The following is a 71,301-nucleotide window of genomic DNA, read 5'->3' on the forward strand; positions in this document are numbered from 1 at the left end:
TTCCTCTCGCCCTACAGTTCTGGGAAAAAGAAAAGGAGAATCAGGGAAATCCACTCTGAAAGACCATCAAAGCCCAGGCAGATCCCACTGGTCTTGGGGATATACAAAGAGACAAACCGTGACCGGGAGAGGGGTAATGCACAGGGAGGGGCTGGACATCTCCCAGCCAGAGGGAAATGGAAAGTTCTTCATAGCAGCTGAGGTTGAAGCCCACTGGGCTTTGCTACCCTTTGGTTAAAATTAAAATAGAACTGATGGTTCCATCTAGGATGTGTTTGAACCCTGTTGCCTAAAAACAGAGTGGGGCAAGCAGGAGGGCACTGCTTGCCCCCCCATCCCGCCCCAAGCCACTGTTCCCTGAAGGTTCATGACCAGGGACTGCTTTGGCTAGTCAGAGCTGCTGGGGGGGTGAGCCGCGGCACCTCTGGGCCAACTGAAAGGCGGGGAATCCATCTGCCTGACGTCACCCCGACAACAAAAAAGATGACAAGGCCACTGAGGTCTGATAAATTAGAAGTGGTCACACATACACTTTCTCTTTCCATATATATATAATCTATAATATGTATATTATGTACAGAATGACTTTAAGATAAACAACAAAAAATAACTGGAAAGAAAAAACGTCCCCTTTGGGGAATGAGGTGGTTTCCAAGGGTTTCTTCTGGTCCCCTGGAGCAGGAATATGGGGAAGGATGAGCTCCTTGGAAGACGTAGAAGAATAGCTCAGTAAGAAGCTGTGTCTGGTCTCCTAACGGGATAAGGAGCAGGGGTAACTGGTCCACCCTTTCACCATCCCTCCCCCACCCTGAAGAAAGCAAGGCTAGGCCCAGGGTGTCCATTGCTCCATGGTCCTCCAGGGGGAGCCCATGAGTCAAAATAAAAGTTCCCTCCCAAATGGTAGTGGACACATTTTAAGTCCACTGTGGGGGCTGGCAAGGGACTGAGACGCCGATGCAGCTCAGCACAGCTCCCGCCATCCCGGACCCGATTATCAGGGAGATACCATCTCACTCGCTCACATAACTCCCCATATCAGTCAGTCATCTATCAGTCAGTCAATATAATAGTGCAGAGACTATCTTAGAAATGGTGGTGGGCTAAAACATGCGAGAAATGTTCCCCATCTGGCTTCCACAGACCCACCCCAAGACCCTGACATCCCTGCCCGGCCTCCACTTAGACGGTCTCTTATCAGTGGCTAGAGCCAGCCCTGGGGTGAGAAAGCAAGATGCCATTATCTTTGCCGTGGCGTGAGGGGAAGAGATCCCAACGTGGGAGAACCGGATGATGCTCTTCTACTCCCAGGGTAACATTGGAGAGTAAGGAGAGGTGCCCGCCTGACACCACTGACCCCCTACCTTCTCACAGAGAAAGTGTGGCTCCTAGACCCTCCGGGAGGAAGAGCAATTCTAGTGATTCCCACCCACAATACTGTCTGGGGGAGGCTCAGCCTCAATAAACTAAGAACCGGCCCTCAACCACAGCCACAAGAAGGGACTGTCAACGTTGACTTAGTTCACCACCTCCCTGCTCCTATTTTACAGGCAGAGGGAAGGGAAGGGACTCGTCTTAGGTCACATAGCTAAATCGGCATCCCTGGAAGCAAAGTCACAGCCAAGCCTTTGGGGCAGTTGGAGAGATTGCCTGTGGCCTCTCTCCCCAGGCCAGAGAAAAACCCAAGGTTGGGGCAGGGAGAGGGAAATATCTACATATTTCATACATAAATAAGGCGAGCTCTTTTTTTTTTGCATAGTAGTTTGAACACAGTGTCAATCCTTCCCTTCCCCCCTCCCCCCATGCCTTGTCTTTTCATTACTTGGGCTGAGAAAAAATAAAGGGGTGGGGGCATTTTCCCCGCTCTTCCTCCTTCCCCAAAACATTGGCAGCCCAGATACTTTCTTCCAAGGAAAATATCTGGGAGATTCCCTCCATCCCTTCCTCTGCAGGGAATTTGGGAGCCAACAGCCCCGACCCCTCCCGGGGGGTGGTTAGGGGCCAGTGGGGCAGGACAGGGCAGGGCAGAGCAGGCAAGGAGTACTGCCAATCAGTGCAGCAGGTGGGAGGGTCCAAAATGCCATCCATGCCACCCAGGGGCCTCTGCCCCCATCTGGTAATTGTATATAAAAAAACCAGCTTGGAAGAGTTCTTTAAGCGGCTCAGCTTAAGGGGAAAGGCACAATTAACACCGTATCTCCGGACAGAGTTCGCATTTGTAGTGTAGAATAGAAATTGACAGCACCAATCCTCAGGTGGGGGGCGGTGGGCGAGTGGATGGAGGAGGGCGGTGGGCGGTGGGCAGTGGGTGGGGGGCGGTGGGAAGCAGCGGTCCGATGGGGGGGCGGGGGAAGGAGAGTGGCAGAAGTCCTCCAGGCTGTGGTCAGTGCTGGCTCCCTCGTCCCCCGAGCTCTCCTGGGGTAGGGAGGAGGTCCCGCTCTCCCCCCAGCTCTCCAGGCACCCTCCCTGAGGTTCATCAGCTGACCATTGGCTCCACATCAGGGTCTCTCTCAAAATCATCCTGGATTTCATCTGTGCTTCCTGAGTCGCTGCTGGCCATAGAGCTGGGGGATGGTGAGTTCCTGGGACACAAAGGGAGGGGGCAAGAGTCAGGCTGGGTCTGGGATGTGGGGACAGAGGCTCCCAACATTTAAAACTGGAAGAGCCCTCAGAGAGCTAGCTCCTCATCTGACAGGGGAAGGAACTGATGCCCAGGGAGGGAAGGTACCGTCACTAAGGTCACACAGGTAGAAGAGCTGGCTGGCAGACTTCTGACTCTTAATCCATACCTCTTTCTTTACTTTTACAAGATTATGACCTCATATTTTAGCTAGAGTGCCGAGCCTAGAGTCAGGAGGACTTGAGTTCAAATCCTCAGACACTTCCTAGCTGTGTGACCCTGGGTGAGTCATTTCTCCCTGTTTGCCTCAGTTTCCTCATCTGTAAAATGAGCTGGAGAAAGAACAGATCTTGGTGGTGGGAAGTTGCCTACATTTCCTTCCTTGCCGCTTTCACCCATTGCCCTGGGGCTAAACAAAAGGAACAATGATCTTATCGTCCCCTGTTCCGGCCATCCCACATCTAGGGACAGAGGCCAGCTCTGGGGGTCATATTTAAAAATGTCTATGACAAGCTGGGGCATGTTCACAGCCTGTGTGAAGACCCCCAAGGGATAGGTGTGTCCCTGCCTGCTGCTCCATTTCTGGCTGGCCCTGGCTGTTAAGAAATCCCTGGTTGTAAGGATTTCCCAGCAGCCTGGTAAGGGCAGGATGACAAGGCGGAAGGAGAAGGGACGTGTGAATGGCTGCAGCCCCCAGCCCAGCCCCTCTACCTGTCTGCAGAGCCTTTGATGAGTCGGCGGCATGTCTCCATTTGGACATCCAGGCCCCTCTTCATGCTACACATTTCCATGTATTCATGCAAGTGACGGTTCATATCACTCTTGGCTGTAGCGAGTTCCAACTAGAAGGAATACAGACAACACGTTCTTGCAATAACCTGTAAGCGGACACCCAATTTATTAAGCTCATTTGTAAAATGAGAGCTGAAGGGACAGATGAGGAATGTCAGTGAAGCCAGGACAAAGCTGGGCCTTGAACCCAAACTTCAGGAGTTCCACTCAGGTCCTTTTCTCTCAATGCCAGGAAACTTTCAAGGGTCCTCACCCATAGGCAAAGCTCCCTGTGTGAAACCACCAATGTAGATGAGTAACCCACATGTTATTTCTTGTCTCAGAGGGTTGTCTGGGGGTCCTGAGAAGTCTAGGGTCACATGGCCAGTGTGCACAGAGGCAGGCCGTGAATTTGGGTCTCTCTGGCTCTGAGCCTGACTCTCATCTCAATAATTACCACTATTATTAATTATCACCTCGATCAAGGAAGCTTTCCCCACTAACCTGGCCCAGCCCCACTCACCGCACTACTCCACATTCTCTAAGCACTTATAGACTCAGGTTACTCTAGTGTATGTGCTGCTCTGGGCATCCCAGAGTCTTTTTAATGTGCCTCTCCCATCTTACTCCCGGATGGATTATCAGCTCCTCAAGGGCAGAACCCCAGCCTCCTCTTTCTTCAGACAACAATAGACCTCACGTGGATGGGGCAACTCCACACTTGGGACATTAGGACAAAACAATTCTTCCCAGGACTCCCTGCCAGTCCTCACCTCAATCTGGCCTATCGTCTCCTGGTACTCTTTGTCTCTCGTCTTGAAGAAGGATTCGGTTTCATGAATCAAGTTGCCCAAATTTTCCTCTTGCTAGAAAGATGAAACCAAGAGGCAGATTAGCTAGTTAGGGGGGCAGATCTTGGGATTCCGTGGGGTCCTAGAGTAGTGATCCATGAGATGAGATGGAGCATGAAAACTGGAAGGAAACTTAGAGCCCAGAACGTCAGAGCTGGGAAGGGCCTTAGAACCCAGATCATCAGAGCTGGGAGGGGCCTTATGCATGCAATGCATCCCCCTCAAAGAAGTCCCCCAGAACTTCAGCCCTCCCCAGGTCAGCCTTCATACAGAAGGGGATGAATGGGAGGAAGAGGCTGGGCTCAGGGAGGATATGGGCTCTCTCAAGAAGGGAATGGCCAAGTTCCTTGCTCACCTCTCCCTGCAGGTCAATGGATGGGTTGCAGTTGGTAAAGTCCTCCCAGAGCAGCAAGGTGTCCTCATTCTCTTCCCATGTCAGGCTGTCACAATCATCATCAAAGTCAAAAGTCTCTCTTCTGTGGAGGTCAGGGGGGAAGCAGGAGGGGGAACAACACCAGAAGAGGCAATAAGCGAGGAGAGACACTGACTCTTTGGGACAACAGACTTCAGAGACCAGACACTAAGGACACCCTCCCCAGCCTTAATCCTTCCAAGGTGGTGTAGCAGGGAGAGCACTGGGCCTGGGGATCAGGAAGACCCGAGTTCAAATCCAGCCTCTGTGACCATGGGAAAGTCTCTTAACCTCTGTGTGCCTCAGTTACCTTAACTCTAAAATGGGGATAGTAACACCTATTTCACAGGGTTGTTGTGAGATCAAATGAAATAATATTTGTAAAGCACTTAGCAAGCGCTTAATAAATGCTCGTTTCCCTCCCTTCGTAGAATCACAGAATTTTATTTTATTGCTGGCAGGAACTTTGGAACATCGAATGATAAAATGCAGAATGTCAGAGCTGGGAAGGGCATCCCTTAGAACAGAGAGTGCCACAGCTGGGAGGGGCATCAGAACCCTGACTGCCAGAGCAGAGAGGAACCTTAGAACAGAGAGTGTCACAGCTGGGAGGGGCCTTAGAGGTTATCTAATCCAACCCTGGCATTTGACAGATAAAGGAAATGAGGTCCATAGCTTTTCCTAATACTACCCAGAAAATCAGTCACAGAGCAAAAGTGGGAGCTAGATCTCAGGGACCTGATGCCCTTTCTACATCACCCTCACTGCCTCCCAAAGCTCCTTGGACTATTGTTAAATAGGTAAATATTTCACTGTCATAGGCCTCGAGGACAGGACAGGGCTTGCTTTTCCAGTTTATTGAGAAGCAGGTCTCTGGAACCCCCCATTGGGGTCAACTTTTCCAGGGGAGAAGTGGGGGGTGGGGTAGGGCATGGTTCAAGATCCAGACTTCAAGACTGGTCAAGACCCAGGAAGCAATTCCCAATCGTGCCTCCAGGTGTCTCTGTAAATTCAGGGACTAGGGCCCACAGAGAGCTGCCCGGCTGGTTCCATGGGAGAGAAATGGGCAGAAGGGAGCCTAGGAGGTCTCTGCTCTGGAGCCTGCCTCCCTCTCCCCTCCCCCATTCACTTCCTTTTGAGTGTCTGCTCCCAGTGAAACCAGAGCTGGGAAGTGGAGGTCAGGCCCCCCCGGACAGGACCCCAGGGGTTCAGCCAGAAGGAGGTGGCCTTCTCTAGGGGCCAGAGGAAGCTGATGGCCTCCTTCCCCCACACATATACAAGGATTCCAAGCCCAGTCCTTTCCCACATTGACAGTGTCTGGGCTTGGGAACCAAACCAACTGATTTTAATCAGAACAAAACAAGAGCTGGGATGGTATTCAAAGCCCAGGGCCCCAGTGGAACTTGCCCTGAGGATGCTGCGGATAAATGGCGGTGGAGCCGGAGACAGTTGGTGGAGAGGGGTCCTGAAGAAGGTGGGGCTTGTCTGGCCTTGGGATGGAGGGCTATGGCCCTTTCATTTTTTAAAATAAGCTTTATTCATGTCTTGTATTTTTATGTCCCCTACATTTACCTCCTGCCCCCTACCAAATGAGCCGCCCCTCCGAACAAAGAAAAATGGGGAAAACCAACTGCCCTCATCTGACAGCCAGAGTATGTAGCGCCTCGTGCGCACAAGGTGCCCTACCACCGTGGGCTTTGCTTCGTTCTTTGTCCTTGAAAGTCAGGACCTGGCACACAGTAGGTGCTTAATAAATGCCTGTTGAGTAATTCCCTCCTTTCATTGCAGGGGTGGGGGTTCTGTGGTCAGACAGGAAATGGCCGGCAGAGCCGCCTGCATTTCCTCCGGGAGGGATGGAGAAGTGAGTGGGCCAGACCTTGGCTTGAAAAGAAACGGGGGCAGGATGGAGTGAGGCAAAGACAGAGCAGGGTTCAGAGCAGGCGGCTGACAGGGCTAGCAAGATGTAGTGCTCAGTAGAGAACTGGCCTGGGTTCATCCTCTGAATAGGCCAGTTTGTCTTCCACTTTGCCCCTAACCCTGGTCAGCTATGAGGAGGAGGGGGCTCTAGATGACTTCAAGTCAACTCCCTGCCCCCTTTTCCCCTCCCCACCAAGCTGCTCCACTGCCTAGCTGGCAAGGGAGAGAACCTTCTCTGTAGGCCCAGAACAGTCCATAAATACCCCCTATTGTCACCACCTTTGCCCTTAGAAGCCCTAGTCTGCTTCTGAACAATCCAGTCTTTTGGGGGATTCATTAAATCATCAGAAGTAGTCTTCTCAGGACAATCTGGAGCCAGAAACACTCCTCTCCCCTGGGGCAGGAGCACTTCCTCTCTCCCCCTCCTTTCAGACTCCACTTCCTTTTCCCAAGATTCCAGGGAAGGGGAAGGAGACCTAGAGAGCAGTCACCATCACGATCATTATGAATAATCACATATGTCCCAGTGAAAGAAAAGATGAGAGCAAGGGATAGAGAGCCCAGGAGGGGCCCTGGAGTTCCAATGGCATTCTCACCATGCCAGAGAGGAAGTGAGGCAGGCCCTCTGACGTCAGCTAATGGGACATACAGACAAGAGATGGACAGACCCGGCAAAGCATGGTCTTAAGAACTAGCTCTAGTGTGCGCACTCTCTCTCTGTCTCTCTCTCTCTCTGTCTTTCTGTCTCTGTCTCTCTCTGTCTCTGTCTCTGTCTCTCTCTCTCTCTCTCCCTCTGTTTCTCTCCTCTCTCTCTCTCTCTCCCCCCTTTCTGGAACTCCTGACTTGTTTGGGAATCTCCCAGTCCCTTCTCACATTGCATTCTACATATTTTATATCTCTTAGGATCATAGATTTAGAGTCAGAGACCACCTGGTCCAGAGATTCTTTACCTGGAGGTTCATAAACTTAAAAAAAATCACTATTTCAATATTAGGGTTATCTTTGTAATCTTCTGCATTTTATTTTACTCATTTAAACACATTCTTCTGAGCCCAGACCCTGCCAGAGGGGCCCAGGACACAAAGAATGTTAAGTCTGCCCCAATCTAGTCCAAATCTCTCATCTGACAGAGAAGGAAACTGAAGCCTGGGTAGCTTAGTAACTGAAAGCCAGGACACCTGGCCTCCCTCTCTAAGGAGTAAACAGCAATCCTGGAGTTCACATTTCTATAGCTCTTTAGAGTTTCTAAAAGGACAGAGGGAGGAGACAATTGAAGCCTCATCATCCCCATTTCACAGATGTGCAAACCAAGACTCATGGCCAGGTAGTTAGGAAGCAATGGAGCTGGCATTTCAGTGGATCACAGGTTTTTGAGCTGGGCAACCAAGTCCCAGAGCATTCAAGTGCCTGGCCCAGGGTCATGCAGGTGGTAAGCAGCAGAGCTGGGGTTGGGACCCAGGTTTCATTCCTCTGAGCCTAGTACTCTTCTAGAGGATAGGATCCATCCTCCCAGCTCTAGAACTGGTCACCTAGTCCAACCCCTTTATTTTAGAAATGAGGAAACTGAGGCCCAGGGAAATTACAGAACTCAGTCAAGGTCATACTGGGAGTAAGCACTGAGGTGAAATTTGAACCTAGGTCTCAACTCCAGGGTCAGGATTCTTTTCAATGAACCTCAACTACTTCCCACAAATACTCACAGCTGGTTGAACATCCGCTTCATTTCATCCGTGATGTTCATAGAGCTGACCTCATCATCTGACAGCCTGGTGACCTCCCCATCCTGCTCAGAAATGTCATCCTCTGTGGTTACCTTACGGTCCTTCTTCTTGGATGCTACCTGAACCAGGGAAGGAATGAAGAGGACAGGTGTGACTGGAAGGCTCTGCCTAGATTGAGAGAAGGAGTGGGAAGACCAGGAAAGATGGGAGAGGGGGGCTGCTCCCCCTACGGGGCAATGGATGGAAAGCAGTTGAGGCCAGCCACGGCCAGGGCCAAGCAGTAAGAGCTCACTACAAAGCGGGAGGACGTTAGCAAACAGCGTGAGGGGAAGAAAGGCCACCATGGCAGAAGACCCCCTGATCTACCCTCTCTCTGAGGCCCACTGTCCACAAAAGAGCTCTCTGAGGCTGCCTTCCCCAAAGGGAATGGCAGGAGAGAGATGTCAGGGAACAAGTGAGGCCAGGCGAGATCCAGAACCTAGAACCCACAGAGAAACACCACTCCATGTTTCCTGGGGGCCTCTGACGACATGCAGACAGGAGGATGGGGGGGATACACACAGAGCTCACACACAAAGCTTGGAGATACGAACAAAGGAGCTGGCCTTTGCCCCTTCAAGTTCCTTCCACTGACTACTGGATTGGTGGGGAGGGGAGTAAACTTGCCCCAGCAGTGATATCTTTGCACCCTGCCTCCCTCCAAGTCCACAGTCACACACTTAAAAGCAACAGCACATCCTTTCCACCTGAAATCAAGCAAAAGCCAAACCAAAATTCCCATGTCGAAAAGAGCAGCTTCCCCCAAACAGAAGCAAGCTATGAGAAGGCCACAAACTGTCCAGCAGGCTGGGTTTGCCCAAAAAGCCATCAGCCCCTCTCCCTCTCTCTCCCTCTCTCCCAATCTCTCTCTCTCTCTCTCTCTCTCTCTCACACACACACACACACACACACACACACACACACACACACTTACTAGTGTCCCAGTTAGGTCACTTGGGTCTGGAGCTATGCTTGCTCAGAGAAGGGCCAGATCGAAGGAGTCCTCTTTCAAACAGGTTCTTATCACTAGCTCACCCACGCCTGGCCCTGGCCCTTTGGGGTCAGAATCCCAAAATGGCAGAAAGAGGACCCAGCCCTGGAAACCAACCAACCCCAGCAGCTCAAATGTCAGGCAGCAAACAATGCTAAGTGGAACAAGGATGCCACCACCAGCTCAGAAGGCAAGGACTGTGCATTGGAAGTCGGGAGCCGAAGATCTGGGTCCCAGCCCTGCCACTAACTGGATGACCTTGAAGCAGTGGGACACAGAGCAAGGGGAACCTGATTGAGAGTCCCAGGACCTGGGTTCCAATGCTTACTGCCTTTGTGACCTTGGCCAAGTCAGTGGGCCTCGGTCTCCTTATCGGTTGAATGAAGGGGCACTTGCACTCAACCTAGGATCCTAACTCACTCCTCCATTCTGAGCCTGTTTCCTGATTGGACTGGATGGCCAGCGAGGTCCCTACCAGTTTTAGATCCCTAATTCTAAAATCCATGTCTTCTCACTGGCTCTCAGTCTCCCCTTCTATAAAATAATGGACTTGGACTAGACACAAAGCCACCATGGTCCTTTCTGGCTTTAAATCTGTGTTTCTAAAATCCTACAGCACTTCCCTTCACTGGCTCTTGGTAAAATGGTAGGGTTGTATTTTGCAGAATAGCAAAATCTGTGACTGTGAGCGTGGACTATGGGAGACAAGAAAGAACCGGAGGAGATGTGAGGACATTGGGATGCTACCTCTCAGGGAAATGAGGAGAAAGGGCAAGGGTCCTGAGAGTTACAGAGGGGGTTCTGCTCTTAGCTAGATTGGCTAGGACATCCCGAGGCACCCTAAGACCTAATTACGATTCTGTGAGCCTGCAGGCCAAGATCCAGACAAGCCATCCAGTGACTCAGTCAGCTTTGTTTTGTCTCTAAAGAAGTCATTTCCCTTCTCTGGGACTCAGTTTCCTTATCTGTAAAATGAGGAAGGTCAGAAAAATGAACTGTGAGTTTACTTCCAGCTTTAGCTCTATGGTTCTAAGTCACTTTCCCTCTCTCTGGGACTTGGTTTCCTCCTCTGTAAATGAGGACGATCAGAGATGACCTCTAAGGGCCTTCCAGCTCCAGCTTTCTAGAGACAAGGGTCGGGCCAGGGCTGGGAGGTGGCAGTGGGAAGTGAGGGGTGAGTGGTGAGGGGTGGGAGGCCCTGTTCACCTGAAAGATCTTGGACACGTCTTCCGAGTTCCGCTGCTGTGCGACATCGCACAGCTTGGCCGTGATATCGATTCGCCGGCAGATATCCATGTCCACCTTCATGGCCTTCTCTTGGATCTTTGTGTCCAGGTCTGTCATGGGCTGCAGGGAGGACAGCATGGGGGTTACATGAGTTGGGGGTGGGGGAGAGGACCAGAGATGGTAGGGGCTTATCCCCACCTCACAGAACTCCTTTCCCAGCCTAGTGGGTGGGTGAACAGGAGGTGAGGGAGGGCCTTAGGACTGGGGGGATTACCCCCCCCAGAACCTGTGGGGAAACCTCAACTCTTCCAAGTTGGGAGGGATCAGCCTTCACAAGAGTCCCTGGAAACTGTCCTGTGGTCTGGCACCATGGGGTTATGACTGGCTTGACTTAAGGCCTCCTTCCCTGCTCTGAGGCAGGCCTACAGGGCTCAAAGTTTCTCAGCCAGGGGTCTGCAGCCCTGGCTAAAGACTGGAAGGCATCTTCTCTCTCAGCAGTTATACAGAGACTGTGAGTTGTGTTAATTAAAAAAAAAGACGAAGAAAGAGTCCAAACCTGTTGAAAGATTGCCACTTTTCCCCACCCACCAAGGCAGGCTCCACCTCACACAGAGCCCCAAGAAAGAGAGATAAGAGACTGCAGATGGGGACTTGTTACCCATGGCTTCTTCCCCACCCCGACAACCAAATCCATAGGCCTGAGGCATTGCCCCCATCCCCAGACATCCCTCAGTGATCCAACTAGCCCAAGAGAGACAGAGAGGACATGCCCAAGGAAGGCCAGGGCGGGTGCCTAGCCTCCATCCCTGCCAGTGAGCTTGTTGGAGGCATAGAGGCCTGCCCCTCACTTGCATCCTGCATTCAGCTAACTGGAGCTGATTCATCCAGGCTTCTGTGGGTACCCATTTCATGAGGCTTTGGCAGAACCATCTATCCCCAGTAGGGCTGTCCCACTGCTCCCTGGAGAAAGGGAATCTGGGGACCTCGAAGGAGGGGAACCACAAGGCTTCCTTGCTTAAGAACAGGAGGGGAAAGGGTTTCCTTTTACACAGAAGGTTCTCTGGAGGAGGAAGCAAGAAGCCTGCTTGGGCACAGGATGTGGCACATTCAACCTTCTCCTCCATAGCAGAAGACCATGAGCCTTTGCTCACAATATCCCCCCTTCCCCCCTCCCTGCCCCAATATCTGGGTTGCCTGACCTCCCAACTCTTGTCTTATTTTTCTACCCATCCTTCAAAGTCCGACTCAAAAGCTACCTCCTCCAAGGAGCCTTCCGGGTCAATAAAGATCTCTTCTCTCAGATCTCCCATGACATTTTATTAGGCTTTCATCTAAGGTGCTGTTGGTTTATTATTGGATTTTCTCCATTTGTGGTCTATTCCCCTTTCAAATGGTAAGCTCCATGAAGGGAGGGAATAGGTCTCTTTTAAAGTTATTCTATCTCCCCTAGTTCAGAGAACAGTATAGATTTTTAAAAAAAAAATAAAGTTTGTGATCTGTCTGGACCCAGATCATATATCAGGGTGGTCAGAGGTCGGGAGAGAGAAAAAAGTCTCTCCCAGCATGCGAGAGGAAGATTCTTCCTGAAATAACTCCCTATACCTAGGACTGCTCCTTATCCCTAGATGGATCCCTTAGACTTTCACCAGACAGGTCAGAGTCCCAGTCAAGAACTGTTATCCCGCAGTTTGGAAAGAAAGTTTAAAGTCCAGGACCCAGCTAGGGCTGGAGGAAAGGAAGGCCAGATGTGTGAGCTCTCCCTTTCCCCTTCTGTGGGGGGAGGTCAGCAACCTGGACCATAACAACTCCCACTGCACAGGCCCCTGGGCTCAAGGTCACCTGTGCCACACCCCCTGGTGGGGATCCTCTACTGAAAATACCCAAATCAATCACTCCATCAAAAGGAGCCCTCAAGGCCATGGGTTAAGCAGCAGGGGAATGCATCTCTACACAGACCAAAAAGGAAGAGGAAAGGGAGGGAGAGGGATGGGTTGAGGGGGTACTAGGGGGAGGGCAGGGTGAATGAATGGTCTCTGATGCATCTGTCATCAAGTCAAACGCAGCCAGGAAACTAACTACGAAGCAGTGCCCACAACCGGACCGGACGGATGGACAGTCTGACCCTGGTGGTGAATGAAGCCGCCTGCATGATGGGGTGGGGGAGGAAGGAAGGAAAGGTCATGCCACCCAGGATGGAGGGGCAGGAATGAGGTGGGTGGAGAGAACAGCACTTACATCACTCATCAGCCCCTTAAACACCACCAGCTCAGCCTTCAGCCGCTCGATCTTCTCATTCATCTCCTCCTGGATGGCCTCAGCCTCCTGGGCCGCCTGGGATTCGGGTTGGGGGGGGGGGCAGGGGAAGGCAAAGGGGAAGGAGACAGCAACAATTAAGGAGGTTCTGACAACTGGAGGGGAGCAGAACCAGCTGGAAGGAACAGAGAGTCACCCATCCCAGCACAGGGGCTTCAGAGCACGAGCCCAGGCAAGACTCGGCCCAACAACACAGCAGATCCCCCAGCTCATCCCACACCAAGGCAGGCCCCAGGCCAAACTGATACAGCCACCTCAGGACAACTGGAATAGTAATACAAATCACCAATCCTATAACAAGGTATTCCTCGGAATCACCCAGCAAGAGAAGTGATGTGAACAATCAGCCTCTTTGTGTGTGCTGTCTCCCCAGGTGGGATGGGGAACCCTGGACCTGAGCAGGGCCTGGCTTTCTTGTTATTATCTGCATCCTCAGCACTTAACACAGTGCTTGGCATAGGAGATGCTTAAAAGAATGTTGGCTGGATTGGATTATTGGACCGGGATGGATGATGCTCTTTTACTCAGCTACTCAGGGTCCAGTTTGGAAATCAAGTCTTCTGATTATAAAACCAGTGCTTTGAGACATCCACACTGCGCTTCAAGATGGGAGTCAATGGAAGCAGGGAATTAGGGGGAGGGGGTAACAGGCAACTCTCCCCTCCTGGTTTGGAGTAAGGCTTAGTGGAGATTCCTTCTGTTGGCAAGGAATGTTTGCGCTTCCTCGCTCTCTCTCTCTCTCTCTAGGCACTAGCTCCATTTTTCCTATATGAAAACCAAGGCCCAGAAAGAGAGGGTCACACAAATGGTGGGGCTCCTTAGCCTGCAAGTCAATTGACTGAACCCCATCGGTGGGGCCGTGAGCTTTGGAGGAAGGAAGGGCAGGCAGAATCTTCCTTAAAGGGAATGACCCCTAACCTTGAGGCTCAGGACCTGGAAGAAATGATCCTCTGAGAATTTCAAAGTTAAAGGCTCTCAGATTGTCAGAGCAGGAAGGGACCTTTGATAGCATGCTAGGCACTCCCTTCAATTTACAGATGGGGAGGCTGAGGCCCAGAGAGAAGTCATTTCCCATTCACATAGTAGCAAGGTTACAAAATCATAACCCAGGGCTCCTGATTCCCTATTGGGAGTATGTTCTCCCTACCACAGACTCTTTACACATTCACATGTGTGTTAGAGGCGATCAAGGTAAAACCTGCCCCAGTTTCCCAAGAACAAAATAAACAGGAATCTAAATACTGGAAAAGAACCCGAGGCCCATAATCTGGTTAGAACCAGCTCTCCACTCCTGTCTCCAAAGGGTGCCTGCGGTGGGGGGGGGGGGAGGGGGAGGCTTTGTCCCTCCTTACTCATGGGGATGGTTGCTTCATGAGACTCTTACCTCCTGGAGTGTCTCCACCATGGTCTCCAGGTTCATGCGCTTGGCCAGCTCCTCCTCCCATCTGAAAGAGACAGGAAACATCACTAGGTTATCATTATCACTGTTAGTATTATTATTAGGAGATAAGGGTGAGGGCAGGCTCTCAGGCTGAAGGCAGATGTGACTCCCCATCCCGACTCCAAGGGAACAAAGCCAGTACAAAAAAACTCCACAGCCCTCTTAGACATGCAGTGGGGCAGTGGCAAGAATGCTGGACATGGATTCGAATCCTATCTCTAGCCCATCTTCATTGTATGACATGGGGCAGGTCTTGCTACCTCTCTGGGCCTCAGTTTCAGCATCTACTTCACGGGACAGCTGGAGGCAAACTCTTGGTAAAATACTAGAGGAATGTATATTTCATGTGGGCATCGTGCGCCCACACACACAGGGCCCACACATTCATGGCAGGCTGTCTGTCTCCTGTATTAGAATGAAAGACTCCTGAGGGCAGGGCCCTCTGTACCTCCAGCACTTAACACAGGGCCTGGCAGGCACTTAATAAACATTTGTTGGCTGACTGACTGGTCAATCATAGGTGATTATTATAGCTAACAGATCACACGAGGGGTTTGGGAGTTTAGGTCTGAGGAGCGCTCTCCAGAAAATACTGCCACAGCAGAGTCCAGTGGAAAGAGGCCTGGATTTTGGGCCAGAAGACTTGGATTCAAATCCTGCCTGTGTGATCTCAAGCAGGTCACTGGGCCCCTCGGGAGTCTCAATCCCCAAGGGCCCTTCCAGCTCCCAACCCAGGATCTCTCAGCTTTGTGGAAGTTCTGGCTCTCTACTGATAAAATTTAATCAATGCTTGTTGACTGACAGGTTGATGCAAGCCTGGTTTCTGTGATTTAATCCTCATAACTCACAAGTGCTTTCCATGAGCTTAGCCTGTGAGGTACACAGTATTGCTGCCCCAATTTTACAGATGGGCAAAGTGAAGCCCAAAGGTAAAGTGGCTTGTCTGAATTCACATAGTTTTAAAATGTCAGAGTTGAGACTAGAACCCACGACTTCTGACTCACAAACCAGTACTCTTATCCAAGGAGTAGGAGTCACCCGTTCATTCATTTAATAAACATTTATTAAACGCCTCTAGTTTGCCAGGTACTCTGCTAGGTGCTTGGGGATCCAAATACAAAAATCAGGCTCTTGTCCTCGAGAATATTACCAGCTCTTCCCCTGATCCCCTCCCCTCCAACCCTCAGTATTTCAGTCATTGCAACAAGCATTTATTAATCACCTACTATTTGCCACACACTGTTCTGGGTACTGGGAATCATAGACAAAAGGGAAATCATCCCAGTCCTCCAGGAGCTGGCCTCTATTTGCTCATGTGATGCCCATTTTACAGGTGAGAAAGCTGAGACTCAGGGGATAAGTGATGTGTCCACAATCTCCCCCTCCCCCCAGCTCCTAAGTGCTGAAAGTTGGATTCTAGGCCAGGCCTTCCTGTCTCCAATACACATGCTGCCTCTCCAAAGCTGGGGACCCTAGGAGAGTATGGGGAATGTGGGCTTCAGGAAGGACCAGTTTCCTGGGGCTCATGGACTAAATGGCTGCTCAGGAAGAAGGAGGTAGTGATGGCCTGAGACATATCTTAGATTCAAGAATACAAAGAAAGGCCTGGCACCCTAGCAGGGTAATGGGAGAGCAGTGAACACCGGGGAAGCACATGAAGGGAGCAGTGAGGGTGACAGAAATCTGGCCTGCCTCTGCTACACCTCTAATATGGGCTCAGAAGACCTAGGTGTGAGTCTGGCCTCAGTCACTTGCCAGCTATGTGACCTTAGGCAAGTTGCTGGCTTTCTCAGAGGCTCAGCCCCCTTGGAGATAGAAAAAGATTAGCACATGGGCACTCCCAAGAATGCCAGGGCAGTGTTTTCTGAACCAGAGCCCCATATAGAAGCTGGAGCTGCTATTATGGACTTCAGGGAAGAAGCCAGAGGCCCACGGGTACAATTACACTGGCAGAGTCCAGCCCCTGCGGGTGTAGGAGGCCTGGCAGGAGGAGAAATGCCTTCATTCCCCTCCCTGAGTTCTACCCTGAAGAGCCTGGGATGGTAGAGTTCTGAGGGGCTTACACCCAGCCATCTCCAAGCTTTCCTCCCAAACTGGGGTGGGTACCCCGGAGCTGACCTTTAAGTATCTTGATTGTAGTGTTAGGTTTGGCTTTTTGCAAATATATCAGCATCCTGCTGGCTACGCCTGGTGAGCAAAACGGAGAGGGCAGCCGGTCTACACTGCCCTCCACTACACTCTCTCTTTTTCTCTTTTAAAGTCGTCACTGGGGAGGATTAAAAATAGGACAAAGGGAAGAAATGGGCAAGCCTGGGAAGATTCAATCACGTCATCGACTTTTTGGAAACTAGTGTTTGCACACACACACACACACACACACACACACACACACACACAGGAAAATTCCTCCTTTCCTCCCACTCTGGAGCGAGCCAGGGCTGGGGAGGCAGGCCAGTATGTCTCTGTCTATGTCTCTATCAGGGCTCTGGCCAGGAGGGAGCTGTCTGGGATGAGAATAAAGGGGCCGGAATAGAGCTGGCAGCCCACACTGTTCTAAGGAACCTTGGGACACAGAGTGTCAGACCTAGGACTGAGGACCTCAGAACACAGAAAGGGAGAGATGGGAAGAACCTTAGAACACAGGATGTCAGAGCTGAAAGGGACTTAACAAATAAGATGTGAGAGGTGGAAAGGACCTTAGAACAGAGAAGGTCAGAGCTGTTTTGGAGCAATGGTTCTGTGCGGAGAGAGAAAGAGAAAGCCCCCTAAGAAGAAGGAGCAGCCTAGGGCTTATGAAACAAGGAGAAGTAGAGGGATCTAAAGACAAATCTAAATTTAGAGCTGAAAGAGACCTCCAAGATAACCTAATCCAGCCCTGTCCCTGCACAGAAGAAAAGAAAACCAAGAACTAGGGCCAGGAGGGAGGAGATGACGTACCCAAGGTCACACAGCTAGGTAAGGCAGTGGCAGGTTTAGGACTAGAAGACAGAGTGCCTGTCCCCAAATCCTGGGGTCTATCCACTGTACCCTGATACTGAGAATAGGCCTTGGGAAGGTGCACAGAAACAGGCAGTAACTCACCCTCAAGAAGTGAGTGGAAGGGACCATAGAGGGCATCCCATCCAATTTCTTACTCAGTTGTGGGTAAAGATACAAATGTGGGCCAGTTGCCTCAGCTCTGGAGCTGAATCATCCCACCTTCTGGCCCTGTCCCACGACTTTTGGGAAACAGCCTGGAAAGGTCTGGTTTCCAGCCACTGAGGGAAAAGCCCCCCAGGCCCCAGCAGTAGCCATTCTGGCCTCCAAGGGGCTGCTGGTGACTCCTGCACACCGCCCCTCCAGGAGCAGCAGCTTGGCAGCTGGGCTGCCCCAGCTTCCTCCTTTCCCTCTGCTGAAGGGGGATGCTCTGGCACATGATGCCTGGAGAGGGGTCATAGGGATTCAGAGGTTCTATGACTCTTTACCAATGAAAGCCCCTACACAAGGCAACTTCAGGCTGGTAGAAGGGAAGGATAACCTTCTCATGAGTAAAGTGCTCTGTAAACCCCAAAGCATGTTCCCTTCTCACTAGATTTTTGTAAACACTTTGTGAGGTGGGCAGGGCCGGCATCAGAACCCCATTTAACAGACGAGGAAGAGAGACTCAGAGAGGATCAAAGAACTAGAGAATGGGAGACTCGAGAATGTTGGCTCTAGAAGCGGGACCTTAGAACAGAGCGGTAACTGGGGCACGATAGATCAAAGCTGACTGAATATCAGAGGGCATTAACAGTATTCCTGCATAGAAACCACTGCGCAGAGCATGGAGCAGGCAAGAATCATTCTTTATAATAGGAAGCTACCAGATGGGGAGCTCCCCCTACCCGGTCACTGCAGACTAGACCAGGTAAGCTCCTCCTACACCAGCTCCACACCCTCAGTATCCCAGAGTCTTCCCCTCAGTGGACTATCAGAGTTGGAAGAGACCTCAAACAGAAACTATGTGAGCTGCAGAGGACCAGAGAACACAGGATGCAGAGCTGGGAGGGCCCTTAGAACACAGACTGTCAAAGCTGGACCAGAACTTCGGAAAAAGAAATGGGCAAACTGAGGCTCAGAGAGGGGCATCCCACAGTGAGTTAGTGGTGAGGCAAAGACTAGGACTCAGGTGTCCTGTCTCTCCATACTATGCTTTCCCTCTATGCCACACTTTACCAGTGCTTGCTAAAGCCCAAGACAGGTGATATGTCACAGGCATTTTAATCTCTAAATCCAGGTTGGGTGCTTAGCGTGATTTCCAGTGGCAAGAAGGTTTAAGAGAGAACCCTCATCTAATCCTCTGCCCTTCTTGATGTCAAATCAGCTTTACAGGATAAACTTGCTGTCTTTGAGTGACCTAGGTACCCCACCCCTCCAACTCTTCCCCCTCTGTTCAGAGCAGTCAAAGGGAATTCCTAGCTTCTTTATTTCGGGCATTGGTAGCAAAGGAACTCCGGGATTTTTAACGATCCTGGCATTCTAAGACTGGTCAGGTGTGCTCCTTTGGCCCTCTCCAATCTCCCAGAACACTCCCGCTAAGACACAATTCCTCACATGTGCCTACCTTATTGGTCATAGCTCCCTTCACAGCATGGGCTCCAGATGGCTCACGGAGCAGGGGGAGGCAAGCAGGGTGGTGGAGAAGAGCTTTGGACTGAAAAGCCAGGAGAGCTGGGTTCAAGTCCCAGCCTGCTTCTCTGAGCCTCCAATGCCCCTGCTGTAAAGTGAAGGGTTTAGGCAGTGTTTTTTCCACTATCAATCCTGGGGCATACTACTACCATTCCAAACATCTGCTGCCGAAAGATCCTGAATGTCTTAGAAGCTGTAGACTTTACGAACTGATGTTTCCTTCTCCTCCAGGTTGCTGTCTTCTTCCTAGCTCCCCCTAGGAGTTTTTCTCTCCAAAGCCACCAATAATAGTCTTAACAAGTCCCTAGGGTAGTTCTGCTTGGGGATTACTGGACTAAATGACCCTCTAAGGTTTCTCCCATTTCCAGCATTTTATATTCTGAACTCCCTTCAAACTCTAATATTCTAGGTTCTGAGCTCGCTCCCAGAGTTGGGACGTTCTATGTTCTAAAGACCCTCCCAGCTCTGACATTCTCTCCTAGCTCTGACATTCTGTGTTCTAAGGTCCTTCCCAGCTCTGATGTGCTATGTTCAGACAGGAAGCATCATATAACAGACAGAATGCCAGACTCTAGAACCTGGAAGACCTGGGTTCAAATCCTACCGCAGATACTCATTCATTATGTGACCTTGGAAAAGTCATCTATTCTCTCTGGCTCTCAGTTTCTTTATCTGTAAAATTAAGATGTTGGATTTTGTGACCACTAAGGTCACTTTTCAGTTCAATCTACCATTCTATGTTCCTATTTTAAGGATCTCTTCCAGCACTGACATTCTATGTTCTAAGGGCCTTCCCTGCTTTGATCCTCTGTATTCTAAGACCCCTCCCAGCTCATTCTGTGATTCTACGAACAAGAATGGCCAAAAGAAAGATTCCCAAAGACAAGCTGGGAGGCAGGATAATTACAGTTCTGATGCTTCATTTAGAAGGCCAGCCTCTCTTGTCCGATAGTGCCAGAGACACTCCTCTGTCTGGGATGACAGTTGATGGACTGACAGATGATCACTGAAGTTATCCTATTAGAAAGTAAGGGGACGGGGTAAAGGACTAGTCCACTAAGAAGATGACAGAATATTTAAGGGCAAGGTAACCAAGGAACCCATGTACTTCTGTCCTCCTATCTCATATTCATGTCCAGCCAAATGGCACCTTTCTCCTCAGGTCACTAATGAAATATATTAGCCCAATCCTATCCAACAGCGTAAGACTCAAATTTAACATTTTCATTTCATAGACAAGACAATGAGGCAGGAGAAGGGGGACCAATTAATTAGCTTAAGTTGATATTATTTTCCTGGCTCCTTGGCCTGAGGTCAAGTTTAGACCCTGAATCATAGAGATGGCTTCCAAGTCAGTGTATCACAAAACTTTTGAGCATATCCCTATTGTTCTCATTTCTCTAAGACTCATTTCAGCTAAAGGCTAAGATCAGCCAATCCTTCCTCCATTACCAGGCCCCTTAAGATTTTTGGTTTTCCTTCTCAAAGCAAGCCTCCCTGAACAGGCCGGTGCTCATCCCATTCTGGGGAGAGGGAGGGAGAGAGAGAGAGAGAGAGAGAGGGTGTCAGGCAAAGTAACAATCCAGATTTGGCTTGGTCTCCTCCACCGTGGCCAAGAGTTGCATTAGGCTAATGGCTGTTCAGGTTTGCAGTCCTGCCCGACTCTTGCCCAGTCATGTCTGCTACTGACAGGGCCAGTGTGTCCTGATGGTCCTCTAGCCTCAATTCCTGACTCAATCCTTTAAGGCTCTCCCAGGACAGCAAATCTCCAAGGGGACTCTCGAACTCCCTCACTTTAGAGAAGCCGAGGATTTTCTAGAAGAGAGTTTCAAGGTCATCCAGTCCATTCCCTAGATTTTATAGATGAGGAAATGAAGGCCCAGAGAAGTTAAGTAATTTGCCCACAGCCACATAGCTAGGAAGGAGCAGAGCTAGGATTCAAACCCAGGTCCTTCTAGGCTCTTTCTGCTGCGCCATGTTGACTCTCACCATCCATGCCTTCTCACCCTGGATGACTTATGTCCATGTCTTTCCATCAGTTCTTTAGAGGATCCACCCCCAAAGAACCAGGGGCCTTCCTCTGCTTTTTTTACTCTTTCGTGGATGCCTGTGTGTCACTCAGGCTCTCCAAATGCCCTCCTTTGTTCTCACAACATGATGACCATCCCACTTTCTTTTAAGGTCACCACTTCAAAGTCAATCCTCACTGACAACATGGTGCTGCCCACTTATGACCCCTCATGGCCCTTTGGTCCTGCACTTGTGATTCCTTGGAAGCTGTTGTGTTTCTGTGATTCATAGGCCGATGAGTAGGAGGCCAGCAGGCTGCAGAGCACCCCGGAAGCCACGCTGCTCTTTCAATGCTCTGAAAAGTCGTTCTGCCGCCAATTCGTTAACAGCAAGTCTCTTGGGGATGCTGGGGAATAAATGGGGCAGCAGGCTCCTCTAGGCATACGGGGCTCTATGAATGGTGCCTTGGGGATGTCTAAGAGGGAGAGTCTCGGATAATAGCTCATACTTCCTTAGGGTTATACTCTAGAAGCCAGGGCTGAAGGAGCTGGGAGACTATTGTTCCAAGGTTCTAAACCCTAGGTGTCCTTAAGTGTTCTTAAGCCTCGTGTTCCAAGCTCTAAGACCTCCAGTGCCTTCCAAGGTCTCTTCCAGATCTAACATTGTGTTCTTCCTATCTCTAGGGGTCTACATTCTAAGCTCCCTTCTAACTAACATTCTATAATTTTATGATTTCCAATACCATCACCCCCCATTCCCACCAGCCTCAAATGTCCTTTCAAAAATAAAAACAACCAACCAAACACTGGTTTGAAGTAAGCTCTTCCCAAGCAGCATCCCTGCAATGTTAACTCCTTTGGGGAGAAAGGCCAGAGGTCAGGAGAAGCCAGCAGCCTCTTCCTCCCTCCCTGCCCCCCACCCCCCCCCCACTCCCCTACAAAAAGGCTGAGAGTAGGAAGAAGAGGGAAAAAAAATGGAGAAATCTTTTCTCCAGGCTTCCCACAAATCCCTAAGCCTGGGGGAGGGGCAGTAAAGGGAGCAGAGAGCCAGCAGGAATGTGGAGGGTCAATAATGCGGCAGGGAAATGACTAGGCAAAGCTGGCTGGGGCAGAGCCCCTGAAGCTGGCTGGCTGGCTGGCTGGCTGGCTGCTGAGCTCCCAGGAGACCTTCCCCCTGCCCAAGGGACTCCTCCAAGGCCGCTGCTCCTTTCCCAGGCACCCGCAGGAAGAAGAGAGGGGAGGGACAGATGTAGCTACCTAGCATTCCAAACCCTGCCTGTCACTGCCCAGTCTGGGGCTGATAAGACATGGCCCTCTTCCTCCTCCTCCTAGGAGATGGCTGCCTTCTTACTACCCCCCCACCCCCTCAAACACACAGTAACACGCAAGCCTGTTCCCCCTCCCCCCCAACAACAACCATCTGGGCCTCCATGAGACATGGTTCTGGAGGGAAGAGGCTGACAAAGCACAGCCGGCAAGCTGAGGAAAGCCATGAAGTCATCACAATTGACTCATGCATTTTTCACATCCTGCCCGTAAAGAGCTCGAAGAATCACAGGGACCCTAGGTCAGTAGGAATAGGGATTCGAGGCCAGGGAGATTGTTAAAGAGTCCTCAACTGGGCCCAGCCCCCAAAGGCTTTCAGCTGGGAATCCGAGCCATCTCTGAAGCAGAAAGAAGACTGGATTTGGGGTTGGAACATTTGGATTTGAATCTAATCTCAGCTATTGCCTGTGTGACCTTAGCCAAGACATTTTTACTACCTTGGGCCTCAGTTTACTCATCTGTAAAGTGGAAGGGGGGAGCTAGATCAGGAATTCTTAACCTGGGATCCATGAATTTGTTCTTTTGAATATTTCCATTACTCGAGTTCAATATAATTGGTTTTGCATTTTATTTTAGGAATTTCAAAACATTACTTTGGGAAGTCCACAGGTTTCACCAGCCCGTAGACACACAAAAGGGTTAATAACCCTTCATCTAGATGAACCCCACAGTCTGACATTTTGCATCCTAAGGCCCCTCCAAGCTCTGACAACCTACATTCTAACTTTCTTCAGAGAGTCCATGTTCTCCCTTTACTGGAGGCAAGAATCCCAAGGGCTGGAATTTCCTGTTTATAAGCACAAATTTGCTGCTTCCCTCCCCTCCAAACCCCCACCTCAGAGCTTCAAAGCAAGGCAAACAGGGTCTGCAAAACGATCTCTCACCGGGGTGCTGGAGAGGACAAAGGCAGCTCCTCCCCCTCCGGCCGGTCTAAGCCAAAGATACCTCTCAGCCTCCCCCTTCCATTATTCGAACTTCTCCCAGCCAGAGTGACTCGAAGAGGCAGCCCACTGCGGCCACTGCCTCGGAAGGCCTGCCAGACTCAGGGACTGCAGGTCAGGGGCTCCGTGACCTCGAGCTCTCTCTTCCTGTTTAGCCCCTGAGTCTGGACTGGGGGAAGGCTGTGTAGTTCCACAGCTTCTCCAAGGTGCAGCCACATCCTTTCCTACAACTAACACGCGTGTGGTGTTCTTTTAACAACTCCCCAGAGGACAAAAAAAAAATCTCCCCTCCGACCCAGCGATGGAGCTTGTCCTGAGGTGGCTGTGACCCACTGGGTCCTGAGGCAGTTGGTCACTGGCATTTGGATACTGCACAGTCTGAAAAACATCTATCTCCCTAGGCTGCCTATTGACGTTTCCATGGCACTCAGTGTGTGCTAGGCTGTGTGCTAAGGGCTTTACAAATAACAGCTCATTCTGATATGCAGAACAGTCCTGGGAGGTAGGAGCTATTATCTTCATTTTACAGATGAGGTACTGAGGTAGGCAGCACTTAAGAGACTTACCCAAGGTCACACAGCTAGTAAGTGTCAGAGGCCACATCTGAACTCAGGTCTTCCTACATCCAAGCCCAGCACTCTGTGTACTGTAGATCTACCATTCCATGTTCTACAGCAGAGCAGTGGGCACAGAATTAGAATTCAAAGCCTCATTGTGCTAGTTTGTCCAATTTCCTGGGCATTAGAGAATTCTTACAGACAGATATGTGGCTGGGGACAGAGCTGTAGAGACCAGATGGGAGAGGCCTTAGAACACAGGATGCCAGAGCTGGGAGGGCCCTTTAGAACACAGGATGGCAGAGCTGGGAGGGCCCTTAGAACATAGAATGTCAGAGATGCAAGAGGCCTTAGAATGTAGGATGTCAGAGCTTGGAGGGTTCTTAGAACACAGGAAGTCAGAGCTGGGAGGGCCCTTAGAACACAGACTGTCAGAGCGGGGAGCCCCGTAGGAGATCATCACTTTACAGATGAGAATGAACACTGAAGCCAAAGAGGAAGAATGATTTGCTGATGCTTTAGCAGGAGAGACAGGAATAGAACCCAGAACTCATGAATCCAGTTCAAAGGTCTCCTCTCTGTAAGACTTAAACCAGCCCAGGCATCCTCACTCTCAGATGGGCGGAAACACCCCAATAGTAGGGTGCTTGGACCCAATGAAGCTGCTGGGCAACCATGGAAAACTAACTCAGGGCCTGGGGGACCTCTAGGGGTCAAGGCGGGGGTGGGTGGGGAAGGGGAAGAGGTAGAGGAGCTGTCACATGTTTGGCTCCCTGACTTTTCTCTTGGCACACTCTTCAGTGCGCACCCTCTTCTAGTTTCGGAGAACTCATTCTCCTGCTGGGCTCCACATGCTGGGCGTGCCGTGGTGCAGGCCGGTGGGAGTAGGACTCATGGCATGTCAGAGCCCATCAACTCTGACTGGCAGATTACTCAAACTAATCCCCCCTCCTGTGCCATTCATAGAGCTTTGGTTTTTCACCTGCCTCCTAATCCAGAATTGGCAAAGACGGGCCTTGGATCCCTCTGCTCTTGGGAGGGCCCTGGGGACGGATGAGACGGCCTCTGAGGTCCCTTTCCAGATCTTTGATCTAATAATTCTGCAGTGATTATGATACTTAGCTCCCACCTCGTCTCTGGAGCCAAACTCTCCCATGTAGTTCCTGGGACTGAACCTTATACTGTAGATGTGGGGTGACCAGGGCGGAGTACAGAGGGACTTCAGTCTCCCTTGCTCTGGACACTCAGCCAATCAGGCCCAGATTCCATGAATTATAGCCACTGCCCCTTTCTTCAGCTACAACTGGGCCATGGTCAGCACCTACTTACACAGTGAGGTGGATCCTTCTCAAATTTTTTCCCTGTGTTAGTCTGACCTCCCAATCAGACTGGAAACTCATTCAGGTCTTCAAAGATTTTTTGCTGGCTGCTTGGCCAACACTGGTTAGATAACAGGGGTCTGGGCTTACTCTCCCACTCCCCACCAAGCCCATTCTGATGCCCTTCCAGCCACAACATTCTATGTTCTAAATGTGGCTCTCTAAGCCGACGGACAAGTGGCAAAACAACTCAATTCTAATCAACCTTTTTCTTCTGTGGAGAAAAGCAAAGCCTCAAATGGCTAGGATCAAAACAGCAGCCAGGCCTTGGCATAGGGGCTGATGCAGAAGGAAAAGACAGCTGACTGGCCTTCACATCTCCTAGTCATCACCCCTGAAAAAAAAATACAGACCAAAGAAACTGGCCTCTTCCATTTGTTGAGCTGGTTCAAACCCCAGCTCCCACCCCCACCCCAAAAGCCTCTTCTCCCTGCTTCCTCCAGAAAGGCCTGCCCTAAGTCCCTGGGTTTCCCATCCTGAGGAAGCAGAGCTCTGAAGTGCCCATCTATGACCGGCTGCCCAGCCTGCTCACACCCAGCTCCTTGAACGACTCACTGAAGGAAATGAAAATTAAATGCCAACTGATTGTCTCTGCGGAGGCGGCATTAATTTAATACAAATGCTCAAGCGGGGCAGCCGATTCCATTACAGCCAGCCCTAATGGAACAACAAGCAGGCTGCTCATGATGGTAACCACAGAGGGCCAGCAACTGGGGAGCACCACCCCCGTATACACAGTCATTGAGAGGCCTTCTCCTGCTGTGTCTCCTCCATTTCAGTCACGTGGTTGATATCTAAGGACCCTTCTATCTCTCCCATTCCATGTTCTATCATTCTATGTTCTAAGACTCCATGCAACTCTGACATTCTATGTTCAAAGGGCCCTCCCAACTCTGACTTTCTGTGTCCTAAGGGCCCTCCCAGCTCTGACGTTCTATGTTCTAAGGGCCTTCCCAACTCTGACAATCTGGGTTCTAAAGGCCTTTACAGCTCTTGACATTCTGTGTTCTAAGGCGACAGTCTCAATCTTTTGGAATATGAAGTCTAGCCCTGTGCTTTCATCACTGTGGGGAGCTCCCTAGAAAAGTGTGGACACTATAACTTGCCTTCAGCACCCCAGCTCGGAGCTTAAGCCCATCATGAGTGTACAAGTGCACACATGTATACAGACACAGATGAGATACCAGGCCCAAATTTAAGCTGAATCTAACAGACAGGTAACTGGACAAAAAGGAATATGGGGCAGGAGCAGAAGGGCAAAAAATGGGCAGGTCAGTGCAGGCCTCTGCAGGGACACACCTTCCTCCCCACCACGTGTGAATGCTGAGGACTAGATGGATGAATGGGCACTTAACAGTGCTTTGAGATCCCTTATGAAAGGGAGTGTGACAACATCCAGTAGACCTGATCCCTGGCAGCCTAAGCCAGCTGGTGCTAATGGCCTCACCCTCATTTGGAGAAGTTCAAAGCTTTTTCTCTGAGAAGCTAAGCAGCAGGCTTAGCTGAACAATGAGGCCTTTGAGAAGCCCACACACCACCCACCCCCAACCAACTCACACTGGGACTAATTAGAAGCCTTTGTAGCCTGGGAGGTTGGACAGGTAGGGGAGGCTTTCTCAGGCTCCATAATTGGGCACTTAGCCCAATAAACGAGCCAGAAGACTCCCCTCCAAAGTGCCCCCAGACACCTCCAAATGTTAGGAGCCCATGTCTAAACAGCTGCTGTCCTGAAGCCCAAGATGGCAGCCAGGTGGGGTGGGAAGGCCAGTTGGGAGACAGAAGAACAGGGTTTGAACCTAGGCTTTACCTCTTCCCAATGTTCCAAGTTCCCTCCCAAATTTCATATCCTATGATGTTCTAAGGTCCTTTCCATCTCTGACATCTCTCCCAGGGCTGACCTTCCCTGTTCTAGGGGCTCCCTCCGTTTTGACATTCTATCAAGTTCTAGCTCTGACAGTCTATGAACTAAGGTCCTTCCCAAATGGGTCATTCTGGGTTCTAAGGATCCCCTCCCAGCTCTCCCACTGTTTGATCTGGGGCACACCAGGGCTGCCAGCCCCTCATAAATCCCAACTAAACAGTGTCCTTTTGATCCAGTCATTAACAAGCAATTACCCAGTACTTAACACTTGCCAAGTGCTCAGGGATCACGCCCACTATTGATGACACCCTTGGAGGAAATGCTGAATCCAGGGACGCCCATAATTAGGAGGGCACTCCCCGCTCCCCCAGCAGTTTCCCTCCTCTGGGAGCACATGTACACCTGGGCCTACACCCAAGCAGGTCCCTGCCCATTTTAAATGGGGTCAGTGCCACAGAGAAGGAAAGTAACAACCAGCATCACACTGCAAGACTACAGAGTAAAGTAGGAACTTGGGTTCAAACCCCAGCACTGATAGTACTCAATGCCTGGTGTCTTAGGACAAAATGGAGTTGGGGGGGGTGGGGATTGAATTAAATGATCTCATCTCTAAAAGGGCCTATGATCTCCCGATTCAGAATCTGCCGTCCACCTCACCTCTCCAATGGCTTGTGGCCTTGGCTGCCCTCTTCCTGGGAAGCCATCAGAGGACCCCTTACACATAAGCCATAAGCCACAGGCTTTGGGACCCAAAAGGGAAGCCCTTGGAATTCTGAAACCTTCGCTATTTCCAGGGCCATGTCTCAGGTCTGAGATTAACCAGAATTCAAGGCTGCAGCACTAGTATTTTTTAAGGCATTATTATTATTATTTTTTTTTTAGCGTACCTCCCTCAGAGCTGAAGGAAAGTCTATCTTGTGAGTGGATTTTTTTTAATCTTCTTCCTGTGTCTCCCCTCTTAGACTGAATGGGCTCCCTAAGGCCAGGAAGCTTGTCCCCAGCTAACTCTGTGAATTAAACATAACCCTTAATCTCAGTTTTGAGGTAGCACAGTTTGATGTATACCGGTAAAGGCACAACAGAATTGCAGTCAGGGGGATCTGGGTTTGAATTCTGACTCTTCCACTTACTCCCTAAGTGAACTTGGGCAAGTCACTTAAAACTATCTACAACTTGGTTTCCTCATCTATAAAATGGGAGGAAGGTGGCCTGATTCTGTGATTGCCCTCTCGGCCTAGGAGCTCACTAAGAACATGAGCTGTGCAGCCTACAGTTCCCCACCACACACTCACCCAGATCTGTGATTTGCATGACTCTTCTCCTTCCTTCCTATCTTTCTGCCCCTCATACTGGACACTTGATCAGTCATGCCAGCTAAGTGACCCACACTGCCTCATTACTCAGAAAAGAAAGGCTCCTTCCACACCCCCTCCCCCAGCACTCAGCAGGGATCCAGGAGGGAAAGGTTTCTTAGTCATAACTCTCCTCAATGCATGAATGGGCCACTTGAGAGTCACCCCAAGACACACTTAACCTCCCAGTTCTTATCAGCAAGCAGGCGGTAGGAAGCTGGCCCCAAGCCTGCTCCTCTCCAAACCCCCACTAGGAAGCCGAGGTCTATTCAACAAAGGCTAAACATTCTAACAGCTGGCTTGGCAAGCAGACACATGGTCTAAAAGATACCCTTGGTTCCTGAGGTTTTACAGAAGGTCAGAGCTGGGCAAGCCCATAGAACAGACTGGCAGAGCATGAAGGGCCCTCAGAACACAGAAAATCAGAGCTGGGAGGGCCCATAGAATACAGAATGTCAGAGCTGGGAGGGCCCTTGGAACACAGGATGTCAGAGCTAGGAGGGGCTTTAGAACACAGAGTGTCAGGGGTGGGAAGGACCTTAAAATAGAGAATATCAGAACTGGAAAGAACCTTAGAACATAGAAGATCAGAGCTGGTGGGAGGGGTGTGGATGTTAGAACATGGAATATCAGAACTAGGAGGTTCCTTAGAACAGAGAATGTCAGAGCTGGGGAGGTTCATGGAACACTGAATGTTAAGTGGGAGGGATTTTCAGAACCCAGAACGTCAGCACTAAAAGGGGCATCAGGGACCATTTAGACCAACCCCTTCATTGGAGAGAGGAGTAAACGGGCTTATAGAGGGAAAAGAGCTTGTCCAGATAATAATTAACTGTCCATGACCTGAACCTGGATCTTCCCATCCATGATTCAAATTTAACAGGCTTATTAAGTCCTGGCAATCTGGAAGCAACAGTCCAAGAGAGCTAGAACAAACTGAGAGGCTTTAGGCCACTGAGTCCTTCCCTAAGGTCAGCTGCACCTTGGGTTTGCTCCTAAGCCACCCTCTGCTCTGCAAGCCTCTTTTTCCAGCTGTCAAGTGGGACTAATCTACCTCACCCTCCCTCCTCTACAGGGCCATTTCATGAGGAATTCTAACAACATTAACACCTCACAGTCATTTGCAAAGGGTAAATCATTAGGAAAGGGCAAGCTGTGTCTCTTACAAACATCCTCAGTGCCTCCCTCTCGTTTTCACGGCTGGCCTAGATCAGAAAGGACCTGCAAAACCAAGGAGAGAGCAGCTAGTGAGACATAGCCCAGAGCTCACAGCGGCAAGGCAGGTAGGTGACTGCCAGGCCTGAATATTGCATACATTGTCAGATGAGGTCACTAGACTGGATGGTTTGCTTAACTTTTTCTTCTTTGTCACAAGGGAGGAGTCAGTCTGGAGGGAGGTGGAGTGACTGATGTAACAGACAAAAATCACAAAGAAAACGTTTCCTTTTTTTTTTTTTGGTACAGGGAAGAAAAAACCTAGCATCAGCCCACTCCCTCAGCCTCCAGGTTTCCAGTGTCCCTCCTTTCCCGCAGGAGATGGGACAGCGCTCATTCACACAGGCACCTTCACACAGGCACCAATGGCTTCCCTCCTGCCTCGTCACTGTGTTTACACAGAACTCTGGGGAAAACTAGCCTCCTCCACTCGAGGGCCTATTTTGGACAGCTAATGAGCAGTTTGGGTCCCTGGGTTGTTTATGCCCACTGCCTGTGATTCCACGTCCAGGTAAACAAAAGCACCCTGCAATTGGGAGAACTCAGGCTAATCCCTCCACTGTGGCCTCCCTCAGGGCAGGTTCACTCACCCTGGGAAAACCCTGGGTCCCCAAAGACACTACCCTGCCATGGCACCTCACTACCAGCTGCCTGGATGGCTGCCATAGCAGCCTCTCAACTGGCCTTCCTGCTGCTCCTGTCTCCCCCTTTGACCCGGATGCTAGACTAAACTGCTTTATATGCAGAGATCTACCCAGTCCCTCCTCTGCTTAAGCGTCTTCAGGGGCTCCCTACTGCCTGACAAGTACAAATCCAACTCCTTGGGAGGCAGCCTGGTGTAGTGGAAAGATTGGGAAGCTTCGAGTCCAGGTGGATCTAGGTTCAAATCCTGGCTCCAATATTTAAGTAAGTTGTACAAGTCATTTAACCACTCTCAACCTCAGTTTCTTCATTTGTAAGGCGAAGACAACAGGGAGCACTGAGATCATAGATTTAGAGCTGGAAGTTGCCTTCAAGGCCATCTACTCCAACCTCCTCATACCTGTGACTTCGAAGGAGAGGAACTTGTCCAAGGTCACTATAACCTCTGTAGCGCCTACGTTGTGAGGATTGTAAAGCGCACTGCATACGCTGGCTATTCTTCTTGCTCTTTGCCCAGCATCTGAGGCTCTCTCCAGCCTGGCCCCATCTGTCCAGCCTTCTCATAGATACTGTTCCCAAAGTACTTTGGACTTCAGCCTAGCTGGACTGCTCTGGAACCCCCTGAATATGCCCCGTGCTCTCCAACCTCCATGTCTTTGCTCATGCCGTTTCCTATTCATGGAAGGTCCCCTCTTTCCCTCTATGCAATTATTACCTGTCCTTTAGAGCCCAACTCAAAAGCCAATTCTGGGAGGTGTCCGCTGATCACCCTCCCCCTCCCCCCCCCGACCAGCACCACCACTTACTAGCTGTGCGACCTCGAGTAAACCACTGAATCTTCTCCAGCCTCTACTTCCTCCTCGACATAAGGAAGATAACAATACTTTGAGGACCAACTTCCCAAGGCTGTTGGGAGGAACTCAGTAAGCCTGAAAGTGCCATAGAAATAAGGGGATAGGGATCACTCCTATGATTTCACTAGGATAGGGAACTCCCAGGGGGGAAAACTCCTTCCACTAATACGAGCTCGCATCTTCTCTGCCACTTATAATCTGAGTTGCCTACAGTACTTGTCCAGGATCATACAACCACTATGTGTCAGAGGCAAGACTTGAACCCAGTTCTTCTTGTCTTCAAGAATGGCTCTCTACCCATGACACCATACTGAATCTGAATAATATGTCTACCCCAGCACCCAACACAGAAGTTTGTACACAGTCAATGTTTAATATGTTTGTTGGCTTGTGCGGGTTCATTTTCACAAGTAATGTCCTACATCTTCCCACCCATGAGTCAACTCATGGAGCGCTCCTTATAGGGTAACCTGCCTAATGGCTTCCCCAACCTCTTCTGTCCAGATGTGAGGGAGTACCCATCTGGTGAATAACAATGCCATTAGTCACCCTCCCTGGGATGGTCTCCAAACCCCTGGCACCCAGAAGCCACCATGCTGGTTCATCAGGAACATCCCCCACCCATCAAGAGAGGGTGTCTCCCATGGCCCCTTCCACTCAAGAGTCTCCCTCTGTTTGAACAACAGCTCATCACCACGGTGATAATAAAGACAGCTCTCATTTCCATAGTGTTTGATGGCTTACAAGATGCTTGCCCCATAGCCCTGGGAGGGAGGGAGGGAGTGCAAGGATGCCCATTGTAGAGATGAGGAAGCTAAAGTCCAGGGAGGGAAATACTTTACATCTCTTAGGATTCCCCCCACTTGACTCTGAGAGGTCAGTCACCTTGGCACTCAGAAAGATTAAAGGACTTGGGCATGGTCCCACAAACAGTATATAGCAGAGACAGAACTTGAACTCAATCCCCTTGACTCCAATAGTCTTCAATCCTTCCACTGCACCAGCCTACTACCCATTTAGAGTTAGAATCCTGCTTTCCCATTTCACAGATGAAGAAACTGAGGTGCAAAAATGTTAAGTGATTTGTCCGCAGACGACATGTGGCTGAGTTGGGAGCTGAGCCCAAGTCCCCAGGCTTCAGATTCAGTTGCTCTTTACCGCCCTATGCCTTCGGTCAAGTCCCTCAGACTCTTTGGCCTTCAGTGTTTCTCAAGGTAGAATGGAGGCTCTGGATGAGGGCATCTGTCTTCCTGCTTTAAACCCCACTCTGGCCTCAGCCCCTCACACACACACTTGGACACCTGCAGCCTGGCTAAGATGGTTTTTGAGGAGTGAAGAGGCCCCCTTTGCAGAACAGTCCTGGTTCATCTCAGAGGAGGAAGGGAGGACTAAGGAAGGAGAAACACTGGGGAAGGTGGTTTATAAAAGAACAGGCAGCCGGCTAGGGAAGCCCCATCCCGCCTGCCCGCCCTTGTGTGTTACGCTGTAATTGTCATAACTGGAGGTGAAATACACCAGACTCCTGGCTCCCCGGAACAGGTAATTAGACTGGTAATCGCCTGTTCCAAGCGGAGGGGATTAGCTGACTAAATACTGCTCAAGGGAACAGACTCATTATTTAATATCAGCTTCATGTTGTGGCATAGGCGAAACACTAAACTTTACATGAAAAAGTGGTGAGGTCGCCTCCCAAGCCCGCCTCCCCACCGAGGCCAGGCTGCTCCTGGCCTGCCCGCAGGAACAAGGTGAAGGGAACCCAGGAAAGGGGAAAAGCACCTCCCTGTGCGCAGGAGGCAGCCAGGGGCCTAGGAAGACCGCAGGGTGGGCATGCTGGGATCAGGAAGCTTGGGCTGAGCCCTGCTTCTGCCGCTGCCGGAGACTGCTCTGATCCTGCGTTTCCTTATCTTGGGGGCGCTGTACCAAAGTCACCTTCTGACACTTTCCTGGGGCATGCAGGTGACTGCCCGGGGGGAAGGGCTCAGTCAGCTCCTACCAAGAAAGGCCGATTCAAGCGCAGGGACAGGATTTGGCACCTGAGGATCAGCCTGCTTCTAACATCAGGGATGCTCACCCCCGGGTTAGCCGCACTGTGAATGTCAGGCCACAGCAATATTCCAAGTCTACCTTCTAAATTTTAGAGGGGTTATGGTGGGGGTGGGGGAGAAGGGAGGGGGAAGGGAGAGGGAGGGAGAGAGAGAGCCCTCACTACTGTGACCCAGCACAACATAGTCCTTTAACCTCAGTTCTGTGCCTCAGTTTACTTATACGTAAAATAGGGATAATAGCACTTATCTCCCAGGGTTGTTGTGAGGATCAAATGAGGTAACATATTAAAAGTATTTTGCTTAACCTTAAAGCGTTGGATGACTAAATCTATGATCCAACACTTCACCCAGCAAAGTTTAGGAGAGGTGAGGGTAAGGCCCTGGCAGAGATGTGCCAAGAACAAGCCTCGTCTTTCTTTGGCATAACTTTTCTTTGCCTGCTCCGGGCAGGACTCTCTTACTTCCTTCTGAGACTTGATCCTCTGGTCTCTTGATGAACGAGCCTAGACTCACCCCAAATGTCAGTATGTCCGTAGGAACAGGGGAGGGCCTAAAGGAAGAAAGTGGATGCGTTCCTTCCCCAGCGCATGCCTCAGCTAGGCAAGGGACCATCTCACCAAATAAGATGTGACTGACTCTGAGTTGAGGAATTGGGACTGAGTGCCTCAAATGTTGCCAGCTGTGATCATACAGACCTTAGCACCCACGAGGTGTGTGACCCTGGAAAAATCACTAACTTTTTTTGCTCAGTTTCACCAGCAATAATACAGTGAAAGCTAAGGACTAACCACAGAGAGCAGGGTGGAACAGATAGAGCCCTAAACTTGGAATCAGGAAGAGCTGGGTGCAAATTCTGCCTTAGACAGTTACTAGCTCTATGCTCCCTAGGCAAGCCACTTAACTTCTCAGACCTTCAGTTTCCTCTTCCACAAAATGCGGATAATAATACCTCACAGAGTAGATGTCAGGATCAATGAGATAACTCACATAAAGCATTTTATCAATCTGCAAACATTACTGATCACCTGCTGTGTACTGAGAGCTGTTAAGTGCTGGAGATGCAAAAACAGAAGCTGTCAGCTATTATTAATAATATTATTGCTCTTATAATTACTATTATTATCAAGAGGCAGCATGCTATAGAGGAGAGAGAGCTAGCCAGAGCCAGGAAGACCTCGGTTCAAGTCCTTACTCTGAGCAAGTCACAACCTCACAGCTGGAGACAACTCGCTAAGACTATAAATTGCAGAGAAGCCGCCCACACAGAAGGCACTTCATAAGTGCTTGTTAAATTGAAGTAGATTTGTTGAATGGTGGTCAGAAAACAGCAGAAGGAGCACTGAACTTAGAGCCACATGGTACCTGAGTTCAAAACCTGGCTTTGCCAGCTACTTCCTACCTGGGGCGCCCTTTAAGCAAAGTCACTTAGCTCCTCCGGGACTCAGTTTCCTTCCTTGTAAAATGAAGAAGGTTGGACCAGATGACCTTTATGGTCTCTTTTAGCTCTAAATCCATGATTTTATATGCCTTGGAACACACGGGCAGATCTCAAATTACACCCCAGAAACAAAATTTATGAAACAGATGATTCTCATTATAGCATGAGCTAAGGGCCTGCATCCTGGGAAATTGTGCCTCCAGGCTCAGCCACCTGCCCTCTAGGTCCTAGGCTGGCTTTGGAAACCTTCTCCCTCCTGTCCCCTCACCCAAAAAGCCTACCGAGGCACAATTGCTTCTCTTCAACACCCTTCTCCTTGGGACAGATGGGAGTTGGTGTCCTCGGCCATGGGGCCAGATGGCCTGAGCACATTCTGGGGCCGGAGACCAGCTGGGGAGGCTGTCCCTTCTCATTCTACCAGGGCACTTAACCCTTTCTCAACCAGGACTAATGGCCTCTTGGTGAAGACATCCAATGACCTTGGGCAACACAACCTCACTAACCCTCACTTTCTTAGTTCAACCAATTCAAAGCAACAAACATTAATTAAATGTCTACTATGTGCCCCTGCCCTGAAGGGATACAATATACACAAAGATAAAAAATTCAAGATAATTAATGCCTCTATTATATTCTGCATTATGTAATAAAGCATTATGTTGTAAGGAAGAGAATAATATGGTCAGATATGTACCTTAGGAATATCTTTTGGTAGCTGTGGGAAGGATGGAAGAGGGAGGGAAGAAAATGGAGGCAGTGAGTCTAATTAAGAGGTTAATACAGAAGTAATGAGAGAAGACCAATCAGCAAAATTTGATGACTGTTTGGATATTGAGGTAGAGGGAGAAAATAATTGAACCTGTGGAAGCAAATGAGATTGCTAAAGGAGAAAATATTGAATAAGAAGGGAAAAGGGGCCAGAACAGGACTCTGGGTGGGAAGTGGTTAACAACCTATCTGTAACAAAGGGATAAAAACCCTTCAATGACCACCCTCACTGGGGTTTTGTGCATGGAGGTGGAGGGAAATGTGCTGTAACCTCAACTCACTACATTACCTGCCCACCTCCAACATTAGGTTACTACTACAACTCACTCACCATGATTAGAACACTGGTCTGAGTCCAGAAGACTTGGGTTTGAATCTCACCCCAGACACCTGCTGGCTGTGTGACCCTAGGCAAGTCACTTAACCACTCTGAGATTCAGTTTCCTCATTTGTGAAATGAGAGGGTTAGACTTGATGACCTCTGATGTCCCTCCCAGCTTGGAGATTCTGTGACCTTTGGCCACGGGCTCTAGGGTAACACCTCTTCAGAAGGGGGAAGAGGAAAGGGATCCTCCCAGATTTCCTCGGGGGAGCCGAGGGGCAGGTACAGGGGCCTCAGGTTCCTGTTAGGACTGGCCAGATTCTGGATGCTTGATATCACTGCAATGATGCCTGCCACCATATGGCACCGGCTTGTCCCAACACAGAAGAGACTTCCAAATGAAAGACTCCCACTAATGACTCTTCCTCCCCTCCCAGGCTGTAAATCTTTGAGCTGGACTTCAGTGAACATCCCATCCCATCCCTGACCCAGAAGACGGGCCTGTCAAAGGTACCAGCCATGGTGGTATAGTGGAAAAACCTAGATTTGGAGGTAGTAGCCCCGGGTTCTAAGCCCAGCTCCACCACTGACTATCTGGGGGACTCTGGACAAATCTCTTGCCTGCTCTGGGTTCTATACCTATATAGCAAGGAGACTGGCCAAGGTGTAGAGACAAGGCTGTACAATGGAAAGAGCACTGTCTCTGGAATGAGAGGACCTGGATTCAAACCCTGTCTTCATACCAGTGTGGCCTTGGGCAGGTTATATCCATCACCTCTCTGGGCCTCAGATTCCTCATCTGTAAAATGGAAAGGTTGGAGCCCTAGAGTCCCATCCAGCTCTGATGATATCCAAGGTCCCTTTGGGTTCCAACATTCTGTAAGTCTGACCCAGAACCCCACTCTCATTCCCCTGACCCTGGACAGCCATTCGTCTGTCCTACCTGGGGCGGAGATGGAAGGAGCGTACAACTTTCTGTGGGACCCATTACAGCCTAAAGAATGTGGATGCTCTCATCCCACTGCCTCCTCCACAATGTGTCCTCTCTGGGGTGCCCCAGCTATAAAAAGCAAGGAGAGGCCTGAGGATTCAACGGGTGACCCAGACCTCTACGTGGCCAACAATGGAGGCAGGTGACAGAACCAGTTCGGTGAAGAGGAGAGAAAACCAGACTCCACAAACGTTAGGAAATACCAGGCCTAGCCACTAAGCCACAGCTGGCTTCCTTCCGGTGGGGGGCGACTGGCTTCATTAAGCCAATCCTACTCCCACACAAGAGGGGGTCATACACCCTCACCTCTGCAAACTGGTCCAGACAGGTCGTAATGCTACCTGGGCATCCCTTCACCCTCCTGAAACCTAAAACTCTACCCCCCGCCCACCTCGAATTCCCAGGAAACTCAACACTAGCTAAAGCAAATACTCCAGTTAGATGGGAATGGGAAGACAGTAGAAGAGTTTGTTTGGGGTTTTTTTGGGGGCGGAAGACTCTGTTTTTGAGAATTCTTGGAAGTCCAGAACAAGTACATTTATCCTGAGCCCCAGGGTCTCAGAGAAGCCAGACCCTCCCCAGCTCCTAGGCAACACAGAGGAAGTACCAGCCTCTGCTCCTGGGAATGGCCCTGGATCGTCAGGAATCTGACAGCCCCCAGCACCGTGCTCCCCAGGAGCAAGGCATGAAAGGGAGGGTAAAGGTTACATTCTGAAGAGCTGAATAGGGCGCTGATGGAGCCGGCTGCTTCAACACCCTGAGACACCTGTTTGAGAAGGGGCTAGTCAAGAGGGCAGGATCAAAAAGGGTTCAGTTTAGGCTCTGTGTCAGGAAAATCATGCTGGCAATAATAGCTGTCCCAAAGTAAAATGAGCAGCCTGGGAGCTGGTGGGGCGGAAGGGTGCCAGGGGCAGGGCTCTCACTGGAGGTCCTCAAGCTGAGGCTGGATTCCCTGGCTGTAGTGGGCACGCCTATCATGTACGGAGCCCTTCTACTTCTCGAGTTATAAGGAAGGTGAAAAAGGGACAGAGAGCAACAGCCAAGGCCTTCTGCCACCTTTTCCATTATTACCCTGATCAAAAATGAACCTCTGCCTCAGGAAAGAACCATGGAATTTCAGAGCTAGAAGTAATGTCAGACTACAGACTGTCAGAGCTGGGAGGGCCCTTAGAACACAGAATGTCAGAGCAGGGAGGGCCCTTAGAACACAGAATATCAGAGCTGGAGGAACCTTAGAACACAGAATGTCAGAGCTGGGAGGACCCTTAGAACACAGAATATCAGAGCTGGAGGAACCTTAGAACACAGAATGTCAGAGCTGGGAGGTTCCCTTAGAACACAGGATGCCAGAGCTGGGAGGACCCTTAGAACACAGAATGACAGTTAGACCTTGAAGACAGACTGCCAGAACTGGGAGGGATCTTAGAATATGGGAAGTTAGAGGGAGGAGGGCACAACCCCCAAATTTTACAAATGAGGAAGATGAGGCTCAGAATGGCCTCACTAATGGCAGATCCAGCCAAGAGGAGAACGCAGGTTTCCTAATTCCAACTAAGCTGTCCAGGAGTCTACAGAGACTGTCAGGCAGACCCGCAAAAGGAGAAAGCACAGACTAACTAGAAGGCCTCTGTCAAGAAACAGCTCATCATGGACAAGGTCAGGGCACTGGGGGATGTCAAGAGGATCCCAAAGGACCTTCAGCCGTATGACAGGTTCTGCTTATCAGATGGAAGCTGAAGCTCAGCCAGTCTCCCTCCCACTGGTGACTAAGCCAGAAGGAATGGGCGGCCACTGCAGCATGAGAGATTGAGGTTAGAAATGGGGAAGCACCTCCTGATTGACAGAGAAGCTTGTTGCAAGGCAAAAGGCCTTGGTGACTGGGGGGGGTGGCTCGGGAAGGCCCTTACAAGAATCAGGAGCTTTAAAAGGAGGAGCCCTTGCAGAGAGGGCCTCTGGCAATATACAAAGGGCTTTCCCCAGAGTAGGAGGTGGAGCAGGTATGACAGTCCCCATTTTACCAATGAGGAAAACTGAGGCCCAGAGCTTGAGTGACTAATTTATGTAGATAGTTAAAGTTTGCAAAAATACTTCACTCCCAACCACCCAGCCAAGTAGGCAGTACAAGCATAATTACAGTCCATTTTACAGATAGAATAACTGAGGCTTTGAAAAGGAAGTGACTTGACCGCTGACACATGGCTAAATTAATTCACACATTTATAATGCTTGTTGTAAAAGGAAAACTGTCCTAACAGTCAGAGCCATCCCAAAGTGGAATGAGCAGCTTTCTACGGGGAGAGAAGGTCTGGGTCGTGGCTTCGCCCTCCCTGGAGGTCTCCAAACAAAGGTTGGTCAGAGATATTGTAGAAGACATTCTTGTTCAGGCCTGGGCTCAACTGAGCTCCCTCCTAACTCAGAGCTGCTCAAGCTTAGTGAACTCTTGACAGCCTGATCCCCTCTTGGCTCTCCAGTCTTCTTAACCTCCTTACACTCTTCACTCCAGGAGCGTGGAAAGGTCTCCTTTGAAGTTTCTCAAACACAACACTCAATCTCCCATCACTGCACCTTTGCCTTGGCTGTACCCCATGCCTGGAATGCTCTCCCTCCTTCCCTTGCACCTTTTGGTCTCTGTGACTTCCTTCAAAATTTGGTTCAAATTTCCCTAAGAGGTCTCACCCAGCCCCCTCTTGCCATCAGTGCTGGCCCTCTGAGATTACCTTCTGTCTGCTCCTAGGCATCTTCTTTGTACCTAGTCTTTACGTGTGGTCTCCTCCATTAAAAGGTAACTTCCTGAGGTCGTGGTCCTCTTGGAGGAAGAAGGACAAACAACAACCCCTTGAAGGCAGGGATTGTGTGGTTTTGCTTTTGTCTTTGACTCCCCAGCACATAACAACCTCTGGATAAATGCTGATATGACTCCAGAAAAACATAAAGCCTGCTCCCCCACCTCCTACCGGCAGAGAAGTGAGAGGCTCAAGGTGCAGGATAAGACACATCTCTGGACATGGCAAAAATGTGGGCTGCTGCTTTGCCTGACTATCCATATTTGTTACAAGAGTTTTGATTTTCTTCCCCCCACCTCTCCCAACCCCCACTGGAGGGCAATGTGGAAGGGGGAAGAAAATGAATGTTCGATAATTAAAAATAAATTCATTTAAAGAATCCTTCTTGACTAATAAACAACTGGGATGAGATTGTCATGGCTCCTGACTCAGTTTAGCTCTCTTTTCTGTTTTTCTTTAAAAAAAAAATACTTCATAATATTAATTTTAAAAATGTTTGAATTCTAAATTCTCTCCCTGCTTCAGCCCCTCCCCCATCCACTGAGAAGGCTAGTAATATCCTATCAGTTATACATGTGAAATCACCCGAAACAGGTTTCCATGTTAGCCATGTTGGTGGAAAAAAGGAAGTAAAAATAAAGAAAGTGAAAAGAGAACGCTCCAATCCACCCTCAGAGGTTGTCGGTTTTCTCTCTGGATGTGAATGGCATTTTTCATCATCTCTTTTCTCTTTTTCAATAGTTCTGTGATGGGCCTGACCTAGGAAGAGAGACAAGATCACCTCTGCAGGACCCCTCCACCCCAAGGAGTCCACAAATTGTCCAAGTAAACCGAGGTAAAAGGCACAGCAGCAAACCTGGGAAGCCACAAGGCAGCGCATGGAGCAGGGCCCCTGGGATCCAGCCTTGGTGGAACCTGACCTAAGGCTGCCATCAAGTCAGGGAGGATATGAAGAATGAGGACATTCTTACCACCACCACCACCACCACCACCACCACCGGCTTGCCAATCTGGCAGGGTTCTTTCTTTAGTACCTCCTGAGTTTACCAGAAGCAAGGGTCCCAAACTCCCAGGGCATCTGTCCCCAGCTGGATAATGTGCCTTGGGAGTAAAGAAGCCAGGGTTCAAGTCCCAGCTTAAGCAATAACTTGTTCCCTGTGACCACAGTAAGCTTTAGCCTGCTGTAATTTCCCTGCCTTGCGACTTAGGCACAGGTTCTTAACCACTTTTTGTGCCTTATGGACCCCTCGCAGAATAAATGCATAAAATAAAATCTTGCTCATTGTTCAGTCATGTCTGACCCTTCCTGACCCCATTTGGGGTTTTCTTGGCAAAGATACTGGAGTGGTTCACCATTTCCTTCTCCAGCTCATTTTACAGATGAGGAAACTGAGGCAGACAGGGTTAAATGATTTGCCCAGGGTCACACAGCTAACGTGTCTGAGGCTGGATTTGAATTCAGGTGTTCCTGACTCTAGGCCCACTGCTCTAAAACGTGTAGCATTATGAAGGAAATGAATGATATCAAAATACAGTTATCAAGATTCTTTTTTTAAGTTCACAGAGCACCCCCCCCCCAGTCAAGAATCTCTGACCTAGAAACACACATGTCAGTGCTCTTATGGCACATCTGGGCTGGTGACCCTGGAGAAAAGTTGAGAAAATGCACCCCTGTCTGTCTTGGCAGAAGCGGGGGACTCAGGATTTGGGAAGTTGCATGGTCAGACTCAGGTCATGAGCTGGTTGGTTTGGCTGGACTTTTTTTCTTCTTTCTTTTTTTAAAAAATTCTTTGAAGGAACATCTCACTGAGAGTCCAGAGGGAAATATTAAGAAATAAAGTCAGCATAAATAAAAAATTATTTTTAAAGGAAAATAAATCTAGACTAGTCAACTAATTGTATTGTGGAAAGAACATTGGATTTGGCATCAAAGGACCTGGGTTCAAATCCTGACTCTGACATTTACTAGCTGTGTTACCTTAGATGAGTCATGTGACTTCTGAGATAGTCTCAGTTTCCTCCCCTGTAAAATGAGGGAATTAGACTACACTGGATGACTGCTGAGATTTCTCCCAGCTGTCAACAATTTATATAGAGATCTCTGACCCAAATGAGGGAGTTCCGACAGCTCAGTGCACACAACCTATCTTTCAACTGGAATAACAAAAGATATGCTTTCTTCAAGGTTACCCAAGAACATTATCTTCAGCCTCAGTTTCCTCTTCTCTAACATGAGGACTGGACTAAAAGATCTCAGGTCTCTTCCAGCTCTAACATTCTATGAGAGCAACGAACCCTAAACTAAGCCCAGGATCCCGAGACCTGCCTAACTAACTCATTTTGATCACTCCCCCTGCACACAGGAACTCAAAATACAATCCCCCTCCTCCCCGTCCCCTTCCTCCACTCTTCCTCCTCCTCCCCTCCTCCTCCTTCTCTTCCTCCTCCCCCTCTTCCTCCTCAGAAAGCTCAGCTCACATTCCTCCCAGAATATCAGCTTCCCTAATCCTTCTGGATTCCCCCCTACCCTGCCCTGACCCACCTCGGACACACAGACAGGCAGTTACTCCTAGCCACACCCTAGGCAGAGAAGAGTCTCCCAGAAATGAAGATTGGCTTCAATGATTTCAGTTCAAAGTAAATCTAGCTGTCCCAAAATGGAATGACTACCTCCAGGAGAGAGTTACCCATCACCGGAGATCTCCAAATAGAACTGAAATCCTTGGAGATCAGAGACTCATAGAGACCTCAGGGCTATCTAGCCAAACCCGTCATTTTATAAATGGGGAAACTGAGGCCCAGCAAGGTAAAGAGACTTGCCAAGGTCACACAGGGGGTAAGCTGTAGAGGCAGATTCTGAACCTGGGTCCTCTGACTCCAAATGCCATGCCCCTTCCCCTATACTGTCCTGGGCACACTACTGTTAAGTAGTAAGGATGGGGCTAGATGAACCCTAGCTTTGTCAAGCAGACTAACCCTGGGACGCTTTGTTTTTAAAGAAGATTGTATGTTATAAAGCTCATTTGTGTGGCCACTCCAAATCCAGGGAGCCAAGGCGGGAGTGTGTCTTCCTTCTCCAAAAGGGCAGACAGAGGGGAGAGGCCAGAGCCCCGAAATCCCTAGGCTGGATTCAGCAGTTTTCAGTAGCTTTCACAGCTCCACTTCCCGTCTGGGGGGGGGGGGAGGTGGATTAAGTCACTTGGGCCCGAATCAGATGGAAGGCAGCTGCTGGCACAAAACTGCCTTTGTCTCCCAGACGAAATATTAAACCAAGCCCGGCCTCTAGAGCAATTCAGGAAAAACATTATTAAGATGGCCTGGCTTTAAGATGGTTCTGATCCCCAAAAGGCCCTCAAGTACTTCTCACACAACCTGTCTCCATCACCCCAGTCCTACAGAGTTTCTCACTTCACAGATGGGGAGACTGAGGCCCAGGGCACTTATATGTAATGTAGCCAGTAGTAGAATGCCCTGGTGAGGACTGGTATTTTGGTTTGGATTTTGCATATGACCAAGCTGTCTTCCCTCTGAGGGACTCTGATGTAATTGCTAAGGTTTCCCCCAGCTCTGACACTCTCTGTTCTAAGGCCCCTCCCAGCTCTGACACTCTGTGTTCTAAGGCCCCTCCCAGCTCTGACATCCTGTGTTCTAAGGGCCTCCCAAGCTCTGACACTCTGTGTTCTAAGGGCTTTCCCAGCTCTGACACTCTGTGTTCTAAGGGCTTTCCCAGCTCTGACATTCTGTGTTCTAAGGCCCCTCCCAGCTCTGACACTCTGTGTTCTAAGGGCCTCCCAAGCTCTGACACTCTGTGTTCTATGGCCCCTCCCAGCTCTGACACTCTGTGTTCTAAGGCCCCTCCCAGCTCTGACACTCTGTGTTCTAAGGGCTTTCCCAGCTCTGACACTCTGTGTTCTAAGGGCCCTCCCAGCTCTGGCAGTCTCCTCTCAGAGCATCATTTCTCCCATTAGTAAAACCAAGCTACCTCACAGAATTATGTTAAAGAAAGCACCTTGTAACGCTTAAAGCACCACCGACACGAGTCTATATGATGCTGCGGGCTGCCTCCACATCCTACTGCTCCCATTCTAGGTTCTAAGGTCTGGCCCCAAAGGAGCGGGCAGCCTTCCCTTAGTTATCAGCTATGAGTACAGTGGACTAACCAGGAGATAAACTCCAAAAAGACAAACAACCACCCAAGAGATAAGGCTGAGCCAGGGCTCTGTCCCACACTTTGAAAATCCCGGTTTATGAGCTGAGGCTGGAAGAGCTTGTGTATCTGAGGTTACTTCTATCTCCAGCCCCTCCCCCAGGCCAGGTCCAGACAGTCCCAAAAAAGGAAGAGCCTCAGCTAAAGAGACAGCACAGTCAAGAAATCTGTTTGTGCCATTCCAGGGGACAGTAAGGCAGCAGTACTGGAGAAGTCAGGGGATCTGGGTTTGAATTCCACATCATGTCCAGTGTGACCATGGCAAGTTGGTCTCCCTCTCTAGGGCTATTTCATCATTTGTAAAATGAAACAGTTAAAAACTAGGCAAGCCCCACAGTCATTTGTAGCTTTAAAAAGTTTATTGTATTCTGGAGGTGCTGGGGTCCCATCTCTTTGTCCAAGTGACCAAAAGCAAACTTCTCCATGCCTCAGTTTACCCACCTGTAAAATGAGACTCACTATCCCTTTATCAGCTTTGCTGGGAATTTGGAGCCTCCAGAAGAACTTATCATGTGATAAGACTAATCTCTAAACAGAGCCTTTGAAAGTAGAGCAAATGGACTAAAAGAAAATTAAGGAGGAGGATTGGGAAACACACTCTTATCTAGGATAACGAAGTCACTGGGTCTCTCTCTGAGCCTCAGTTTCCTCATCCATAAACTGGAGACAGTAACACTGCTATCACTTGCCTCTCAGGAAAGTGCTGGAGGAAGAGGAGCCGTTATTACTGCTGGGACCTGCCGAGGTCACTGCCGGATTTCTCATTCTAAGCCCAATGAAGGCAAAGGCAGAAATGATGAAGATGGAGGGCTGACCTCAGAGGCCATCCAGGCCAATGCCCTCATTTAACAGGTGAGGAAACTGAGGCCCAGAGAGGTCAGGGAAGTTGCCCAGGGACCCACAAATGGTAACACTTTCATGGACACAGGATCCCTGTAAGCGCCCGACTGGTAAGTGAGGTCCTGGCAGTACATCCCCCAGCCCGGTTCCCTGTCCTCCCAGCTGTTGGGGCCTCTCTTCTTGAAAGCTAATGTCCTGATTATACGTGCCTTTTCCTTCAATTAGAAAGTAAGCTCCTTGAGGGCAGGGGCTGTCTGGCGGGCCTGTGCAAGACACACAGTAATCACTTAACACTACCTATCTATCGATCTGTGTCTTTATCTAAGAACAAGATTGAGGGGAAAAGAGAAAGAAGAAAGAGAAAAATCGAGAGAGCGAGGGAGAGATGGAAGGAATAAAAATAAAGAGAAAGAACGGTGGAAGAGGGAGAGAGAAGAGACACCACGAGTGACCTCAGCCCCAGACAGGGAGAGCCAGCCCTCACCCCTGACTTCCCCACCGCACAGCCACACACACCCCTCCCTGTGATTACACACAAACCCAGCCCATACATACTATAAATAAATTCCTGCTCTAGTTCCCTCCTATCCTGAGCACAGAGATGGAGAAAGCTGCTTCTGGGTCTAGACCCTACAGACCCACGGGGGACCTGGGCTGGAGCTGGGTCCCAAGGATTGGGGACAGGCTGCTGAACCATCCCCATTGGATCCATGGTTAGTTAGCCGCATGTTCGTGAAGACGGTCCAATGGGGGTAAAGAAGAACCTCCAGGATCCCCTCGTGGCTCAAACTGTGACTCCCTGACTGGAACTGGACTGGACTGGAAGTCAGGAAACCAGGGGTGGAATGTAGGCCCTGCCACGAACTTGATGTGTAGCCTTGGAAAAGTCACTTTTGAGACTCAGTGTCTTCTTCTGTCAGCGTCCTCTTCTATCTGGATTGGATGGTTTCTAAGATCTTTTCAAGCTTCCATAGTTTATATTCTAAGGGCCCTCCCAGCTCTGATATTCCATGTTCTAAAGGCCTTCTCAGCACCAACATGTTCTGTTCTAACAGCCTTCTAGTTCTGCTATTCTGTGTTCTAAAGGCCCTGACAGCTTTAAGAGTCTGCCATTTCCCCAGAAAACATGAGGGGTGTTTTTTACTCCTGAAAGGCCCAGGGCTCCTCCAGTCCAGCCTAGGCCTCCATCCCTCTGGCTGGCCCGAAAGAAGACAGGAAACACTACTGCTGATTCCAACTTACTAACTCCTACAGCTAAGTCAGCCTACCAGACTAGGAAATGAAAAAGGACAGTTCAGTTGCTCCCCTCCCCCAAGGAAGCAAGCAAGAGGCCCCAAGCCAAGCCCGGCCTTAAATAATCTAAGTAATAAAAATTGCCAATTGAGAAAGCAGGAGGCAGTATCTTCAGTGCAGGGGCTCCTCTCTGGATGGCTGGTTGCATTTGCTCATCAGGAAGTCTGAGCACGTGCCAGCCATTGGGTTTTAGAAGGACGAGAGCGCTGAGCAAGCACTTTTCAGAAGGAGGGCTCCAGGACCAGCCACTATGGAGGAGCTGGCCCCTTCCTCAAATCCCTCTCCAATTCTCCTCTCCAGAAATGGCCCCCACATCTTCCTCTGGGATCCTCTTGCCAAAGGGGTTTTGTTCCAAAGTCATAATCCCAGGCAGGTGTTCTGCAATCAACATACAGCTGTTTGGCAATTGGGAGGGAGCATGGCCGATGATCAGAATGATGGAGCTGGAGTCTGCAAAACCTACCCTCGGATCCTACCTCTGCTAAGTCATTTAGCTGTGTGACCTCAGCCGAATCATTTCCTTTCTGCACCTCAGTCTCCACAACACAGAGATAATAACGCCAGTACTTCCTACCTCACAGCATCATTCGAGGATTAAAAGAAATACTATATGTTAAAGTACGATATAATTGCCAGTTATTATTGTCATGCCTCAATTTAATTCAACAAAATACTTACCGGGTGTAAGCCTGATGTTCCTTTAGGGTTTGTCATAGCCAGGGGAAGGGGATGGCAGAGAAAGGTGTTTATGTTTTTCTTTTGTTTAGATGAGGGCCTGGACACCAAACCCTGCAGACAACCAGGTAACTCATGAGGATGTTACAGAAATGGAAATGCACTATCTGGGGATTCACCATTTGGTCAGAGTAATGATGAGAAAGAGAGGGAGAAATGGCTGCTATCTACCCACCAGGAAAGCTGGGGAGGTATCAGTCCCTATAAGGCCCCCTCTAGCTTTGATATCCTATGTTCTAACGTTCCATGACCTAAGACCCCTTCTAGCTTGGACATCCTATGTTCTAACATTCCATGACCTAAGAGCCCTTCTAGCTTGGACATCCTATGTTCTAATGTTCCATGGCCTAAGACCCCTTCTAGCTTGGACATCCTATGTTCTAACATTCACCTAAGGCCCCTTCTAGCTATGACATCCTATGTTTTAACATTCCATGACCTAAGGCCCCTTCTAGCTATGACATCCTATGTTTTAAAGTTCCATGACCTAAGGCCCCTTCTAGCTATGACATCCTATGTTCTAACGTTCCATGATCTAAGGCTCCTTCTTGCTTTGACAACCTATGTTCTAAGGGACCTCCCAACACATACAATTTTGTATGCTAAGGGTCTTTCCAATTCTGATATTTTATGTTCTAAGGGCCCTCCCAGAGCTGACATTCTACATTCTAGAATTCCAAGTTCTCTGGTTCCTTCCTGTTCTGACATTCTATGGTTCTCTGACAATGAGACTCTTCAAAAGTACAAAAGGAAGAATTTCAGAGCTTGAAGGGACCTGAAGAGATTCTTTGGAGTAGTCCTTTAACTCCACGCAAGAAAGGCATTGTCCCCATTTTCCAAAACTAAAACCAAAATGCCTTTCTCGCTCACCTCCTGGACACAGTGTTAGCCAGAAGCTGCAGGAGACACAGAGATTAAATGGGAAATAGCAAAGAGATACAAAAGTAAAGCCGTGGAGCTCAGTGTCTGTCCTCAATGAGCTTGTGACTGGAAATGGGGAAGGGAACCAGATAAATCTTCCACAGGGTTAAGTGTGAAGTCACTGTGTGTGACACAAGTGTGATGCAATGAGTTCTAAAATTGGTAGCCAGAGGACCCGAGTTCAAATCTCATTTCTGCTACTGATCTGTAGGGCCTTGAACAAGTCACAACCTCTCCGGGCCTCAGCTTCCTCATTGCTAAAATGAGAGGATTGGCCTAAAAGACATCTAGGGTCTTCCTTTCAGCTCCAAATCCAGAAACCAAGGAATCAGAAAGAGCTAATACACCCCCAGATCATGGAAATTTGATGTCTGATTCAGGCAGAATCTATACCATGGAGAGAGTATTGGACCTGAAGTCAAGAAGATCTGAGTTCAAATCTCTACTATGTGACCCTGAGCAAGTCAATTAATCTCCATTTGCATCAGTTTCCTTATCTGTAAAATAGGGATATTTAATGCCACCAACTTCCCGGGATTATTGTGAAAAATCAAGTTAGATAAACATGTAAAGCCCTTTGCAAACCTTAGAAGTACTATATAAATGCTAGCGCTTATTAGCTATTACTCTTAGAAATTCAGGTGCAGAGCTAGAGATGTGGGAGTCGTCCCTATCCTTCCAGAAGTGGGACTGAAATCACAGCAGTCCATAAGCGACCCGGCATTCAAAACAAAGATCAGAGGCCATGGACCTTTGGAACACAATCACAGTTCATGGGCGGAGAGGGAAGAACCAAAGGGAACAGAGTTAGGGTCATCAGGAAGGCAGGAGGATCAGAATGATGTCACCCATGGTGTCCAGCATAACAGAGACTCACAATGGTGAGCTAGGAAAAAGATCGTTGGGATTGACCAGGAAATTTAAGCATTTAAAAAAATTTATATTTATGATAGTACTGAACCTTGAATCTTTGGAAATGGTGATCACTGGTAGAGATGCCTATTGTTTTTGTATTTACCCAATGACAGGTACAAATTAGCCATGTACTTCCTCCCAGTAACCTGGCAAAGGTGTATCACAACTGACAACAAAGGAAGAGACATACCCCTCTGAAGGCGGGTACCAATTTGTAGATTACCTCAATGACAGGGTATGTTTTCCTCGCCCCCCACCCCAAGCTATTCTGCTCCCAGATTACAAAACTGCCCATTGTGGACTAAATGGTTTTTCTGGATTTATTCAACTTCTCTCTCTCAGACCCAAACTCAGTAAGATGAGCCTAGTACCGGGCCATGGCTGAGCAGTCTCTCCAACCCTGCCTGTCCCCTGGAAAACACTATAAGACCCAAGGCATAAATAGAGGGGAAAAGAAAGGCATGGGAGAGGAATGGACTAGGAGAAACAGAGATTCAAAAGGAAACAAACCAAGAGACAGAGCTCTTCTGACATTCTGTGTTCCAAGACCCTTCCCTGCTCTCACATTCTGGGTTCTAAGGGCCCTCCCAGTTCCAACATTCTGAATTCTAAGGTTCCTCCCAGCTATGACATCATGTATTCTAAGGGCCCTCCCAGCTCTGACATCCTGGGTTCTAAGGGCCCTCTCAGCTCTGACATTCTATGACCTAACATTCTCTATTCTAGCATGCCAAGTGTCTTGCTTGTGCCACTATAGTTCAAAGAACTTTCCCAGTTTCGACATCCTAAGTTAGAAGACTGTCCAACTCTGACATTACATGATTCCATAAAGTGTGACTCTTAGAATCAGAGAACATAGAACTTTGTGTTGCTGGCCCTTGGGAGTTCTTGATTCACCAAGCCCTAGACCAGACCCTAGTCTCCAGTCTACAAGAATACTATATGACCTTGGGCCAACCGCTTTCCCTTTGGGGCCTCAGTTCACAATACGTAAAAAGAAGATTTAATTGTCCTCTAAGGTTTCTTTGAATTCTGGTACTCAAGAAGCCCCCTCCCAGCTACCTTAGCCAACTGCAAGGGAAGAGAAAGAGGGGCTTCTGTTGATACACCTCTCAGCTAAAGAGCTCCCCACTGAACCATGGCCTGGCTTGGTTGGGGGAAACACTGGAGGCCTGGCTACATACTATTTCCAAATATCCATTTCCATCTTTCAAAAAGTGACAACAGGAAGGTTTTGTTCACCTAGTAGTCGCCTGCCAGCTCCTGAAGGAGTCACGCCAAAGATGCCAGTGCCCCAGGAGAATGGGTTAGCCCCCTATGATACACCTACTTCTCAGTCCCTCTGGACCTTAACAATCCCCTTCAAGGACTGGACTCATCGATGGTCCCCCTCAGCCTCTAAATGCGAGAAATTCCTTTCTCGATCAAGTCAACAAAGTATTCAGGTTATAGGTAGGGAGACGGGAAATTTCATTAGATAAAGCATCATGTCCTCATGGAGTTTATAATCAAGACCTTCCCTATTAACTAAGAAGGGAGGCCTGAATAGGCAAGCATGAGGCCTCATCAGGCACTACACCAAGCCAAGTTTGAGTCCAAGCTCGGCCACTGACCACCGTGGGACAGCTTGGGAAAAATCACTTCTCCCTCTCTGGGTCTCAAGTCTCCTCTCCTGAAAAATGGGGACAATTATACGTGCTTTGCCAGACCCCTGGGGCCCCAGCCCGGACAGAGGCTCTTAGAGTTATGTGATGTACATCATTACTGTTACCCAGGAGTCTAGCTGTTACCAGGTGCATGATAAACTCGACTGTCTCCTGTTCAAATTTATGGCCAGAGAAATGGAGTCACAAGCTAACTCTAGCTGGGCAGCAGAAGAGGCCATTCGCTCCAGGTTGCCAAGGCAGGTGGGGTGCTAGCCAAAGAAGCCCCAGGGGACAAGAGCCCCCCCACCAAGTTCTCAGATCTCAGATCTCAATCACCCAATCATGGCAGAGGGAATTAACTTCATGGTTTCTAGCTTCGTGACAACCATCTACCCTCCTTTTGTACTTGAGAAGCTACAGAGAGAAACCACATCCTGCCCCCTGAGCCAAGAATGAAGAAGCTTGTACCCAGCAGGGGAGAGCACACCACCAGATAGGTATCAGGAGGTCTGGGTGAGAGTCCTCATTGTGTGACCAAAGGAGCCTTAAGCATGTCACCATCTCTCTGGGCCTCAACATGTGGGAAATGGGGAGGTTAGAGGAGAGCTCTCTAAGCGTCTTCCCAGCTTTGATGTTCTCTGTTCTAAAGGCCCCCCTACATTCTAGCAGAATGTCAGAGCTGGGAGGGCCCTTAGAACACGGACATTCCGTGTTCTAAGGGCCCTCCCAGCTCTGACATTCTGTGTTCTAAGGGCCCTCCCAGCTCTGACATTCTATGTTCTAAGGGCCCTCCCAGCTCTGACATCCTGTGTTCTAAAAGCCCCCGACCCCCCAGCTCTCACATTCTGTGTTCTAAGGGCCCTCCCAGCTCTGACATTCTGTGTTCTAAGGGCCCTCCCAGCTCTGACATTCTGTGTTCTAAGGGCCCTCCCAGCTCTGACATTCTATGTTCTAAGGGCCCTCCCAGCTCTGACATCCTGTGTTCTAAAAGCCACCCCCCCCCGCTCTGATATTCTGTGTTCTAAGGGCCCTCCCAGCTCTGACATTCTATGTTCTAAGGGCCCTCCCAGCTCTGACATCCTGTGTTCTAAAAGCCCCCCCCAGCTCTCACATTCTGTGTTCTAAGGGCCCTCCCAGCTCTGACATTCTATGTTCTAAGGGCCCTCCCAGCTCTGACATTCTGTGTTCTAAGGGCCCCCCCAGCTCTGACATCCTGTGTTCTAAGGGCCTTCCCAGCTCTGACATTCTGTGACCTGAGGTTCCTCCCAGCTCTAACATTCAGTGATCTAAGTTTCCTCCCAGCTCTGATATCCTGTGTTCTAAGTTCTTTATAAGTTCTGACATTTTATGAATTTCATGAGTTCCTTCTCCCTGCACAGCATCTTTTCCCAGTTCTCCTTTCCCATCTCCCAATCCATCCCACCATCCCTCAAATTCCTATTTGAGATCCTGATTATTTGGAAAGATCCCTATTATGGTTCACTTTACAAAGCACTCTATCATTACAATACTTAGTACATGAATTACTGTCCTATTTCACAGATTATGGATGTCTTGCCCCAAGTCTCATGGCCAAGAGGGGCAGAGTCCAGGCCACATCCAGGGTCACAGGATTGAGGGCAGAGATGTTAGAAGCAGCCAAGTCACTTTTCCCTACTTTAGTGCCCTTGGTCCTCTGCCTTGAAAGGCAGCAGAGTGTAGTGGATGGGGCATTTGCACAGGTAGGCAGGAAGAGTTGGTTTAAATCCAGACTCTAGACACTCATTATGTGGCCTTGGGCAAGTCATCTGTCCTCCACGGGCCTCAGTTTCTTCATCTCTAAAAGGCAAGGGTTGGGCTCGATGGTCCCTCCTACCTCTAAATCTATAACTCTATGATTTTCCCATTAAAGGTATCAAGAGAGAAGGAAAGAGGTCAGGTAAGTGCCTGACTAGTCTGGCTGTTCCAATCAGGGCAGAAAGAAACCAGTAGATGCCACACATTCCAACCCGAAAGAATCCAAGCGTCAGCTTCCTTCTCTTCTTTGGGACTCGGAGCCCTCCTCCCCCTCTTCCTCAGCCTTGACCTTTTTCAAACCCTCCCAAATGTTTTCCCAGAAGAGAAAAGCAGCCAGGCTGAGAGACAGGGAGCACAGTCCCCAAGTGAATGCAGAGGCAAATAGCTGAAGCATGCAACAGTGGGGAGAAGGAGGAAAACAAGGTCCAGAGGCACTATTCATCCACTGAGGAATCAGAGGAATGGATCAGCCTTCTTTGAAGCTGAGAAGTAAGTCATTCCCCTCCATGATCCCTGCCAGCACCATCCCTGGCGCCTAGAACACAACAAACAGAGAATGGCAGAGTTGGAAGAGCCCTCACTGCTAATGAGCTGGAGGGACTCTGGGCATAGCCCTTCTTTTTCCCTGGGTCTCAGAGATGAAGCCAGTATTCAAACCTGGGTCTCCTGATGCAAAGCCCGGGAGTCTTTCCACTACACCATGAGAAGAAGCAGTGCATGGGCATCATGGAATAGTAAACTGGAAGGGCTGCCTCTGATCATCTAATGTAGCCCCTGTGATTTGCCAAGGGAGGGCACTGAGGCCCACAGGGGCTGAAACAACATGCCCAAGGTCCACTAAGCAGCAGAGACTCATGTCAAGTCCAGGCTCTTACCTCCCCCCGAGCCTGCCAGAGCTGTCCAGAGACAAGGCCATCCAAGGGTGACTGGTCTGGCCTCTGCCTCTCCATCCATCCTCAGGGGAGAGCCACAATATAACGTCTCTTCTGTCACCAAGGGCCTCTTCTCCAAAATCAACAGTGAGGACTTTGAGACCCCAGTGGCAGCGGCTTAATAGGGATGAAAGAGTTGGAAACAGGAAGATCTGCAGGCATGGGAGAAAAGTGACCCAGTCCCTTAACCCTCAGTCGAGAGAATGCTAACAAGGCATCTCCATCTCAACCATCCTTGTGACCCCAGCATGATGAATATCATTCTCCCCATTTGGCAAGGGAAAGAAACTGAAGTCCACTGAGACGAAGTGACTTGTTGAAAGGGCACACTGCAAATCAGTGGCAGAACTGGGCCTTGGACACAGGTTTTGCAGTGGTATAACAAACAATTATAAGGATAGGGACTGGCCTTGTGATATTGTTATAGGAGACACCAGGTAAGGAGCTTCCACTAAAAATGTAGGTTGGCAAGGGCATCGAGGTGGCACACTATATAGAGCAATGACCCTGGAGTCAGGAAGACTTGAGTTCAAATCCAGCCTCAGACACTTACTAGGTGTGTGACCCTGGGCAAGTCACTTAACCCCAATTGCCTCCCCAAAAACAAACAAAAAAAGAATGTAGATTGGCATCTTCTCTGTTACAGTCTTAAAGAAGGGCTTAGAGAAATGTGATGTTAAATGAGGACCAAGGTCACATAGCGAGGTCTTCCTGGCTTTGAGAGCAGCTCACTACGCCACACTGCCATGATGATGATGAAAGTGCTCTGTAAAGTGCTTTAATCCAAATGTTTTATGTAGATTATCCCATTAGACTATAGGAACAACCTTGTGAGGTAGGTGTTATCATTTCCCTTGCTTTACAGAAAAGGAAGTTGAGGCTGGGAGAAATTAAGTGACTTGCCCAGGGTCACCACCAGGCAGAGCCTGAACCTGGGTTTCCCTAGCTCTAAGTTTGACACTCACTCCTCTCTCTGGAGTCAGGCCTCATTTAAAGCCCATTTCTGCTACTTAGTAATTGTACTCTGGGCAAATGACTTCCCCTCTCTAAAGAAACTGACAGTTTTCTCCTTTGTAAAATTAGGAGGTTGGGCTAAATGACTCCAAAGATTCCTTCTAGCTTTGAATCTAATGATCCTGTGACTCCCAAACCAAGGACTCTTATTAAGATATCAGCCTGTTCCAGCTTCCTAATAGTCAAATCCGTTGAATGGGGGAAGAGATGAATTTTAGGGGATATACTACTCATGGAGCCTGGAGGGTGGGGGGACAGGCTGGGTTCAGAGAAGCCAGACTGTGGGACTCAGTGTCTCCCAGAGGTCAATGAGACCAGCCCCATCCTCATTCCTACGGCTGGGCCGAGGAAATTGTTCCTGAGAATATCTCTCCCAGCTTCTGTGTCTGCAGGACTTCCCCAGGTTTAGTCCAATCCCAGATTTACAATACAATAAACATGCGCTAAGTGCCTACTGTGTGTACAGAAAACTGTGGTTCTGACAGAGGGGAGATTTTTTTTTTAAATCAGTAAGACATGACCCCTACATATCCCTACCTTCATGGAACTTAGAATCTAGTAGGAATTGAGACATAAACACCTATAACGCCAATATTCAATATTATAAAACCAGTGCATTATACAGGTGTAAACCAAGTGTTAGACAAAGTCTGAGGGGCATGTGTCATTACCAGCTGCCTAATTTAGTCCAACCTTCTCATCTGACAGATGGGGAAACTGAGACCTAGAGGGGAGAGGCAACTTGCCAGATGTCATCTAGTTAAGTTAGTGCCAAAGCCAAGGCTAAAAACCAGGTCTCTTGACCTAGGTCCAGCCTTCTTTCTAAAGAAAAATTGGGGGAATCCACTATCGACTTTCAACGCCTTTCCCCATCCCCGCCAGCCCCTCCATCCAGCTGGTCCTGCCTTGGATTTGATACATGGGTGTTTAGAACATACCTTTATGGGGACATGTCCGTTAGAATATAAGTTTTTCTCTTTGTACCCTAGTGATTAGCACAGTACCAGGCCCACATGAAACACTTAAAAAAGTGCTTCTTGACTGGCTGATACCTGTAAAGCTCAAATGAGCTAAATACGTAAGGCATGCATTTGCAAACCTTGTGTTAGTATTATCACCACCACCCTCATCGTCATCATATATATCCAATTTCATTCAAAGTACACTCTTTCCAAATCTCCCAGTGGAAAGCCCCAGCTCCTTTTAACCCAGTTTGGGCTACTCTGGCCCTGGTACGTGGGGGTTTCTTTTTTCTGAGCTGGCAGAGGGTGCAGGAAATGTTTGTTTTGGTTTCCAAATCTATGCTCAGCGACCTTGTCAATGTTATGGTTTCGATGACCACATTTTTCTAGTAATTTCTAGAATAAAGGATGGTGCCTCATGCAGAACTGCTCCAGCTCTGATTTGAGAAAGTCCCCAAATGGGGGGAGGAGAAACCAAGGACCTGAGCAGGGCAGTCCTCAGAGCTAGGAGAAGCTCCCCCTCCCCCTAATCACAGACTCGGGGAACTCAAAGAGATGCCGGGGTGATCCCAAGCACAGTCCCCAGAGAAATCCAACCGAAGGTAGAGGCTTGCAGACCTGGACATGTTCATCCCTCCTGCCAACCTGTCACTGGACTTTGTAACTACCACCCTTCCCATCCACCCCCTAAATCCTGCCAAATCTCTAGGATAGAACCCCAAGCAATGACCGATAGTATGAACCTTTCTGTCAGAAAGAAACACACTAGTCATACAGTCCTAGAACATCAGAGCAGAACTACCTCTCAGAACACTGAATGTCAGAGCTAGGACAGGCCTTGGGACATAGACCGTCAGAGACAGCAAGGATCTTAGAACATACAATGACAGAATTGGAAAGAGTAACAATGTTAAATCAGTAAGAAACCTTAGACCGTAGAATGTTCTAATTTAAAAAGACCTTAGAAATCATCAAATCCAAATCTCTCCATGGGGAAAAAAGGAAACAGGTCCAGGGAAGTAGGCTGTAAGCTCCTTAAAGGCATCACTTTTCCTTATCATATGTCCAGCTCTTTCTACAGTGCCTTGTCTATGGTGCTTTTAATTCATGCTCACTGGGTCGAGTTGGCCCAAAGATGCACATACAGCATGGCAGTCCCCAAGTGCAGGGCCTCTCAGCTTGCCTGAATGTAAGGACCTGAGCTTACATCAGAGAAAAATAATTTCCAATGCCTAGACACAAACTGTCCTGGACAATGATGACATAGCCAAGAGATGCAATGTCCTCATAAGAGACCCAACCAGAGACACTTGGGCAGACATAAATGCAGACTTCGGAGATACCCTCACACTTGGCTCCCAGAAAGTATAAACCAGTCAGAAGTCAGAATCTGGAATAGGACTTCTGAAGAGTCAGATTCAATGGGATCAAGACCACTGACCCAACCCAAGGCCTTGACCCAGCCTCCAGCCAGCTCATCGCAGGCCTCAGTATCCCCAAAGCACCTGGCCCCATGCCTTGCACTCTTGGGAAAACTGGACTGATCTCTTGACTATCAGGGGTTCCCTGATACCCCTGGGAGAACTCAAGCAAGCTGGTTGACACCTTTGCTTTGGAAGAATCAACGGGGAAACTCCTCTAAAAAGGTCATCCCCCAATAAACAAAAAATAAAATAAAATAAAGCAGTAAGACACGATTGTCTTGGGGGAGAGGAAAAAGACAAGAGACATGGAAGGCTCCCGTTTCCCTCTCCTTGCCCAGCAGCACCCACGTCTCAAGCATTCCAAGCCCATGCCAGGGGTTGACATCATCCCCACTCTCTGGGTGCGAGTGTGTTGTAATGTTGCTCAGTGCCCCTTGTAAGACTGAACACAGTTCCTTCTAACTCCTTGGTGCCCAGTCCAAAGAAAACACACACAACAAAGCCCCGAAACAACAGAAGCTGGTAGCGTGATGACACCGTGGCACTGTGATCCACAACAGTGAGGCTGCCACCAAATTCATCCCTCCCCAGTGAGGTCTAGGACCTGTTTCCCTGTTGCCCACCCACCACCAATTCAGTGGTGACTTCTTCTCCAAGGTGGTTGGGGAGACCAGACCATACCCAAGTTCTCCAAATACCTGGAGAAGGGGGGGGTAAGGATGGTGGGAGGAAGAGAGACAGGAAAGAAGGGCTGGAATCCTACTCCCTATAAACTACTAAGGTGTCCCTGGCTTACTTAGCCCAACCTCTCCAGACTGCAGGGAAGAGGTTCCCTGGGCTCAGGCCCCTTTTGGAGAAGTGAAGGATGCTCACTGAGGGTTTGGGGGAATAACCCAGCCCAACTATGACATTCTTAGTAGTAGCAGGAAGAGAGACTTTCTGCAGTCTCACCCCAGAGACCGGATAAAAATGGGGTATGGTGCTCCCTCCCTCGCAGACTCAAGTGCAGAGGCCTGGGCCTCAGCACACCTCTTTTTTACATAAATCAGAAAAGTTAAAGAGCTTCTCCGAGAGGAATGGGTCTCACTGAAGGCCTTTGATCAGGGCATCCCCAAAGCCATATGGCACTGTGACCACATATAACCACTGTAACCCAAGACCAGCAAGGGCTTCTCTCATTAGTTGTTCTGGTGAGGGGGAGGGGATGGGGGACTAGAGGGGGCTCCAAAATGCATAGGATGAAGAAGATGAAGGAGGGGGAACAAAGGAGAGAAATCTCTGCTTTTATCCAGCAGACAATCTTTATGGGCAGCAAAGGACAGGCAGCCAGACAGAACTGTCAACTGGCTCCAAGCAGGAAGTAACCTCAGTTCTCCTCTTCACTCCCCCACCCCAAGCTGAGGCTGTAATGGGCTACAGAGGCCAGTAGCAAGCAGGGCAGGGCAGTCCTGCAGAACTGGGATACCCATCCTCTGAAGTCAATCTGCCCCGCTACTTGGGAGAGAGGGGGCCCCAATGCATTTATCCCCCATGCCCCCCTATTTCTACCAGAGTAAGTTTTTGTCCTCACTGAATGCCGGGATTGTGAGGCCAAGGCCAACACATATGGAAAGGTTTAAAGAGCTTTGTCTGAAGGGATCCTTTAAAGCAGTCCACGTTTCCCAAGGCCATACTTGTGCACTGTTAATGGAGGAGGCTTTTTAGGCCTAGTCAGCTAGCCGGGAAATCATCCCGTCCAGGCTTCAGCTCAACTCCTCAAGGAATGGAGAGGCTCACACACCCACCCAGGCCTGGGACGCTAGGTCAGGGTGATGGTAGAGCTGGGGAGAGAAGTGTTAACCCCTCGATTTTAACCCACTTAGCATCACCCTTGTTTTAAAGGATGTCTGCTTTGTCCAGTGCCTGTTAAACACATAGTAAGCGCTTAACAATACAAGCTTTTTATCAGAGAACGGTTAAAGTCACAGCTGTGGCAGCTGTCCTGGGGAGGGGGCAGTTGATAAGCACTCCTACTATGTGCCAGGCACCGTGCTGAACCCTGGGGCTATAAAGAAAGGCAAAAGCTGGACCCAGCTCTCCAGGAGCTCCCGGACAAGGGGTGGAGGGGCTGGGGGGGGGCATATCACCCTCCCCCATTTGGGGTGGGGAGGGAAGGGGGCAGAGGCATTCGCGACATGACTCACTTCTTCTTGTACTCGTCCCGCTCCCGCTTCACCTTGGCCAGTACGTTGTACAGGGCCCGGATCTCGGGGGTGATGGTGTCGATCTGCACGCCCACGCCGTCGGGGTGCACCCAGGACACGCCGGGGCCCTGCACCGTCTCCACGCCGCCACCGCCCGTGCGCCGGACCTGCGTGTAGCTCCAGATAGTGCCGGGCAGGCGGCTGTAGTGCTGCGGGTGCGAGCCGCAGGCGCCCGGGGGCACGTTGCCGTTGGCGCCGAGCGGCGGCGGCGGCGGCGGCTGCTGGGCGTGCGGGCCGGCTGCGCGGGCTAGGGCCAGGGCGAGTTCGGGGCCCGTCTGCACCGCCTGCTCGCGGGAGAAGGTCTTGTAGCGCAGCCGGCGCTCGCGCTCGCTCTGCTGCTGCTCTAGCTGCTTCTCCAGCAGCCGGTTGCGCCGCTCCAGCTCGTGCACCTTGGCCAGGAAGCAGCGGAAGCGCACGTTGAGCCCCTTCAGCAGGTAGATGTTGGAGCCCAGGTCGTCCCGCAGCGCCGCGGTCACGGGCGACGGCCCGGGCCCCGCGCCGCCGCCGCCCGCTCCTCCGCCGCCCGGGCCGCCGCCGCCGCCCGGGGGGCAGCCGAAGGCCAGCGCCATCTCGCCGAACAGCAGCGAGTTCATCATGCGCCGGCTGCGGGGCTCGGGGACCCCGCGTCGCGGCTCCAGGGCCGGCTCCAGGTGCGGCTCCAGCTCGGCAGTGGGCTCCCGGCGAGGCCGGGCCAGCGGGGATGCCGGGTCCAGGGCCAGGAGGGGCTGCGCGCGGGCGCCGGGAGCCTGCGGGAAGAGCGCTGCGCCGAGATGCTCCCGCCCAGATGTGGCCGAGCGAAGACGGAGGCCGGACACCCGGGGGCCGCCGCCGCCGCCGCCGCCGCCGCCGCCGCTGCTGCTGCTGCTACGAGGAGGGGGCAGGGCGCGGAACTGCGGCTCCGGCGGGGGCCACTCCCGGGGCTGTCACCGACACTGTGGAGGCGCCGCCGCGGCCGCACGGGAAGGGGTTTCGCTCGGCCCCGCCCCCTCCCGCAGCGAGCCCCGCCCTCTGCAGAACCAGGCCCCGCCTCTCCTTTGCGGGCCCCGCCCGGCTCCCGGCCTCCCGCTGCGGTTCTCCCGGGCTTCACGCTCTGCCGGCCCTTTCCAGGCCCTAGGCCGACGCCCCCTCCCGCCCTCAGTGCCAGAAGCCACGCCTATAGTTTAAATAATGCCTCGAAGCCACGCCCATTCAATGACCCCGCAGTGCATAGCCCCACCCACTCCCCCTCCCTCCCCGCGGCGGTCCGCAGAGTCCGTCCCGCCCCCTGTTGGCCTGGCCCCGCCCCCCTCGCTCTCCCGGCCAGTCGCCTGCTTCCAGTTTTTCTGCCCGGGGACACAGACCGCAAAGCTGCGTCTTGGACCCCGCCAGCCTTGGCGGCCCCAGGGGCGGCTCGCAAGGCTCTCTTAAAGGGACCGACCACCTAAAATCACCGGATGATCTACTTAATTCTCCCCAGGGTCCCTAGCTCCCATGGAAAGCTCTCACTTCCTCCCAGCAAATGGAAAAAAAAAAATTCTTGTAGCTGCAGAGGCTTCTACCCAGGAAGTCTCAGCACGTGATTTCATTCATTCATTCAGCAGATATGTATTAAGCGCCTAGTGGGTGTAGGACCCTGCGGCTGGCCCAGGCAGCTTCCACCAGCCCGGCTTCTGCAATGCTTCTCTAGCCCGGCTGCCCAATGTGGGGGAAGACTCTGCAGAGGCTTGGCCACTGCTTCCCCCACCTCACACCCAGCTGCTCTTCTGGGCCGGATGCAAGCAGAATTAGGGCATCTGCACTGCCTCCCTTCCTCCCTGCACGCGCACACGCATGCACACGCACGCACACATTCCCTTTTGGCTTAAAAAGCCCGCTCGTGCCGTCCCACCCCGGGCTGCGCACCAGACACTCCCTCCACCTGGTCCAGATATACCGGCCCAGGATAGCAGTTGCCTCTGTTTTTGGCCAGGCGATTGGTGCCTTGCATCTCTGGCCGGGGGCACGGGAAGCGGGGGCGAAGTGCAGGCCTGGCTTCAGATCCAGGGACTTCAATCAGACATCCCTCCCCCTGGTGTGACACAGGCTGGCAGTGTCTGAAGTGTGTCTCCGCTCAGGCTGAAGACTTAAATAATCAGCCAGCCCTGGCAGAGATACTGGGCCCATGAAGAGAGAGCGCGGGGCTCCTCTCCCGGCTGTTGCTTAACATTGATTCAATTCGATTCGATAAACATTTACTAAATCCCTAGGCCCAGAGAGGGTTGGAGCTGGAAGGAATCTTCCAAGCTAGGATGTTAGAACCTCGGATGTCAGAGCTGGAGAGAGCCTTAGATTGAACACGGAATGTACGGGCTAGGCAAGAGCTCAGAACACAATATGAGATTCTCTTATTGTACAGATGGGGAAACTGAGGCCTATGTGCTTGCTAACTTCTCCTGATGCAGGGGAGCCCTGAAGGGGAGAAGAGCCGGAGCTCTTGCTCACTTCCTATCACATTCCTCACAGGGGCTGTTCTAAGCCTTTTTCACATTCCTCAGGGTCCCAGACCCACCCCCACCTCCCTCACTCCCAACAGATGACTTCTCCCTCCCCTTTTCATGAGACCATCTGGCCTTGAGTTCTCTAAGCTTCCCTCCCCTGCTCAAGTCCACCTGTTACCACACCCTCCTCAAGGCCCCAGAATTCCTCTCTCTCTTTCTAGATGGAGTCAGCAGCACATTCTCAGGATAATGAGAAAAGTGGCCTTTGTTGGAAATTAAAGTTTATGCTGGAGAAACCAAGGTGATGAGGTTGGAAAAAGTAGCATAGAGCCAAACTGTAATAGAATGCCAGGATGAGGAGTTTGCTGGGAAGATCCCTAGACAATAGAATGTCAGACCTGGGAGAGCCCTTAGTGTCAAGAGCTGGAAAAGACCTTAAAACTTAGAAGCTGACAAGTGACAATAGACCACAATGTCAGAAACGGAATGGGCCTTAGAATGAAGAATGTCAGAGCTGGGAGGGCCCTTAGAACGAGGAATTTCAGAGCTAGAAAAGACCTTAAAACTTAGAAGCTGACAATTGACAATAGACCACAATGTCAGAAATGGACCTTGGGCCTTAGAATGTAGAATGTCAGAACTGGGAGGGCCTTTAGAACACAGAGTGTCAGAGCTTGGAGGGCCCTTAGAACAAGGAATTTCAGAGCTAGAGAAGACCTTAAAACTTAGAGGCTGACAAGTGACAATAGAACACAGAATATCAGAGCTAGGAGGGGCCCTAGAACACAGAATGTCAGAGTTGGAAGGACCCTTAGAACATAGAATGTTAGAGCTGGCAGGGCCTTTATAGATCATAGAGTATGATACCTTAGTTATACAAAGGAGAAAACATTGTGTGCTTTGAAAGGATTTATGAGTTTATTGAAGAGACAAGATATGCACATATGAAAACTCAAAAACTTTTCTAAGGCCACCAAGAGCCTTCAATTGTGGTCCCATGCAGACTGTGTTCATATGAAAGAATCATGTAGCAGGACTCAGGAGACCTAGGTCTGACCACAGAGTTCCTACGCTTCCTAGCTGTGTGCCTCTATCGGGATCTCCTCGTCGGCAAAATGCGCATAATACTGGTTACACCCAGTTCTAAAGCCACCCATCATTTGAACCAACTCACACAAGACTGGCTGCCTCCCCCAGGGTCCTGAGGCTTCAGAAATATTCCTAGTTATTTACTCCCAGGTTCAGTTCAATTCCATTCATTTCAACTCAACTCTCTAAGTGTTAATTAAGGTATAGGAAAGAGAGCTACTGAACCAGACAGCCCAGAGGCAGTGGGCGATATTTCAAACCCTGCACAAGACTGGAGGTAAAAATGTATCTTCTTAGCACCAGGCTGGGGCAGAGGCTTCATTACTTCCCTGCCATCTTACCCCCACCTTCTCCCCACTTCTCTCCCCACCCCCCCCCAAAAAAAAAGAGTTTGGCAAGAGAATGGCTTCACTGGATTCAGCAAGCAGCACATTGTTAGGCCTCGTGCTCTCAAGGCAGCCCCAGGCAAAAAGCTTGTGTGATTACCGTCAGCCAGCTTGCTTAAACAATTATTCTGGGTGGATTCGCCATTCCTTGTCATAGGCGTATGTTCCCCGGAATCTTGGGTGGGGGAGTGGCCCATCTTCCCCACAAATCCAAGGTCAAGCTACTAAACAGGGGATTGTTCGACCCCCACCTCAGACAGACACTGACTAGCTGTGTGACCCACCTAGGGCAGGCCACTTACACCACATATCTGAAGTTCAGTTTTCTCATCTGTAGTAGCCGTGAGGGAGATGTTTCTAAACATTAAATAGGCAAAAACAGGAGGGATCTGTGATTTCATGACCCCTACCCTGGAAGATCTCAATGTAACTGGTCCACAACTTAGTATATAATGAAATTGCCTGAGACACACAGAGCTTAAATGACTAGCCAGTGGCAGTGGTAGATTTGAACCCGGTCCTCCTGATGCCCAGCTCACCACTATCCAGCACACACTGCTGTCTCCCCAAATACAGGGGGAGAAAGGGCATACCAATGATTTCGGTGGTATAAGGAACTCTTTGTAAGGATGTTTCTTCTTCTGATGCAGACTGATGGCTGATTTCATTTGAGAGAGGCCCAGGGCACTCAGGTGATTTACCCAGGATCACACAGCCAGTATATGTCAGAGGTGAGACTCAAACTTGACCCTGACTCCAAGATGGATTCTCCATGACCTGTACCATTCTATTGGTGTATAGGGTGTTTAGGAAGACTAGCACCTCTGGTGTGAGGGCTACTGAATCCACCTCTGGTGTCCACTTTTCACTCACCTTGTCCTGTGGCTCCATGAAGCTGTAGCATGTCCAGAAGCCACACCCTAGTAAACCAATTTGACAAACAGGCTAAACCAGGTTGAGGGTAACAGAAGGGTCTCAAACCCTTTGGTGAGTTAGGGGATCGTCTTCCCTAAGCATGTGAAGACTTTCTCTAGCCGAATGGGCAGATGAGAACTATTTATTTTAACAGCCTGAAGCAGGCACTGTGGAGCACTTAGAGCTTGGTCAGACTTCAAAGACACCAAGGTCATCCACTGCATCCCAGGTCATCACCAGTCATATTGATTTTTGTCTTCCCACTGGACTTCGATGACTCTGAAAGAGAGAGTGAGGCTGATGACTTTGTGCTAGTTAAGACTTTAAATCATGATATCATTGATCCGCTTCAAAAACAAAGGATGAACAACAAGCACTCTGTCTCTCACCGTGCACATAGTAGGTACTTAATAAATACTTGACAAATGAATGAATATGTCTGGGTTTAGTTAAAAAAATAGTACCACCAACTGGACTGCCTCTTCTGTAAAAGCCTTAAGCCCCCAAACAGCTGCCGTGGACAGGATCAGACTAGATGATCTCTTAGGCCCGCTCCAGCTTGAGATTTTGTGATGCTGAGTGTAGAATTTCAGGAAATGAACCAAAACTGAGCTAGGAATCTGCTCTCTTTAAGATAAATGCCAACAGATTCCAGATCCCAGGGAGAGCAGGCAGTCCAGCCCATCCATTTGATAGATGAGGACAATGAGGCCTGGAGAAGGAGCATGACTTCTCTGAGGTCAAACAGCAGAGCTCCCACCAGCAAGCTGTCCCGGCAGAGCTGGATTTCAAAATGAGATGTCCTGACTCAAGGTCCCTTTCTCTTCCTACTGGCCTCTTTTCTCAGCCTGAAAGTGGAGGCTTCTCATTACCATAATGGGTGCTCATTAATCCCTCTATGGAGAAGACCATCCCCTCTGGGAGTTTACAGCCTAAAAGAAACACGGGGACACAGCCATGCCCTTTTTTCACTTCTCCATGGCAGAATAGAGAAGCTTTAAACTAAGGTGAGAGGGGATGGTCAAGACATTTCATCATGGAGGACCCCTGTGGTCCTCCATAGAAGATCAGGGAGATTAGTAGTGACAGTACTATGTTCTAGATAGGGTCCTACACTCCAATACGTATTCCTTCCCACCTGAAGTCAAAGTGAGAACTCAGAAAGACCAAGGTCTCCCACTGGATCTAGGGTCATCTCCAGTCTTTCTGATCTATATCTCACCACTGGACCCAGAGGGCTCTAGAGGTGAGAGTGAGGCTGGTGACTTTGCACAGCACTCCCTCACTTAAATGCAATTCACTGGCAAGTCATGGCATCACCTTCCCAATACCGTGATCTTCTTCAAGAATGAAGGACAAACAACAACAACCACCACCTGTACCTATATACTCTTCCCCAAGTCATTGGTCCAACTCTCAGGTACAAAGCAAGATGTTTAGATCCTGCTTACAAATGGCTGAGCAATGCCCCAGCAAGTCCAGAGAAAAAAGAGGCCCAGGACTTCCCTGTTCCACATCCCTCCCAGGGGCAGGAGTTCCAATAGTCTGGGAGAAGACAGCCTCCTGGGAGGTAACCCCACTGAGAACATGAGTCAAGGGGATTTCCTGTCTAGAGGATTGTCCCTTTCAGCACAATGAAAAAGAGGAATCTGCCTGAGGTGATCCCCATTCCTAAAGATGGGGATAGGCCCTAAATTGTCATGGACACAACTGTAAAATGACTAGGCCAGCAGAAGCAGCCAGATCAGGCCTGGTGATTTGCTTGCTTTCCGTCTTGTAACTGGGGAGATTGCACAAAGAAATCAGAGAACATTAAAGCTGGGAAGAACCTCATGGTATGGGACGTCAGAGCTGGGAGGAACCTTAGAACATGGAATTACAGAACTGAGAAGAACTTCACAACATCGGATATCAGAGCTAGGAGGGGCCTTAGAACACAGGAGGTCAGAGTTGGGAGGGGCCTTAGAACACAGGATGTCAGAGCTGGGAGGAACCTTAGAACATGGAATTACAGAACTGAGAAGAACTTCACAACATCGGATATCAGAGCTAGGAGGGGCCTTAGAACACAGGAGGTCAGAGTTGGGAGGGGCCTTAGAACACAGGATGTCAGAGCTGGGAGGACCTTAGAACATAGAATGCCAGAGCTGGGAGGGGCCTCAGAACACAGGGGGTCAGAACTGGAAAGGACCTTAGAATAAAGAACATCAGAGCCAAGAAGAAGTTTAGCACAAAGAATATCAAAGTTAGAAGGGACCTTAGAACCAAGAGTGTCAGAGTGGGAAGGACACTTGGAATATAGAATGCCGAAGCTGGAAAAGGCTTGAGAACATATAGATAAGAACAAAAATATAGAGTCTAAATCTAGTGGTTCTTAACAGTAGAAGGACCAGAACTTAAGACCTCGAAGGGCCAAGTTGTCAGTTGATGCAGTGCATTTTTTTTAATCCCTAAAGCAGATAGAGGAAAAGGATAAAAATGTGTATTTCAAAATAAAGATGTTGCATCAACTGACATGCCTAGCCTGGCCTGTGTACCTCGGCATATTAGTGTAAGGTGAGTTTCATTAGGTTTGCCTTGAAATTTTAGATCAATTATTCCAGATAAAAGACAATTTATAAATAATCTTACTAGAAAGTTTACTTCTCTGGCATACATGGCATAATAATTATAATATTTGCAAAATAAACAAAACCTGTCTGTGACATGTATACACTAACCTCAAAGCATGTCAGACCTTGAACTCGACCAACCTCTGCTCTTGCTGAAAGGAATCTGTGGATACATGAGTCTCTTGGGGATCTTGCCAACTCAAACACTCAGTGCCCCTTGATTCCTCCTGGCATAAGCAAGAAAGGTCTGCATTTGTCCAACCCCTTCCTTTTATAGGTGAGGAACTCAAGGCTTGCCCAGCATTTCCCAGCTCATAAGTCTCAGGGCCTTCCTCCCAGGCCAGCAGAAGTCCTTTCTCTACATCTCACTGCCTTTCCACCAATGGAGAACAGACCAATGTGTGCTGATATGTAGGTCAGCAATGGCCTCTCAGTCCTTCTCTTTCCCCACCACCCCACTCCTCCACCCACCCCTCACCCCCATCTATGATAGTCATTGGGCAGGCCCTGTTGGGAGTTTGGTCTTGAAATATGGGGACTACATTTTAAGAAAGAAACTGGCAGGTCCAAAAGAGGACTCTGGGGTTGTTAAAGTGTCTAAAAGCAATATCTGGAAGAATGGGGGATTCTGGGCCTGGAGAATAGAAGACAATTTATGGGATGAAATTGTTGTCTTCAAGCCCCTAGAGAGCTATCATGAGGAGAGTTCAGCTTGTTCTGCTGGCCCCAGAGGGGTCATGGATGGACCCATCTGTTCCAAACCTTCTCTTCTCTCCACGGGCTTCTCATATCACACCTTCAACAGAGGACCTTCCCTCAGGAGAAAATAGAGATTAGTCCCTGCAGAGTTCTGTCTTCTCTTATCTACATCCTCAAACCCATCATCTTCCGCATTCTCCCCTCTTTCACTCCAGTCTCTGTTGATGGGTGGTTTTTCTTATCTCCAAGTGACCTTGATCCCATCCCCTCCCATTTTCTTTAGGGGGTTGCCCCCAGATCACCTCTCTTCCTCTAATCTTCATTTTCTCCCTGACACTGTTTCCTTCTCTGCTGTCTGCAAGTCTTTCCCATCCTTTAAAAACACCTACTTGAACCAATCACCCCCTCAGACTATCACCCTCCAACTTTCCCTCCCCTTCACAGGCAGGCGCACTCCTAGAAAAAGTTGTTTATACTCATCGCTCCCACTTCCTCTCCTCCCACTCGCTTGTCTTCTCCCCCTTCCAATCTGAATTCTCACCTCATCATGCAGCCAAAATTGCTCTCTCCAAAGTAACTAATGACCTCTTAATTGCCATTTATCAGCCTTTATGCTAGTTGACCTCTCTGTAGCATTTGACCCTGTTGACCAGACATTTTTCCTGGATACTCTCTCTTCTCTAACTTTTTGTGATATTCTTTTCCCTAGTTGGGCAGCTTGGTGGTGCAGTGGATAGAGCACCAGGCTTGGAATCAGAAAGACTCATTTCCATGAGGTCAAATTTGGCCTCAGACACTTCCTAGCTGTGAGACCATGGGCAAGTCACTTAACCTGGTTTGCCTCAGTTCCTCATCTGTTAAATGAATTGGTGAAGGAAATGGCAAACCACTCCATTATTTCTGCCAAGAAAACTCCAAGTGGAGTCACAGAGAGTCAGACATGATTGGAAAACAACTGAACGATGATTTCCCTTGGTTCTCCACCCACCTTCCTGATTGTTACTTCTTAGTCTCCTTTCCTGAATCATCATGCATATTCTGCTCCCTGATTCTGACAGTAGCCCAGGGTTCTGTCCTGCACCTTCTTCTCTTGTCTCTCTATACTTGCTATCTCAATGACCCCATCTCCCATGGCTTTAATACTTATCTCTGTGCAGATGACTCCTGGAATGATATATTCAGCCCTAGCCTGCCTCCTGAGCTCTAGGCATCATCAGCTGTCTACTGGACATTTCAGACTGGATGTCCCATAGATGTTTCAAAAACAACAAATCAAAAAACGTCCTCCAGTTCCTATGCTCTACCTCCTACACTATATAACTGCCTAGGTGATTTCTAAGGTCCTTGCCATTTCTAAATCCTCAATACTATGATTCCTCTGCTCAACATGGTAGGTGGATACCCACAAAGCCAAGATTCTAGGTCAGATAAGAGCAAGGCAGACATGAGTTCTCAGCATCGGTCTTGAATGTGCCTTTATGGGAGTTCCAACTTCCCTCAGGTGACATGCGTTGATTGTCAAAAGAAGGGAGAGATGCCTCCTCCCTCCCATGTAAGTTATGGAACTCCACACTATACCTGGAACTTTTTCCCCTTGGCTAGTCCTCTGGCAGTAGCAGTGGGAGGATTAGAGGGCTTGGTGAGGCCCAACTGGGTCATTGTCATCATACCCATCTGTCAGTTAAGACTTAAATCAACTTGATTCACCTTTGGAGTTGGGAAATCTTTTTGGTTGCCAAGGGCATTCCACGATGGATGGATGCTTATCCCCAGTGATCTGAATATTGGTCACCAGGACACTGTTACGGAGAGGGATGAATCAGCACTTAGTGGACAGATCCTTTTTTTCTTCCCCCACCCAGTTCTGGGTACCACATTTAAAAAAGAGCTTTGATGAGCCACATTGGACCCACATTGGGCAGTGTGGCATAGTACTGGGCTTTTGAGTCATGAAACCTGGGCTCAGACCACTTCTTTAGGCATTACTAGGTGTGCATCCTTGGATAAATCACTTAACCTCAGTTTCCTCATCTGTAAAATGAGGAGGTTGGAATTGATGGCTTCTAAGGTCCCCTTCCAGTTCTAACTTTATGATCCTGTCAGTCAAAACATGTTTATTAAGAGCTCACTATGTGCCAGGTACTATGCTAAGCGCTAGGGACATAAAGAAAGGTAAAAGACAGCCCTTGGCCCAGAGGAACTCACAGTCTAATAGGGCAGAAAACACACAAACAAATATATACAAACAAGACATATAAAGACATATTGGAGGTGATTAACAGAGGGAAGGGGGAATGGGAACGGCTTCCTGCATAAGGTGGGATGTTGTTGTTGTCTGTCCTTCGTTCTCAAAGAGGACCATGGCATAAGGAAGGTGATGCCATGACTTGCAAATGAATTGGATTAGAGTGCAAGGTCACCCAGTCTTACTCTCTCCTCTGGAGCCATCTGGGTCCAGTGGCCAGATACAGATCAGGACCAATAGAGATGGCCCTGGATGCAGTGGGGGGACCTTGGTTCTTTTAAGTTAAGGTCTTTCCTAGGTCTCAGTTTGATTGAGGCAATGCCTTTTCAGGGATTAAGGATGTTAGCTGGGACTCGAGGGAAGAGGAGGAAGTCAAGAGGCAGAGATAGATCCATCAGTATTAAAGTCAGGAAGACCTGATTTTGAATCCTGCCCCAGGTACTTGAGCTGTTGAGTGATTCTGGACAACTCACTCAAAATCTTTCAGCGGGTTTTCTCAACTGTAAGATGAGGACAATATAGCACCTTCCTTACAGGGTTGTTGGGTGAATCAAACTAAAAAGTGCTCTGCAAACCTTGAAGTAGGAAATGTCAGGTATTATTAACCTCCAGAGATGTTATCGCCCATGGGAAGATAACCAGGATGGTGACAGGGAGAAGTCATGTCCACGGAAGGAAACAGGGATCATCTGAAAAGAGAAGATTTACAAAGCTGTGGTGGCTGTCTACAAATATCTGAAGGCATATTATGTAAGGAAGGGATGAAATGGCCCTAGAGGCTGAAAGTAAGAATGATGGGGAAAGAGGGAGGAAAATAGATTTCAACTGCATGTAAGGGAAACCATCCCAATGATCATAGTGGTTCCAAAGTGGCATTGGCTGCCATCATGATCAATGAGATTCCTCTCACCAGAGGCCTTGAGCAAAGGCTAAATGAGTAGTAGAAGGGATTGCTCTTCACATGAGTTGAACTTTGAAGAGTCTTCCAACGCTGAGACCTTTTTGGATTCTCGGAAGGGAATTAGGTCAGATAAGGAAACTCTGGGGGGAAAAGAAAGCAGGAAAGAGCCCCAAGACTGAGCTTCCCTGGGATAAGGATCAGGGCCCAAGGGGCAGAATCAGAAGACCTGACTTTGAATCCCAGCTCTGCCACTGATTAATTACCTGCGTGACCTTCCTGGACAAATCATGCAACCCAATCTGAGCCTCAGTTTTTTAATCTGTAAAATGAGGGCCTTGGTCTGAAATCTCTTAGATGTCTTCTTAGCTCTCAAATCTTCTGATCCTATCATCCCATCCTATAACCTTGTTCTAACAATTTTTTCCTACAACCATCTGAGGATGCAAGAGTCAGGCAACTGGCCCCTACTATGTTCCCAGCACTATGCTGGGATAAGTTATAAGGATAAAAAGAAAGGCAAAAGACACTCCTTACTCTTCAGGAGCTCATAGTCCAATGAGAAGACCCTCATTCTGCCCCAAAGCAGCTTCCAATTATCTGGGGGAAAGATGTCATGAAATATAAAATGAATATGCAAGCTATAGAATTCAGAAATTGGCACTTTGAAAGTCAGAGCGGAATAATTCAATACAACAATCATTGATTAGACACCTACTGTATGCCAGTATGATAGGGCAGCTAGATGGCACAATGGCTAGAGCACTGGATCTGGAGTCAGGAAGAATGGAGTTCAAATCCGGCCTCAGACACAATCTGTGTGACCCTGGGCAAATCACTGTTTGCCTCAGTTTCCCCATCTGTAAAATGAGTTGGAGAAGGAAATGGCAAACTAATCCAGTATCTTTGCTCGAACCGCCCCCCCCCCTCCAAAAGGGGGTCATAAAGGGTCAGACATGACTAAAACGGCTGAACAACAACAATATTATATGCCAAACACTGTGCTGGGTGCTGGGTATAGAAAGACAAAAACAAAGCTGTCCCGGCCTTCAGGAAGTTTCTAGTCTAGAGATGGGAAACAATGTGTACACAGATAAGAAAATATGAAATCAGATACAAAGTAACTTCAGAGTTGTGGGATGGACAGCTCCAAAGATTAAGGGAATCAAGAAAGACTTCGTGGAGGAGACGGTGCTTAAGCAGTGCCTTGAAGGGGACTAGGAATTCCAAAAGGCAGGGTGAAGAGGGAGAGGATTCCAGGCATGGGGGCAATAGATGGAATATAGTATATGTGAAACATAAAGTTAACAGTCTTAGTTTGACTATAAAATGTACTAGAGGAAATAATGTGGACTCAGTCTGGAAAGATAGGGTGCAGGATTTTAAGGGTCAGATAGCAGAGTTGACATTTTAGCCTATCTTCACTTAGGAGCCATTGAAGCTTTTTGAGCAAAGGAATGACCAATTCAGTCCTACACTTTAGGAATATCCATTTCACGGTTATTTGGAAGATGGACTGGAGAGGGTAGAAATTGGAGACTGGAAGACCGATTATGAGAGTATTATAATAATCCAGATGAGAGGTGGTGAGGCCCTGAATTAGGGTGGTGGCTAGGTGAATGAAGAGAATAGGACAGATGCAAGAGATGTCACGGATTCAGAA

The 71,301-nt window shown here is 49.4% G+C and overlaps 1 protein-coding gene across 1 annotated transcript; it reads right to left on the reverse strand.

Moving 5' to 3' along the window:
- Nucleotides 1-2,362: 2,362 nt before the first annotated feature.
- Nucleotides 2,363-58,934, reverse strand: IFFO2 (intermediate filament family orphan 2). Its single transcript, XM_036746946.1, has 9 exons — nucleotides 58,279-58,934; nucleotides 14,244-14,304; nucleotides 12,782-12,877; nucleotides 10,526-10,666; nucleotides 8,269-8,408; nucleotides 4,595-4,715; nucleotides 4,162-4,254; nucleotides 3,329-3,459; nucleotides 2,363-2,579 (listed from the first exon to the last, which is right to left on the reverse strand). Exons 1-9 carry the CDS (start codon nucleotides 58,932-58,934, stop codon nucleotides 2,474-2,476), a joined length of 1,545 nt encoding a protein of 514 aa, XP_036602841.1. The 3' UTR covers nucleotides 2,363-2,473.
- Nucleotides 58,935-71,301: the final 12,367 nt, after the last annotated feature.

The sequence above is a fragment of the Trichosurus vulpecula genome, chromosome 2, assembly GCF_011100635.1.
Source record: "Trichosurus vulpecula isolate mTriVul1 chromosome 2, mTriVul1.pri, whole genome shotgun sequence".
Classification (NCBI taxonomy): Eukaryota; Metazoa; Chordata; class Mammalia; order Diprotodontia; family Phalangeridae; genus Trichosurus; species Trichosurus vulpecula.

Bases quoted from the DNA above. Each gene is read 5' to 3' on its own strand.
- IFFO2 (XM_036746946.1), bottom strand. From the start codon at position 58,934: ATGATGAACTCGCTGCTGTTCGGCGAGATGGCGCTGGCCTTCGGCTGC. The intron at 12,878-14,243 runs GTAAGAGTCTCA...CCCGAATCCCAG, and splicing joins TGGTGGAGACACTCCAGGAG to GCGGCCCAGGAGGCTGAGGC. The intron at 8,409-10,525 runs GTGAACAGGGCC...TCCCTGGTTCAG, and splicing joins ACGTGTCCAAGATCTTTCAG to GTAGCATCCAAGAAGAAGGA.